Below are 58,425 nucleotides of genomic sequence, written 5' to 3' on the forward strand. Positions count from 1 at the left end.
TGTGTGTGTGTGTGTGTGTGTGTGTGTGTGTGTGTGTGTGTGTGTGTCATATGACAACATCTGGGGTCAATCCTCAGTAAATCCAATTTACTTACACATGGTCTCTCACTAACCTGGAGCTCACCTATTCAGCTGGATCAGTGGCTGCTGGATCAGTGAACTACAGGGATCTCCTTGTTTCTGCCTCCCTGGCACTGGGATTACAAGCCTGCACCTCCACCTCAGCCAGCTTTTTCACATGGATTCAAACTTAAGTCTTCATGATTGGGAGGCAGGCATCTTACCGACCGAGCCATCTCCCCAGCCCCTTCCAGGATTTTAAAAAGTGAAATAAAAGTGTAGCTTTTGTTTAAGTATTTATTAGTAGACTATCCAAAATAGTTCATCACATTTCAAAATAAAAACAGCTAAGAAATATCTTCCATCATCAAGGCCCATTTAAATAAAAAGAAACATGTTGCATGGAGGATCACTTACAAATAACTATTGAATATGTGTTAGAATTCACCTCTACATCACAGGAAGGATTTCAGCTGTGGGTATGTAAACAGTCTTTCCCCATGTAAACTTGTACAACCACTTTGGAAATCAATCTGGCAATTTCTCAGACAGTTAGGAATAATGCTACTTCAAGATCCAGCCATACCACTCCTAGGCATATATCCAAAGTATGCTCAAGTACAAAACAAGGACATTTGTTCAACCGTGTTCATAGCAGCTTTATTCGTAATAGCAAGAATCTGGAAACAACCCAGATGTCCCTCAATTGAGAAATGCATACAAAAATTGTGGTGCATTTACACAATGGAATACTACTTAACAATTAAAAACAAGGAAATCGTGAAAGTTGCAGGCAAATGGTGGGAACTAAAAAAGATCATCCCGAATGAGGTATCCCAGAAGCAGAAAGAGACACATGGTATATACTCACTTATAAGTGGATACTAGACCTATAAGATATGATAAACATACTAAAATCTGTACACCTGAAGAAGCTAAGCAAAAAGGAGGACACTGGGTAAGATGCTCAAACCTCATTCAGAAAGGCAAATGGGATAGACATTGGAAGAAGGTGAAAACAAGGAACAAGACAGGAGCCTACCACAGAAGGCCTCTGAAAGACTATTCTGCAGGGTGTCAAAGCAGATGCTGAGACTCATAGCCTAACTTTGGGCAGAGTACATGGAATCTTATCAAAGAAGGAGGAGATAGAAAGACCTGGAGGGGACAAGAGCTCCACAAAGAGAGCAACAGAACCAAAAAAATCTGGGCCCAGGGCTCTTTTGTGAGACTGATACTCCAACCAAGGACCATGCATGGAGATAGCCTAGAACCCCTGAACAGATTTAGCCCATGGCAGCTCAGTGTCCAAGTGGGTTCCCTAGTAATGAGAACAGGAACTATCTCTGACATGAACTCAGTGGCCTGCTCTTTGATCCCCTCCCCCTCAGAGGGGTGCAGCCTTACCAGGCCACAGAGGAAGACAGTCCTGATGAGACCTGATAGGCTAGGATCAGATGGAAGGGGAGGAAGACCTCCCCTATCAGTGGACTTTGGAAAGGGCATGGGAGGAGAAAAGGGAAGGAGGGCGGGATTGGGAGGGATGAGAGAGGGGGCTACAGCTAGGATACAAAGTGAATAAATTTTAATAAATAAAAATATAAAATTCAGAATATATACTTCAAAAAGGGCAGGGAGAGGAATCTTTCCGCCTCTGTGGCTGGCTCAAATTCCACCCTTCTGTCAATTCACAATCACTCAAAATCAAGGGGGGAAGAAAGTAAGAAAGCTCAGGAAATTAAAGTGTGTGGAACAACTTTCCTTACAAAGTACCAAATTGTTATAATGCAGAAGACTTGGTCAGGAAAGTTCTAGCAGATGATGCCCATCTGTGGCTCTCCCTGACTCTCACAAGACAAGAGGAACTTGCAACCAAGACTTATATCACAGGACAATGCTTTTTAGCTTTTCTCTTTGATATATTCTTTTCAGTTTTCATACATACACACACACACACGTATATGTATACATCAAAATGCTGTATACATGTCTGTATTTATGTATATATATATATACATATATATATAGTACTTTGATAATGTCTTACATATACATTACCCTCTCTTCCCTCCTACTTCTACAGATTCAAGAATGTCTCCTCTTACGTTCGTGCCTTCTTTTCTATGACCTACTGAGTTTGCTGCAGGTTGTTTATATGAGTATAGTTGGGGTTATTTATTTGAGCAAGACAGATTTACTAGTGGCAACAACACTGAGAATATGACTTCCCAGTACCCGAGTAACAACATTCTGTGGTAAAATATTCATGGACCCTGTCTTGAACAGGTGATCGCAATGCTGTGAGTTCATAAGTGTAACAGTCAAGCCGTGTCCAGATCATTTCATGGCACTTTTTCCCATCCTCCAGCTCTTACCTTCTTTCTGTGGCCTTTCTGTTGGTGTTCCATGAAAGCTGAGCCCTCAGCAATCTCAGGACTCTGATTCGTCCTGGAAAGTTTTAAAAACTCCTTTCCCTTAATGAATTTCATTGAACATTTTTCCCGACGGCCCCAACAAATAAATTTTCCAAAGATATATTATGTATCTTTTCCTATACCAATGTTCATTGAAGAACCACACATCACTGAAACAGCTAGGATGTGCCTTTGTCCTCAAAAAGAATGAATAGATCTATGATGTTAGATGCTCGCATAGACCAATCTTTCCCAAAAAGTCAGAGAACAGAAGAACGCATAGTTTTGTGCCTTCCACAGTCTTTGAAGGACTTTAAAAGACAGCTGCCCTGGTTAACCTTAACTGTCAACTTGATACAATTTTGAAATATCTGAGAAGACAATCTCAAATGAGAAACTATCTAAAACAAATTAACCTGTGTCCATGTCTCTTGGAGAGTTGTCTGGATTGCTAGTTGATGTGGGGGAGTCCAGCCCATTGTAGGCAGCACTATTTCCTAGGCAGGTGGCCTTGAACTCTGTGAGAAAGCTATCTGAGGATAAGCCTGTCAGCCAGAAAACAAACTACTTCATTGCTACTGCCATACTTCTTTGACTGTGAGGTACGTTCCTTTATCGAAGGTACTGCTAACTGTAACGCCAGGTATCAAGATTCTATCAAGATTCTGCCTTGACTTCCCTCAGGGATGGACAATGACCTGGAATCATTAGATGAATAAATCCTTTCCTCTGCTAAGTTGCTTTCGGTTGGAATGTTTTGTAACAGGAACAAAAATGAAACTAGGACAGCCATATGGAAACTTACTACTTCATAGGCCACTTACAAATATGTTCGTCTAAAAAAGGAGAAGGTAAATATTCTTCATGGCTAGATAATGATGCTTTTGGAAGTGAGTTATACATAAAAAAAAAAAAAAAAAAAAACAGTGCCAGGTGGCACACCTCCTTAGAATCTGTTTCTTTGGGAGCCCTTTCCCCCCAACACACACAAAAAAAAGAAAAAGAAAAAAAACAGTAGAGATTTCTTACCATTCTTCATCATGGCCTACCAGAACTAGATGATAAGATTCTGTTGCCAAAGACACCATATATAGATATGATGTAGAGAAATCATGCTGGACTTGAGCTGCAAAGTTCCTCCCTGCTATCTAGTTTTCATGTGGCCAGAAGGTGCTAACAGGCTGCTGAGAGGGAAAAGTCACCAGCTTTGAGCTCTGGGATATTACCCACAAGGAAAGAAGAACCCACTGGTTCAACAGTGGCATGACTGTTTTGGGGGAAAACCAACTGTTCTCTGAGTGGATTTAATCTCCCCTCCATGGGAAAGAAAATTTGTTCCTGGTACTGTAAACCTTGAAAAAAAAAAAACAAACAAACATGGTTTGATGGGCTTGGAGTGTAATAACCCTATGGGAATTTATTTCTGTTGTTCATCTAAACTGCCTTCTAATTATTTACATTTCTACACATAAACAAGTACTACAGCTTTCCATAGAGAAACATTTATCTATTTATTTATTTATTTAGCTGTGAATTGTACTGAATGCAGAGAGTGATGGCTGCTCAAGGTACGGACAATAAATGACAGCTGAGTGTTCTGCCCTAACAAGACATTTATGAACACCCTTTCTTTCAAAAGCTCATAGGGCATCATGGAAAAGGGAGAAGGGAAACATAAATACCAGAAGCTCTGGAGAAACACATAAAATACTGTCTATCTTCTTGGCACGGCACAGCCCATTCCAATCATGACCCTAGAGGAGCTGCAGCTCTCTGCACTGGGTCTGCACAAGACTGGCCTTCTAAACAAAAAGTCATAGACTGAAGAAGGGCTCATGGGACCCTAAGCTTCCTTCTCAACTATTGGCTGGCTTCTGGAGAAGGGGCAGTTGTCTTCAGCTGCATACCCAACCGTGAGCCCCACCAGCTTCCAATGGATAATTCCACACTTGTAGTCACACAGTTAGCCCCGGTTAAATTCAGTGGGTCACAAAACAGAACAAAACCCACCATTATTGTATAAATGGACAAGCAGGAAGGAAGTGCCTTTGACAAAGGTGAGAGGGAGACTGGAGGAGGTGGGTGTGGAAGTAATCAGAATGTGTTATACACACATGTGAAGTTATCAAACCACAAAGAGTAGGAGGAATAATTTGGAGAGCAAAGAAATGTGGACATTTTTACATGCGTATGTGTGGTTTGCAAGTAATTACTTAGAAACCCTAATAACTCCCACTGGGACCATGGGACTCAGAAGAATGTCCATGCTCACATCCAAATTCCCTCTGCTAATTTTCGTATTAAGTTTTGGGTTCATAAAATAGCGCCTGTGGCCAGGACAGTTTGGGATAGGAAGAAGATGTGACTCCTAAGATCAGTCCTTCCAGGGTGAAGGCTAAAGAGATGAGATTGAAGTCAGCCATGCCAAATCTTCACATGGCTTTCACCTGCAAATGTGGTGTTTTCTCTCCCCCAGCTGCACCGAGGCCTTAATGATGTACGCTTACGGCGGCACACTGACGAATGTAGGTAAGGACACCGAACCGTCAGAGCGCGTGCGAAGCGCTGTGCAGCGTAGATGCTGGAACACTGTGGCTAAGATGCTGCAGAAATGGCTGAAGGTTTAACAGCTCTAAGCATAAATGTGACATTAAGTATTAGGAAGTCAGGAATGCCTTCTGGAGAAGGAGCAACAGACATGGGCTCAGTGCAGCAAAGAGAGAAGGAAGGTTTTGCTAGGAAAAAAAAAATAATTGAAAAAAAAAATCAGGCTTTGTTCCCATTTAGGATTTAGGATAATCCTTCAGGGATCATGAAACCTTTCTCTACAAAATAATTGCCTCCTTCTTAAGACCCCAAATTCTCTTTAAAAACTGTGGCCATACCAGAGGCAGATTCATATGCATATTTACTTAATCCATAGGCAGCCATATTCCCAAGCACACTGATCCAGCACGCAAGTCTTTGTTCCACTTGATCAGTTCCCACAAACTCCTTAAAACAAAAAGAACAAGTTGGCTCAAAGAGTTTTATGGAGAGGAATTTTACATACTGTGAATGTCTTTGTACGCAATGCTTCCTTCATAGGCAAGGAAGATGATACTTTCTGAAGAAAAAGATCCAAGTTAATTGAGAGCCTGTTGCCTGTTAGGGACTTCACAAACATTGCCATTTTTATTCTTTACACAGCTTCATGAAGTAAGTGTTGTGCTTTCTTAGCTTTACAAAGAAAACCAAAAGAACATAAAGAATTCATTCCAAGTAAGAAGAAGGAAGAAGAGACAGAATTCTAAACTAGTTATGTCTTGCTCTTAAGCCCTTGACTTCATCCTGTAGTTAATACAATCAAGAAGCCCCAGACAACACGGTTTTCTCAAGAACTACTTTGTAATCTGCATCTCTATCTTGCATCTTTGAGGCCAAGGCAAAGAGAAGAGCAAAATAGTTTCTTAGAGGCTTGGCCTGCAGCTCAGTAATAGAATGCTTACCTTCAATGCTTAAAGACCTAGGTTCAATGGCTGCAGAGATAAGACAGGTAAACACAAGTATTTATTTACATAACTTTTTTAAAACATTGCTTTCCAAAGCTCCCAAACATACTTCCTAGCTGGGCACTGAAACAGGAACTATATATCTGTGCGATTGTGCCAGGTAATTGAATCAAACTCAGATGCAAAGTGTATATCTCTCTCCTCTGAGTAGGGGTTCGTCCTTTTGGCACCATCATAAGCCTCCTCAGACAATGCTGAGGAACTGAAAGTCAAAGGCTGACTTCACAACTCACCTGCTAGGTGACTTTCTGCCACTTAAATCTCTAATAAATATTATCTCTATATAATGTTTGAGCTACAGTTGATCTTTAGGCTAGAACAGATTGTTCAGTCTTGGCTGACTTGGAGGGGAAAAAATGAAATAAAATTTCTCTCAGTTGTTTCTACTCTTCCGTCCCCATCCACAGCTTCATAATAAAAGAATGGACAGCTACCAAGGGAAAAGTGGTGGCTGTCATTGTGTCCACTTACGGTAGGGCGAATGCCAAAAATTATAAATGGCAAGTTGAAGAGACATTATCTGATATATCTTTCTAGGCAGGACAAAAAAAAAGGGAAATTCACCTTACCAACCATCTACATCACCCTGGTAAGGTTAGGTTTGGGGGAGGGAAAGAAGCAAGGATTGGAGAGAGAGTGGGGAGCTTTGTTCTTCAGATCCACTCACACTTCCGCAGAGCAGAGGGGCAGTGAGCTGATTAAGAATCCTCGGTCCTGCCAGACAATGCATGGTGTCTGAGCTTTCATTCTTTTATTTTTTTTTTCAGCCTATATGTATACGATGAGTGCAGGTAGGTGGTTTGAGGAATCCAGAAGAGAACTTCAGATTTGTGGAGCTGAAGTTGCAGGCAGTTGTGAGCGGTCTGGCATGTGTCCTTGGGTCCTCTGCAAAAGCAGCAAGTGCTTTTAATCTCCGAGGCGTCGCTTCAAACCCTGACCTTAGAGGTTTCTGCACGAAGAAGTCCTGCAAATGAGGATCATGTCTATAATATATGCCCCGTGCTACATGACCAGACAGGGGGGCAGCAACGTGATTTGGTTGCTCTTACTCTGAGCAGGGAAGTGGAGCTTGGTTAAGGTGTGGCTCAGGCAGTGTGATGGCAGTCCCTCTTCCTCCGACTCTGGAGTGGCAGAGAGCAGGCTGTGCATGTGCCTAGCTCACAGCCCTATATGCTTAGGGCCTGGATAAACCTTTCCCTCCCTTTTTCATATACACACATGCCTGGACCTTGGCTACTTTCTTCATTAATAAAACCACCTCTACAGCCATTCTTCGTCATCTTTTTATCGTTGTTGTTTCAATATCATCATTTATCTCCAAAATATGAGAATCCATAAAATGAAATTTTAAATTTAAAGGGCATCATTTGTGTGATATGGCATTGTAAGAAGTGAAAGAAAGGTGATGGCTTCAAATTCCATTGTGATGGGAAGAAGAAAAAAAAAGAGTGATAAAATTCAACCCTTGAAAGTGCTTAGAAAAAGTTAGTAAGAAGTTCTTTACATTAATTATTTTTTGACTTGTGTGTCCTGAAATTGATAGGAGATATGGAGTAGTAGAAAAACCCAGGAATGAAGATCCAAACGAAATTTGGTGGGTTTTTTTTTTCCATCCTACCACTGGCTTTCTGTATGACCGTGGGGAATTTACTTATTTTTATTGTGATGAATTTGTGAGATAAATGTATCTACCCCTTGAGCCTCAGAATGATGTTCAGAAACATTGTATTTAAACATGTGGTGGTTTCTAAAATGATAACATATCTCCATGCAGATCCCTATTATGTGATTGGAGAGTGGCAATTCACTCCAGTGGCTTTAAGACAGACAGACAGAAGACAGAAAGAAAGACAGAGCACACGTACATAAGAGAGTACACATGCCAGCGCCAAGGTATGGAAGTCAGAGGACAACTTGTAGGAGTTTGGCCTCTTCTTCCACCATGTAGGTTCTGAGAAACAAATTCAGGCCTTCAGGCTTGGCAGAATGTGCCTTTGCATGCTGAGCCATCTCAGTGACTTTTTAACTATAGAAACAAAGTGAAGTAAAATCAGACTATTTGAATTGACAGAGCTGGAGGAAGCCCAGAACCTGTTCTGTGAACCCTGCCATAAGGCGATCTTCCTTAGAGCTTCTAGAGAGAAGTTTTAGCAGGAGCCACAAGCACCCACTAAGTACAGTATGAAAACAAATGATCTAGCCTAAACCACAACTTGTACTAAGAACAGAGCCGAGGCAGGTTGGATCCAGTGCTTTTCCCAGGTAAGAGAGCAAGTACCTGAAGAACATGTTACAATGACGAATTACATAACTGTGTATGTTCTATCATTGCAGGATGCAAAATCTTTAGTGCTTCGGTAATATTAGCATTTCCTCCAAAGGTGTACACAGAGGAAGAAATGCCATTCAATGGCCCTGAGAAACCACACCAAGGTGACTGAATTTATTTTTTGTGGCCTTACCCAATCTCAAGAACTGAGCTTACTCTTGTTTTTCTTTTTATCTATGGTTTATATAACAACTGTGTTAGCAAATATTACTATCATGGTCACTGTGACCTGGGAGTCCCGCCTCCACACTCCCATGTACTTCCTGCTTCGCAACCTCTCTGTCTTGGACATCTGCTTCTCCACCATTACTGTTCCAAAGGTCCTAGTAGACCTACTCTCAAGAACAAAGACCATCTCTTTCAATGGCTGCTTCACTCAGATTTTTTTCTTCCACCTGCTTGGTGGGGCAGACATTTTTTCCCTCTCCGTGATGGCGTTTGATCGTTACATGGCCATCTCCAAGCCCCTGCACTATGTGACGATCATGAGTAAGGGGCGGTGTGTAGCCCTCATTGTGGCCTCCTGGGTGGGGGGCTTTGTCCACTCCATTGTGCAGATCTCCCTCTTGCTCCCACTCCCCTTCTGTGGACCCAACGTTGTTGATGGTTTCTACTGCGATGTCCCACAGGTCCTCAAGCTCGCCTGCACTGACACCTTTGTTCTTGAGCTCCTGATGATCTCAAACAATGGCCTGATCACCACATTGTGGTTTGTTCTTCTCCTTGTGTCCTACACAGTCATCTTGACAATGCTGAGGTCACACAAAGGAGAGGGAAAGAGAAAAGCCATCTCCACCTGCACCTCCCACATCACTGTGGTCACCCTGCACTTCGTGCCCTGCATCTATGTCTATGCCCAGCCCTTCACTGCCCTCCCCATGGACAGAGCTGTCTCAATCACCCTAAATATTATTGTTCCTGTCCTCAACCCAATGATCTACACCCTCAGAAACCAGGAGATGAAGTCAGCCATGAAGAGACTCAGGAAAAGACTCATCCTTTCTGAAGTAGAATAGTTCCATTGCTGATGATGGAAAAGGGAGACAAAATGGAGTCACATTATGTTTAATGTTGGAACTCAGCTATTCCCAATTAACTATGGTGATGTGGTATGTATAGGAGGATCTGGTTTATAAAATTGTTTGTAAGCATGGACATCAATAGAAAGTTAAGTAAAAAGAATTTAACCCTTGAAGAGAGACTAACAGAAAGCAAGAAATAAACATGAACTATAATAGAAGTGTCAGGATTGCCCATCAATGGTCTTAAGGAGAGGTTTTTGATTTTGAGACATATAGGGATCACCGTAGTCATCTGTCTCAAAATCGTAGGTATATAGGACCTATCTCTCCCTTTATTGGCAGTCATTCTATGATTTGGGGGCATCTACTATGAATTAAACACTAGTAATTTCCGTCTTCCATTCTAAGTGAACACACACTTGTTATAAATGGTTTTTAAAGAATCCATGCTATCATTCATTCCCTATGACTTTGTCGAAAGTGCCTGTGAACTTGATTTCAGGATGCTTTTGTAAAACTCAATAAATAAATACATATATCCAGTAATTTATATGCATATATCGATATATAAATAGCAAGAATCTGGAAAGAGCTGTTCTACATTTACATCTACCTTGTACATAACTGATTTGAGCGTTTGAAAAATAAACTTATTATCTAGCACAATAAATAAATATCTTGTTTTTGATATGTATACTGCTTTGTGGTGTCCTTTACTGCAGTATATTAAAATGCAATAAAGTTGTCAAACTAAGATATCTAATTCTCCTTTATACTTTCAATGTCTAAATGGAACTCGGCCCATTTACTTAAAGTAAATCTGACTTGAATCTGTGGGATTGGAGAAACAAAGGCCTGTTCTAATCTCCGCTGTGCAGTCTTCATTGTCTTTCCATGTACTCAGTGAAAACTCTGGTACTGCTGAGCTCGTGGGTTCACCTGACTGTTTTGTGCTGCCTCCCCACAATCTCACTCTACTGACTCCGCTTCTGTCAGAGTGGCCTCCTTCCACCATCTCACAGCTGGAGAGATGGCTGAATGGTACAGAGCACACACTGTGCTTACAGAGGACCTGAGTTCTGTTCCCAGAACCAGCATTAGCTTTACTCACAGCTACCTATAACTCAAGTTCCAGATGGATACGGTGCTGTCTTCCGGATTCCACAGGCGCCTGCCCTCACACGTGTGCACATATTCATAATTTAAAATAAATACTTTGAAAAGAAATACTACTAAGTTACTTTCTATTTTTAACTCTGGTTTATTTTGTTTATATTTTATCATCTAAAATAATTCCATAATTTAATTTCTTGGATTTTTATGAGCTTTTTTTCTCTCTCTCTTTTTTTTTTTTTTAGATTTATTTATTAAATACTCTGCCTGCATGTATGCATACACACAAGAAGAGGGCACTGGATCTCATTACAGATGGTTATTAGCCACCCTGTGGGAGGTGCTGGGAATTGAACTAAGGACCTTTAGGAAGAGCAGACAGTGCTCTTAACCACTGAGCCACCTCTCCAGCCCCAACTTTTTGGCTTTTTTTTTTTTTTGAAACATCTCAAAAACATGTAGTTTTTTTCTTTTCATGTAGTCCTGTCTGTTCTGGAACTCACTAAGTACACCAGGCTGAAACTTAACTCACAGAGATCCTCCTGCCTCTGCCTCGAAAGTGCTGGGATTAAAGTTGTGTGCACCACCACCCAGCTAATTGAGTTTGTTTTGAAACAACTTTATCTTCCCACTAGAATGTCAGAGGGATAGGCATCTCTCTCATCGTCTCTTTTCTGATGCCTAGAGGTATGCGGAAGCAGGAATGAGTGACATTGGGGAGAGTGGGAGTCCTGTAGCTCAGGCTGGTCTCCATCTCACAGTGTTGTGGAGGACGCCCTTAATCTCCTGATCCTTCTGCTTCCACCTGGAGTGCTAGGGTCACGGATGTGAACCACCGTGCATAGTTCATGCAGTGCTTGGCGCTGAACCCAGGGCATCTTTTATGCTGGAGAGGTATTCTACCAACCGAGCTAAATCCCCAGACTTCAGTAATGACATTAGTGGGTAAACACTAAATTTTATTTTATTTTTTCTGCATGTTCAATATAGTCTAGAGGCTCCGGAGTTCCTATAATATGGGTAATTTCCTTCTTGGTTGAATGGCAGTTCCTGCTTTATAATCATTGATTTATTCTTGTTCTGATTTTATTTTTAGCTTCAGATTTCATTCTTATATAACAAAAGATATTGACATGTTTATTCAAATTCCTCCTCAACAATTGTATTGCATGGCCCAAAGGCTCCTCTTATCATCTCATTATGCTTAAGTTGTGAAACCATTGATCTCTTTGACAAGGAGACCCTTGTCTCCTCCCTCTATTGATTCTCCTTCTTTCTTCTTAGAGGCTGCTTTTCATTAAATACACTTGATGATGGAAAGAAAAAGTCAAAATAAGCGTTGGTATAACACTGGATCACTGCTATAGGGCAGAGTTTGTGGCCCTTAAAAGGGCAACAGACAGGTTCATGAGCCTCTGCTTGATGAGAAGGTTATGAAACCAGTAGAGGCCCAGTCTTCCTAACTTCTTCACAGCTTGTTTCCATGTTATAAAGATTCAAATGTACCCCTCTGTGCTTCTGAAAACATGAAAACAGACCCTGGAAGTGTTTTAGATATGTGTTTTTTTTTTTTTTTCATGCTTTAACAGAGCAGAATAAGCTGAAAATGAGAGGATCCGATTGCTCTCATCATTGGATAACATGGACACAGTCTAAGTAATAGGGTTTTTCCATAAGGGGTCTCTGTTTCTTCACACAGTTTAGTAATTACCACCAAAATTCCATCACCACTGGTGAAACTAGCCACTTCGATTCCACATACTTGGCAACAGCTCTCATAACAGGCCTGAGAGTAAGGGATCAGGACACAACACAGTGCAAAGCTGAATATACAAATAAATCAAATAGTCCTTTCTATGGCCTCTAAGGAATTTGTACACCAGCCATATGTGTTGATGTCTGTGTGTGTGCACATGCGTCGTTTGATAGCATTTTAATAAATCCCATTGAAACTGCATCATCAAACCTATAACCAGTTAATGCTACTTTCGTGTCCAATGATATTCTCTTTGACATTCTTACATTAAGCCCAAGATTGAGGGCTTTGAGCATAAGACAGGGATACTGTCCAAGTCCAAGAACCTTAAAGAGGCAAATCCTTGTGTTTACTCTCTCCTGAAAATGGAGTGAGGATACTGAAATCTTCAATAATACCTCTTTTTCAAGGATTTATGTTGCTGCACGCTGCACTGAATTCGAATGATTTTCATTCGAAGTTTTAGGATCCAAGAAAATGGGTAAAGACATTTAACAGCCATCTGGGTTAAGGCTGTGAATGCTGAAATTCAGATGTTGTCATTGACTGTGTTTAACAAAACTAAACTGACTTTTAATACTTTTCAGGGACATCAGATACTTCAGACCAAAGGTGATTATCTCACCAACAAACACAACAAAGGTGGGTGTCAAGTATCGGAAATGAGGGTGTGCTTAAAAGCATGCAGAATTGTGGCACAGGAGATAGTCCTCAGGAATTTGTTGGGAGCCTTGCAGTTGCCTAATCTGTGGCCACTATGTGTTAAAATCAGTGTAACAGTTTCTGTCAAATGAGGTTCTTCAGACACATGCTTTCAAACACCACTGTGATACAGTATGAACCTGAAGTTAGGATTGGGGTGGAGGTGGACACTGTGTCTCCATCCTGTTTCTATCTCCTCCTCATTATGCAAGTTTGTTTGCATGAAATACAGATGCAGAAGACAGCAGGCTTAAATCACTAATTCATTCACCAAACAATACCTAAGAACCAGGGAATGCAGCAATGTAACATGTTTTAATGAGGTAATGAGGCAAGGGACAATCTGTTACTGCATTTCACTGCACGCTGCGCTGTACTGACCAACTGCGCCACTTTCTTTGTTCTCCGTGGGGCTGTGTCTTTTCATCCCTGGTTCATGTTATTATTTTCACCTGTTATTCTCCCAAACTATGACATTCTTTGACTCTTCTAGGAACCCTTCTTGTACCAGTCCTACACAGAACGCTGCTGTGGTTCCCATGGCTGTGGACACACTTAAATATTTGTACTGCCACCAGAACATTTCTCCAGAATAAAACCTTTGCTGAGCTTGTGTCTGTGCTGTTAGCGTGTTGTGTGTTAGCCCAGCCTTGGCATTACTGTGTCACAAAAATGTGTGAGGAAGGACAGAAGGACTCATTGATGAAACATATGTCTCTGAAATTCCTAATCAACTCAGTGTGAAGAATGCAATCTAATCTAACTTGATGGAGTCTGGCTCCAATTTCTGGACATAATTTCTACTGTGGAGCCTACTCCTGCAGATGTGTGAAAATATAGGTTGTTCTTCAGCTGACTCTAGATTTATCTGGAAATTTTATGATTGTTTAGACAAATAACTCCTTTGAGAATTTTTTTTATTACTTTCTTATATTGAGCTGAAGAAATAACTCAACCTGCTGAATTCTTGTACAATTACTGTTGTGATACATAATACATCAAATGGCTTTGCAACTGAAAGTAATCCCACTAAATTTCAGTTTCACAATGTAATAATGTAAATAAGTATGATCCCCTCCTGTAGGAATACACAAGAGAGCCATTCACAAGACACCTCAGCCTTTGAGATGAGAAGACTGCCAAGAAACCCTGACTCCACAGTTGCCCTTCCTCAGCAACCTACAAATGGATATGATGATGCAAAGAAGAGAGGGTCATGACAGGAGAGAGAGGCAGATCTCTAGTTGGCTCCTGTCCTTTGGCAGAGGCTGAAACTGGGAGCCCACGGTAAGACACAGGAAGCTACATCCTTCTTCAGTCCTCTGGCCTTGCATGTGAATCTCCCTTTGGCCCAGTTTCTTCCTTCTTCCTGATTGCTCTGATCAACAGTATCCACATAGTTCACACTGATGAATGAGAACTCCCGTTAGTCAGCTAATCTGTGGCAGAATATGGAAGAGTAAATCAGTGTTACATTGTCCTAATAAAGTCCCTGCACTGCGTCTCTCTATATAAGTATCACTCTCCCTCTAGGGAAAAAAAAAATATGTTTCAGGTATACAAAACTTCCACATGGTCTTTCTTCAAATGTGATCTTGAACAATGTAGAAAATTAATAATGTTAACAATATGGTTACATTAATGACATTATGCTATATTAATTATATTATATAGTATATTGACAAATATTATACCATACATCATATATACCATGTTACATATGGTAAATTAATTATTATAATATAATTAATAATGGTGACTGTTAAACACAGAACCTGAAGGTTTTTTTCCATCTTGAGCTCTTAAAAAGTCAGCTTGCGCTGTTAAAAAGTGGTTCCCAAAATAAGATAACTGACCAAGAGATTTGAATAGATTTCATTAAAGCAGAAAAAAATGATAAAGCATTAAAGTGTACCTCAGTGATGTTTCTTTGTTTCTTTTTTAAAATATGATGCTTAACTGTCACTACCTATTATAATCTTTTTCCTAACATTGATTTGTAGGGAAAGAATTAATGACTTATTTTGCAAGTGGCAACCTGATTTGATCTCCAAATCAATTACAATATTTAAACTGTGGGCATCTCCACCACTTTTAAGCCTTTTGGCAAAACAGAAGAACTCAATTTCATCCTAGAAGCTAAGGAAGACAAGATAAACAGCCAGATCCTTCAAACAAAAAGCAAAGAAAGAGGGTGACTTAATGGAGATGGAAAACTACACCAGGGTCAAAGAGCTTATTTTCCTTGGCCTGACCCAGAGTCAAGAAGTAAGTGTGCTGCTGTTTCTTTTCCTTCTCCTGGTGTATGTGACAACTCTGCTGGGGAACCTGCTCATCATGGTCACCGTGACCTGTGAGTCTCACCTTCACACCCCCATGTACTTCCTGCTCAGGAATTTGTCTATTGCTGACATCTGCTTTTCCTCCATCACTGCCCCCAAGGTGCTGGTGGACCTTCTCTCACACAGAAAGGCCATCTCCTTCAATGGCTGTCTCACTCAGATGTTCTTCTTCCACCTTATCGGGGGAGTGGATGTGTTTTCTCTGTCAGTGATGGCTCTAGACCGATACGTGGCCATCTCTAAGCCCCTGCATTATGTGACCATCATGAGCAGAGGCCGTTGTGTTGGGTTAATCGTGGCCTCCTGGGTGGGGGGCTTCATCCACTCCATCGTGCAGATCTCTCTCTTGTTGACACTTCCGTTCTGTGGACCCAATGTTCTTGACACTTTCTACTGTGATGTCCCCCAGGTCATCAAACTGGCCTGCACAGACATTTTCATATTTGAGGTGCTGATGATTTCCAATAATGGCCTGGTTGCTACTGTGTGGTTTACGCTGTTGCTGGTGTCATACACAGTCATTCTGATGATGCTGAGGTCACACACAGGAGAAGGCAGGAAGAAAGCCATCTCCACCTGCACCTCCCACATCACTGTGGTCACCCTGCACTTCGTGCCCTGCATCTATGTCTACGCCCGGCCCTTCACTGCCCTCCCCACAGATAAAGCCATCAATGTCACCTTCACAGTCATCTCCCCTCTGCTCAACCCCTTAATCTACACTCTGAGGAACCAGGAGATGAAGTCAGCCATGAAGAGACTCAGGAAAAGACTTAGACCCTTTGATAGAGAAGAGCAATAAGCTCCTCCTGTCCCCACATTTTGAAACATTTGGATGTGAAATAAGCTTTAATCTCTATACTTGTCATTTTTCTTCCCACAGTGGCTTAAAACATCCCCAAAGATCTCAGATTCATAGTTTGAATCCTCCTCTATATTTTCAGTGTGTCAAATATTGGCTCACAGAATCACCAAGTAGATCTCAGTGGAATCTGTGGAATATGAAGAAATAGATACACAAAAAGATAATTGCACACTGTAATCAGACTTGAGGTTTTGCATTGTTTTGTGTTTGTTTTCTGAGACAGGTTTCATTCTATAGTTCTGTCTGCTCGGGAACTCATTGTGAAGCTCAGGCTAGCCTCAAATTCCCAGAAACCTTTCAAGTGCAAGGATTACAGCTGTGAATCACTACCCCCTGCTAGATTTTCATGTTTGAAATTGAATTAATTTCTTGAACACATCCTCATGGAAGCCAAAGAAGACAGAAAGGATTGAGTCAGCAAATGCTGTCACCTGGGTTCCACGTGTCTAAAGCAACAGTTAGACTCAAAAACATGGTTAGAACCCATGCACACAATAGTGTGATTACAACACAATCAAGCAGACCTTGGAGAAACATTCCAAGTTCCAATCAGCCTATGTCATGAGGACACACAGAAAGTCCTGGCAGTGTAATCTCCTTCAGAAGAACAAAATGTATTTCATCCTCCCTCCTGTATCATCGTATCCAGGAAGACTGAAGACTGAAGTGAAATGTATTTAAAAGTCAATAATTTGTGATTGTCATAACTGATAATAATGCAGAATCGCTATGCCATATTTAACTTACCAGAAGCAGGCTTTGGAAACTGGCATTTCTTATATTTAGAAAAATAATACCATACATATATTGGCATTGCATTGTTACCCCTCCCCCCCCCAGGAACATCTGAAAGAGGCAAATACATTATTATTTCCAGAGGAAGATTCCGGGAATCCTCCCATTAGATAAAACAGTGTACATGAAAACTATGCCTGGACTAACACTAACAAGAGCAAATATTGCTACAATAGTTTAAGTCAGAATAAATTTTAATACCAAAGACTTTAAAACTAGAGTAATGAATAAAATGACATAAATGTAAATGTTTTGGAAAAACTAAGAATATTTTTGTAAAATGCTGTTCTGATTACTTTTTATCCACTTGACACAAGTTAGGGTCTTCTGGAAAGAGGGAACCTCAATTGAGAAAACGCTTCTATAAGACTGGCTTATAGGCAAATCTGTGGAACATATTCTTAATTAGTGATTGATGTGGGAAGGCCCATCCCACTGTGATCTTGCCACCCCTGATCAGGTGGTACATAGTTGTTTTCTAAAGACAAACTAAGAAAGCCATGCAGAACAAGCCAGTAACCAGCAGCTCCATGCTCTCTGCTTCAGTTCTTGTCTAGGTTTCTACCTTGAGTTCCTGCCCTGACTTTCCTGATGAACTGTGACTGAGACATATAAACCAAATAAACCCTTTTCTTCCCAAGTTGATTTTGGCCATGGTGTTTTATCACAGCAATAGAAAGTAAAGTAGGACAAATGTAAACAAACATGAAACTAAAAGTAAAGGGTAGACATAAAAAGAACAAAAAAACTCTAGAAAACTATAGTGAACTGAAATAGGATCACACATACACAGATAGAATGCACAAAAAGGTGATTGATAAACATGGAAGCAAAAATGAGTGAAGATAATAAGTGCTGAGTATAACAGTTGTTTCTGAAGAAAATAGTAAAAATGAAAAGAAAACTCTGTTTTAAGAGATAGTAGCCGAGAACTTTCGTGGCTGACAAATTACACAAATGCAAAATGTGTCAGAACAGAACACAAAGACTGAAATGAGACACTGCCTGGGAGGAGTCAATTGCAGAGTTAAGCGGGCAGAGGAGAGGTCAACAAACTTGAAAGTAAGTCCATTGAAGCTATCTGGCCTGAGTTTGGCAGGCACACCCATGTTTAGTCTCTGAAAACCCTCATCATGCAGGTAGCACAATGACCTTAGCTTATGACCTTAGTTTACTAGATGAAAGAGCTGCAGCAAGCTTTTGACTGGCCCCGTGCTGATCTGGGAGAATGCCCTGGAACGCTCGGACTGAGACGCAGTGTCCCCTCTTCTCTACTGTAAAAGCTTGAGAACGTGTCTGAAGCTCACTGAGGACATGGGCATGATTACAAAGTGGAATAATGTTAACACTCTAAGGCACCAAATAGATACGGGTATGAAACTGGAAGGTTCAATGAGTCAAGGTTCAAACCAGAGATGAAAACCTCTGTAAAATCATCCCAGAGACGTATCTGGTGATTGGGCTTTCTGAGTGTTGCTTCAGTCAACAATTATTTACTACTTTTTGTACGCGATGATAACAAATCAATAATAACTTTGAGAGAAAAACATGAATTGTATAATCAGAGAAACATAAACATAAAAAAGTAAAGAGAAATGAGGAGAGTCATTGACACCTGTGAGATACCATGAAACAAAACAATCTATGCATGACAAAAGTCCTAGGAGAAAACAAAAAGGGATATTTGAATAAGTATGGACCAAAACTCACAAGTTTTGTAATATATATATTATATATATATATATAATATATATATTATATTATATATCCACTTACACATACGTGTGTATATATACATATATCTATATATGTAAACATACACACATATATATATATACCCATCCAAGAAGTTACACAAACTAAAAGCAAACAAATGAATGACTACACTTAAAATACCATAACAAAGCTGGACGAGGTCCATGCCCGTAATCCCAGCACTCAAGAAGGCAGAGGCAGGTGAATCACTGTGAGTTCCAGGCCAGCCTGGTCTACAAAGCAGATCCAGAATAGACAAGGCTACACAAGAAACCCTGTCTTCAAAAACAAACAACAACAACAAAAAAAGCAAAACTGTCCAAAAGAAACTACTGAAAATACCCAGGAAGAAATAACATCACATCCAAGGGATATTCACTTTAAGAGGTGAATTCTCATGAGAAACTGGTAAGAAGACAACATGAAAACAAATTCAAACAACAAAGAACTATATTTCCACAAAAAAGTAGGAAAGGGTTAAACATTATCAGATAAATAACATAGATTGTATAAGCTCAGTCTCCATGTGGGTGCCCTAGTAAGGGGAGCAGGGTCTGTCTCTGATGTGCACTCTGTTGCCCAATCTTTGATCACTTCCTTCTGGTGGCGGGACCTTGCCAGGCCACAGAGAAAGAGAATTCAGGCAGTCCTAATGAGACTTGATAGTCTGGGGTCAGATGATAGGGAAGGAGGGCTTTCTGAGATATATGGAAAAGGGATAGGGAGAAAAAGGGAGGGAGGGTGGGACGGGGAGGAGACGAGGGATAAGACTACAATCAGGATGTAAAGTGAATAAATTATAAAAAATAAACTTAAATTATTAAAAAAAATAGATAATATATAACATCTTTTCCTACAAAAAAAATTAATGAAACTTCTAAATAAAAATGCTGGACACCAAAAGACATGGGCATAGCTAAAGACTTTCTAATAAAATTCTGGTTGCTTAGGAAGTAAGAAAAACACTTAACACACTGAACATTGTTAAATTAAAAGGCTTTTGAAACGAGCTCCATGACGGTGGAGTCCAGTGTGCATGGTGTCTGAGGAGGAGCTCAATGACTGTAGAGCAAGCAAGGGGCCTTGTTGCTGACTCTGATTCCCCTGCGAGAGGAAGGATTCTGGCTGCCATGTATGCCGTTCGAGCCTACAGTCCACGGCTCTGCTTGCCTTCCTGAGGAGACCTGCTGGACCTCAGGATCACACAGGTTAGACACCCCCATCCCAGCCACCTGTCTGTAGGTCCTGGGACACAGCCAGCAGCAGGAGAGCTGCGGGCTATTCGCTGAGATCCAGCCTCCAGCCCAAATCCCTATCCACCACCCCGAGGAGGGATGCCAAACCCAGGGCACACCCAGATTCTGGCCCAGGACTCCTCCTGTGGGCACCAGGAACCACCAGTCAATTCCAGGGACAACCAGATGACTAAAGGTTAGCCTAAGAACACAATCAACAAAAGACTTTTTTAAAGCAAAGGAAATGGCCAACTGAGTAAGAGGCAGCTTACATGAGGGTAAAAAAACAATTGCTAGTTATACATATATCATAGCATTAATATGTCTAGATTGCACAAGGAAAAAACTAAACAAAAAAATACGAGGAAGACAGGTATGGTGGCACATCCTTTTAATACCAGCACTCAAGAGACAGAGGCAGGCAGATCCCTATGAGTTCAAGGCCAGCCTGATCTACCAAACGAGTTTCAGGACAGCCAGGGCTACACACACACACACACACACAAAAAAAAAAAAAAAAAAAAAAAAAAAAAAAAAAAAAAAAAAAAAAAACAAAAAAAAAAAAAAAAAAAAAAAAAAAAAAAAAAAAAAAAAAAAAAAACTTGTCTCAAACAAGAAAGCGCATCTTACCCAGAGTCCTCTTTCTTGCTTAGCTTCTTTAGGTGTACAGATTTTAGTATGTTTATCCTATATTATATGGCTTATATCCACTTATAAATGAGTATATACCATGTATGTCTTTCTGCTTCTGGGATACCTCACTCAGGAAGATCTTTTCTAGTTCCTACCATTTGCCTGCAAATTTCATGATTTCCTTGTTTTTAATTGCTGAGTAGTATTCCATTGTGTAAATGTACCACAATTTCTGTGTCCATTCCTCCTTTGAGGCATATCTGGGTTGTTTCCAGATTCTGGCTATTATGAATAAAGTTGCTACAAACATGGTTGAACAAATGTCCTTGTTGAATACTTGAGCATATTTTGGATATATACCTAGGAGTGGTATAACTGAATCTTGCCTAATTGTCTGAGAAAGTGCCAGATTGATTTCCAAAGTGGTTGTAAAAGTTTATGTTCCTACCAGCAATGGAGGAGGGTTCCCCTTCAATCCTCACTAAGAAAGGCAAACCAGACGGACATTAGAAGAGGGAGAAAACAGAGAACAGGATGGGAACCTACCACAGAGGTCCTCTGAAAGACTGCACCCAGCAGGGTATCAAAGTAGATACTGAGATTCATGATTCATAGCCAAACTTTGGGCAGAGTGCAGGGAATCTTATGAAAGAAGAGGGAGATAGAAAGAACTGGAGGGGACAGGAGCTCCACAAGGAAAGCAACAGAACTAAAATATCTGGGCCCAGGGCTCTTTTCTGAGACTGATAGTCCAACTAAAGACAATTCATGGAGATAACCTAGAACCCATGCACAGATATAGCCCATGACAGCTCAGTTTTCAAGTGGGTTCCCTGGAGTAAGGGGAGAAGGGGTCTGTCTCTGACATGAACTCAGTGGCTGACTCATTGATCACCTTCTCCTAAGCTGGGAGGTGTTGGGGGGGATTGTAGGGGGGGCTGCCTTACCAGGCCACAGAGGAAGACAAGGCAGCCAGTCCTGATGAGACCTGATAGGCTAGGGTCAGATGGAAGCAGAGGAGGATCTCCCTTATCAGTGGACTTGGGGAGGGTCATGGGAGGAGAAGGGCGGGGTGGGATTGGGATGGGATGAGGGAGGGGGCTACAGCTGGGATACAAAATGAATAAATTGTAACAAATAAAAAAAAAGTTTTAAAAAAAGGGGGAAAAAACAGAAAGAAGGAAACAAAGATAGATAGATGTGGACCAGGTATGACAGCACACGCCCTTAATCCCAAAAATTGGAAGGCAGAGGCTAGTGGATCTCTGTGAGCTCAGGGACAGCCTGCCCTACATACTGAGTGCCAGGAAAGCTAGGGCTACTAGCAAGACCTGTCTCAAAAACAAAAACAAAAAGGAAAGAAAGAAAACAAATATCGCCAATTAAATGGAACAGATGTACAAATATCTAATAAATGCATGAAATAAAAACTGTTCAGCGTTCCTAGCTATCAGGAAACTATGGAATAAAACTACCTTGAGAGTCCATCTCAGCCCAGTAAGAACAGCCTTTATTAAGTAATCAAGAGACAACTGCAGAGAACGAATGTCAGGAAAGGGAAGCTCTCACTCCCTGCAGACAGGAGTGCAAACTGGTACCCCCACTCTGGAAATCAGTGTGCAGGCTCCTCAAAAAGCTAAACATAGATCTGCCATTTGACCCAGCGGTACCACTCCCAGACACATACTCTCTACCCTACAATAGAAACACACATCCATGTTCATTGAAATGGACCCAACCTAGATGTCTATTAAGTGATGAATGAATAATTAAAACGTGGTACATTTACACACTAGAGTTTCATTTAACTGTAAAAATACATATAATGAAATGTGCAGGGAAATAGAGATAACTGGGAAAAATTATACTGTGTGAGATAACCCAGGCCCAGAAGACAAAGAACACACACACTCGCTCTCTTTCACACATGTATCTTAATTTATTTTTGTGTTTAATTTGAAGTGTTTCTACAGACTGCAAAGGATTTGGCTTGGGGGAATGGAGAGAATGCAACCTAAAGGGAGATGAATAGTAGAGAGGAAATTAGAAGGTAGAATCCTGGGCTGATGAGGCTTAAATGGGGAAAAAAAATGAGGGGATGAAGGAAACGGTAAGGTGGGTAGTATCCAAAACTAAGCATGCAAGAGAACGTATATAGAAAACTGCACACCTGTAATCTATCTTTTGAACAGAGAGACCTCACATGGGTAAATACAACCAATTCCAGAGCTCTGGCTGACCAAAGGAACATCTCAGTGACAGCTGCAGAGTGTCTCCCTCTGACTTAGGTCAGGAAGGCTCCAGAGGCTTCCAAAACAGCACAGGACATCACCATTGCCCTCATCTGCCCACCACAGCTACACGGTAAGATCCTATCACTGCAGACAACATGCACCTTGATTACAGGACATAAGGAAATCAAGCTGGAACTGAACTTGAAGATCAGTCCCTGCTGCCTGCTGTTCATAATACGAGAAAGTGTCATGGCAGCTGCTGGAGGAGAACAGTTACTAGCAGTCTTATCCAGCTCTGAAGACTGTGACCTAAGATACTGATCTGCCAGGCAAAATGTGCCCACTGATACAATGATGGCATGACTGTCATGGAGGTAATTAACCACTCTTGGCTTGAACAGAAATTCCGGCATGGTATGAGAAACCTAGGCAAAACCCAAGCTTGGTTGATCATAGGCCCTGGGAGTGGGAATTACTACTAATGTTTTGATAATTTGACATGGTGTTGAACTTCCTTCTAAATATTTATATTTTTATTTATAGGCAAATTCTACTCTTAACCATGATCACAGAAGCATCTCCTTGCAGCGAATGGTGTGAATGCAGAGATTCACAGTTTCTCGGGATCCTGAGAATAAGTGGCAACTGAGGTCTCAGTCCTTATACCACCCTTTAAGGCTCACGGAGCATCACAGAAGAGGGAGAGAGCAGAAAGAAGGTAAAATCCAGATAACAGAAAGAAAGACTGCAAAATGCTACCTTTGAGGTATCACACAGCAATTTCGATCATAAGCCGACAGCAGCTGCTGTCACTTGCACTGGGCTGGAGCATGATTGGGCCTTTCAATACCCAGGCATAAACGGGAGTGGGTGAGGTGGGAGTCATGGAACATTCCCCTTCCCTTTATTGTCTATTTGGATGCTGAAGGAGAGGAAGTCACTGTCTTTGTTTATGTGCGCCCTGGTGAACCCACCAGGCTCTAGAGAGTTGATACCCATGATCATGCAGATAGCCCTGGTTAAGCTCAGAGGGTCACAAAGAAAAACAGAAAGTCCTAAGTGTGAGAAATGGACTTGTATGGTGGGGTTGACTGAGGTGGAAGGGATATAAAAAGGGGTAGGTGATTATAATCATACTATATTATATATATATATTATTAAGTTGTCAAATAATATGCTTGATTAATAAAAAGACGGGCCAGGCACAATGATGAGCATTTTTTTAACTTTTTACTTTTTATTGATTTTTTTTGTGAATTTCACATCATGCACCCCAACCCCTCTCATCTCATCCCTTCATATCCTTCCTCTGCCCTTGCAACCTCCCCCACAAAATAAAATAAAATAATATAGAATAAAAAAAAAATCTTGTAGTAGAAGTTGTAGCGTCACAGTATGTCACACAGTATACCCTCCTTTTGTCCACACATTTCTGCTTATAAGCATTTATTGCAATGAGTCATTGGTCTGGTTCAAGGCCTCTGGCTTCTGCTACATTATCAATATTGAATCTTCATTGGGACTCCTCTTGAATATCCTGTTGTTGCCCTGTGTCATGAAGATTCTGCAGCTTTGGGCAAACATAATAGACATCAAAAGTAGGAGAAGACAGGGAACAGGACAGGAGCCTTCCACAGACGGCCTCTGAAAGACTACCAGCAGGGTATCAAAGCAGATGCTGAGACTCATAGCCAAACTTTGGGCAGAGTGAAGGGAATCTAATGGAAGAGGAGGGAGATAGAAAGACCTGGAGGGGACAGGAGCTCCTCAAGGAGAACAACAGAGGCAAAAATTAAGAGCTCAGGGGTCCAGCAGAGACTGATGAATCAACCAAGGACCATGCATGGAAAGGACCTAGACCCCCTGCTCAGATGTAGCCCATGGGCAGCTCAGTCTCCATGTGTGTTCCCTAGTAAGGGGAACAAGGGCTGTCTCTGACATGGACTCTTTGATCACCTTCCCCTGGTGAGGTGGCCTAACTAGGCCACAGAGAAAGAAGATCCAGACAGTCCTTGTGAGACCTGATAGGCTAGGGTCAGATAGTAAGGGAGGAGGACCTCCCCTATCAGCTGATTAGAGGAAGAACATGGGGGGAAGAGGGTGGGATTGGGAGGAGATGAGGGAGGGTGCTACAGCCAGAATACAAAGTGAATAAATTATAATAAATAATAATCATCATCATAATAATGAAAAATGCCCATGAAAAAAAATTGGTCTATTCACCCAAGGTAAAAACACATTATACTCTAAAAAGAACATTTTTTAAAAATTTTTATTACTTTGAATTATGTATATTTCTGCATGTGTACATGACTACATGTGCCTGAGGAAATCAGAGGAGTAAGATCTTCATGCACCTGGAGTTACAGGTGATTTTGAGCCACTTAACATGGATGCTAAGAATCGAATTCAGGTCCCCTGGAAGAGTAGTACATACTCTTAAGCCATCTCTCTAGCGCCAGAAATTCTACTTATTTGTTTGTTTGTCTACTTATTTATTTAATGTACAGAAGCGTTTGCATGCATGTACTCTGTGCACCCTCTGCCTGTGCAGGGCCCACAGAGGTCAGAAGAGAGCATTGATCTTCAGGGACTGAAGTGTCAGATGATTCTGAGCCTGCATGTGGGTTCTGAGAATCAAACCCAGATGCTGGGAAGAGCAGGCAGTGCTCTTCTCTGATGAGCCACCTCTTCAGCCCCAGATTTCACTGTTTATGCAGGCTCCTGGCTACCATGGCTTCCCCCAGAGACTGTACCCTGCAAGCCCAAGCCAGAACAAATCCTTCTTTTAAATTGCTTTTGTCAGGTATTTTGACACAACATTAAGACAAGTAAATAGACATCCTTCACACTGTGTAAAAATAGTCATTAACTAAAATACGCTTTGGGGCAAGTCAGTTATCTCTGCCACCTATTGGTCCTTTTCTTCTCCTTGTATCTGCTGCTTTTCATTCTCTGTCACATGATGACAGAGACAGTAAAAGTAAGACTGAGGAGTCACTCACCCCTGGATCAAAGTGAGGAAGCAGACTTCATAGCCTTTGAAAAAACAACAACCAAAGACTCACATTTCAGCTGTGTTCCAGGGCACAGCACCCTACCATCCGGTTCTGTGGAGCAGGGCTTTAACACAAAGCAAGTGCTATTATGTCAACGGCTTTACCAATGCCTCTCCGTGTTTCTACTTACACACTTAGCACTATCTAGTGCTCTCTAAAATGGATGGTTTTACGTAGCAGGAGTGTGGAAATGAGTTGACAGGTGTGCCTTTCTGAGTATCCTCAATGGCATTCAGAAGAGGTGGATATCCAGGCTCACAAGCCGTATTGATGAGGAGGCTAAATTATGGGAAACTGCTTGAGGTCCAGTTTTGGTTTTCTAACGTTTTTACTTTATCCATGTAAGAAATATGGACATTTAGGGGTTAGAGAGATTGCTCACTGGTTAATAACACTAGAATTGACCCAGTTTCAAGTCCCAGCATCCATGTGGTAGCTCATGTAACTCATCCGTAACTCCAATTCCAGGATGTCTAGCACCCTCACTTCACTCAGACATACAGGCAAGCAAAATAACAATGCACATAAAATAAATACTATTTTAAAACAGAAATATGGGTATTATAATGTATGATTTTTGTATTTTTATATAATTTTAAAGACATAAAGGAAACATATTAGACACAGGGATTAGCATGTTTTAAAAAAGAGCTGCTTAAGCTTTAGAATTAAGGGCATTCGATTTTTGTCTTGATATCCTGAATAAGAAATATTGTGTTTTTCCCATAATGATCTCTGTTTACACATGGGTGTATCCGTTGACAACAATTTAATAATCCCCACTGAAACTCCACCACCAGAAGTGAAACTAGCCAGTTGATTTCCACTAGCTTGCCCAGCTCTGTTTAGTTTTCATAATAAGCCTGAGACTAAGGGACCAGGACATGACACAGGAGCACAGTGAAAAAGGTTAAAGATACAAATCAAACAGATTTCTTGTATTACCTCTAAAGCATTTGGACACCAGCCAATATATGTCAATACGTGTGAATGTGTACGTGCATGTTTTGATAATATTTTAATGACTCCCACTGAAACTGAATGATCAAAACTACAGTCAATCAGTTCCTTCTGCTATCTCATCCAGTGATATTCCCTTTGCCGGGCTTACATTAAGCCTGAGGCTGAGGGATTTGAATATAAGACAGGGACACAGTAGAAGAACCTTAAAGATGTGACCGCTTGAGTTTGCTACCAAGGCAAATGGAGCAAGGACACTAAGACATTCAGTCACGCAAAGGGCCTTACCTCCAGAAGCATGTCTCTCAGGAATTAATGTCAACAGTTGCGGTACAGGGGACCTAGCATCGCATCATTTTATATGAACTTTTAAGATAAAGGAAATAGGTAAAGATACTCAGCTGCTAGCTAGGGTTATGTGACTATTGAAATCGAGATGTTGTCTCATTGATCGTGTTTAACTAATTTAACTTTGAATATTTTCTAGGATATTAACTATTTCAGGCCAAAGACAATCATCTCACTGACAAACAACAAGGTAGGTGTTGAGTAATGGAAGGGGACATTGTGTTAAGAAAAATTCAGAGGGTGGCCTGAGTCTGAGACAAGTCATCGGGCACTTGAGAGCTTTTCAATTGCTTATTGTGTGGCTGTGACATGTTAAAATCAATGGAAAAAGTTTTCTGGTAGATGCAATTCTTCAGATTGTTTTTCAAATGTCCTTCAAATAAGAAATATAAAGATACATGTATTGAGCTGGAGGGGGGAAAAAAGAGAACAATGTATCTCCACTCTGTTTATCTCCTTCTGCTTATACAATGTTTCTTTCACAAAATGCATAGCCAGTATGTAGGATGATTAGATCAATCATTAACAGTACCTAGGAAGCATGGAATTCAACAATAAAACACTGATTGATGATATCCAAGAAATAACATTACTAATAAGAGCCTCCTTTCATCCACACACCCCCCCCACCAGCCCACTGCACTGCATTTCTCTGTGCTCTCTGTGTGGCTGTGACATTTCACCACTGCATGGTGTTATTTCTCTACCTCTGTTGTTGGAATTCATCCAGACAGTGACAAATATTTGTCTCCACTGTTGAAATTTAAAGCTTCCTATAACTGACCTAAATAGAGCTCTGTGGTGCTTCCATGACACTGGGGCACCATTGCTTGGTCCCCACAGCTGTTGATGCACTAAATATTTGTATTTCCATCAGACTGATTAAGACCTTCGCTGCGCTTGTGAGCAGTGTAGCTGACATGAGTCCAGTCCCAACTGTACTGTGAGGACCACAACTGTGTAAGAAAGTATCCATTGATTAAATGTATACTTTTGAAATTTGTAATAAACTTAGCGTCATGAATACAATCACACCTAATTTGGGAGAGTCTGGCTCTATTTTTGGACATCGGTTTTAGATGCACAGTCCTGGGGTGTTGCAGATGTGTGAGAAAGTGGAGTGGTCTATGATGCACCCAAGTTTATCTGGTAGGTGCATGGCTTTGAAAATAAACAGCCAGTCAGGAAGTATTTTTCTGGTATCTTTACACTAAAGTTGAGGTGAAGAAATGACTCCGACTTACTGAATGCTTAAAGAGTGGTGATTGCAATAAATAGAATGGCTTTGGAGCTAAATATAACTACGTTTAAAGCTCATGTTCCCAATAAACAACTCCTGTGATTTTGTAGAGGTAGAGTTCCACTTTTCATTTCCTCCTCATCCAAGTAAAAACTGCTTCTTCACAAGAATGCATGGAAGAAACATTCACAAGACACCTTAGGCATGAGATGAATAGACCCTCGAGGCCACCAGGACTCTCCAACTGCTTTTTCCCAAAACCTGTAAATGGATCTGGTGGCTATACAGACTGGAGAGGGAAAGCAGGAATAAAGGGGAGGAGAGGAGAGGAGAGGAGAGGAGAGTTGACGCCTATGTTTTGACAAAGGCTAACATTGGGAACCTGTATTCAGACCAGGAAACTTCATCCTTTTTCAGGCCTATGGCATTTTACATGAGTCTTCCCCCAGTACCTCCTACACACACACACACACACACACACACACACACACACAAAGAGAGAGAGAGTGAGAGATATTCCTCCTCTTCCCTGCTTGATCAAACTGATACTGTTGACAGCTCACAGTTCACATCTGAGTCCCATTATTCGTTTGGTTGATAACAGAATAATGAGGGTGTGAAATTACTGCCCCAGTATCTGCCTCACCACAGAGGCACTGCCTTTTTCACTAAGCACATGAACTCTGCCTCTAGTGAAGAACAAATCACGTTTCAGAAGAAGTCCAGAATCTCCACCTACTCATGTTCAAGAGCCTCCCTGGACAATGTAGAATGCAAGTGATACTAACAGTAACAAATGAGGGACAGTTAACTTGAAAACAGTCCTTCCCCTTTGTACTCTTAGAAAAGCCAGAGTCTTTGACCCTCAAGTAGCATAACTGACAAAGAGAATTTAAAAAGATGTCATTAAATCAAAACAAACTGAGGGGAAAAAAATAGTTTACTGAGACCATTGAAAGTTTGATACCAAAAGCATGGTAAACTTTTTTCTGTTTTAGACATTCTACCTAAATGTCACTACTTAATGTATTTTGTTTTCCAGTGTTGCTCTCTAGGGGAAAAAAAAATTATTGAATGATTTTCTGTATGGTAATTGAATTTGGTTATCTAATTAACTGCAATATTTAGAAAGTGGACAACCTGATCAATTTCAGGTACTATTGCCATAAGAAAGAGTTTCTGAATTGTACCCTAGAAGCTAAGGAAGACAAGATAAACAGCCAGATCCTTCAAACAAAAAGCAAAGAAAGAGGGTGACTTAATGGAGATGGAAAACTACACCAGGGTCAAAGAGCTTATTTTCCTTGGCCTGACCCAGAGTCAAGAAGTAAGTGTGCTGCTGTTTCTTTTCCTTCTCCTGGTGTATGTGACAACTCTGCTGGGGAACCTGCTCATCATGGTCACCGTGACCTGTGAGTCTCACCTTCACACCCCCATGTACTTCCTGCTCAGGAATTTGTCTATTGCTGACATCTGCTTTTCCTCCATCACTGCCCCCAAGGTGCTGGTGGACCTTCTCTCACACAGAAAGGCCATCTCCTTCAATGGCTGTCTCACTCAGATGTTCTTCTTCCACCTTATCGGGGGAGTGGATGTGTTTTCTCTGTCAGTGATGGCTCTAGACCGATACGTGGCCATCTCTAAGCCCCTGCATTATGTGACCATCATGAGCAGAGGCCGTTGTGTTGGGTTAATCGTGGCCTCCTGGGTGGGGGGCTTCATCCACTCCATCGTGCAGATCTCTCTCTTGTTGACACTTCCGTTCTGTGGACCCAATGTTCTTGACACTTTCTACTGTGATGTCCCCCAGGTCATCAAACTGGCCTGCACAGACATCTTCGTATTTGAGCTGCTAATGATTTCCAATAATGGGATGCTGACCACACTGTGGTTTTTCTTGCTCCTGGTGTCCTACATGGTCATATTATTATTGCTTAGGTCTCATTCAGGAGAAGGCAGGAAGAAAGCCATCTCCACCTGCACCTCCCACATCACTGTAATCACCCTGCATTTTGTGCCCTGCATCTATGTCTACGCCCGACCCTTCACTGCCCTCCCCACGGATAAAGCCATTGGTGTCACCTTCACAGTCATCTCCCCTCTGCTCAACCCTTTGATCTACACTCTGAGGAACCAGGAGATGAAGTCAGCCATGAAGCGACTCAGGAAAAGACTTGGACCTTCTGATGGAACAGAGAAGTAACTTGTGCCTGTTGCCGCCTTAGATGTTCCTAGCGTAAATAAACTGTTTTCTATGCTTCCTTCTCCTTTCCCTTATTCTGATATATTGAAACACATAAAAAAAAACTGTCAAGTTGATAGGTCTCATCTCCCTTACTTTTTCAGTGTTTTCCTTTATTTTTTCAGTGTTTGAAATCATGTCTTAACCACTGAGGCTGTAGTTAAATCCTGCTGAAAGCTGTGAGGTTGGAGAAAATAAACAAATGCAAAATATGATTTCAACGTCTCTTAAGTCTTTAGCATTTGTTCCCTCCATGTTTGGTTTTATTTTCTGACAGGATTTTATCCTATTCCCCAGGTTAACCTGATACTCACTGTGTGTCTCAGTGTAACCCCAAACACAGCAACCCTCTGTACTGACAAGTTCCAAGATTGCAGATGTGAGCCAAAACACCAACATAGTTTTGATTACTTAAATCTAACTTTATATTTGTGTGTGACAGTACGGTTTTATTTATAGACACTAAAATCTGAATTTCTTAGCATGCTCATGTATTCACTTTGTTTTTTTTATTTAATTTTTAAATTATTATTACTTATTCACTTTCTATCCCAGCTGTAGCCCACCCTACCCACATCTCCTCCCAGTCCCACCTACCCTCCCTTTTCTTCCCCTGTGCCCCTCCCCTAGTCCACTGATAGGGGAGGTCCTCCTCCCCTTCTATCTGACCTAGCCTATCAGGTCTCATTAGGACTGGCTACATCATCTTCCTCTGTGGCCTGGTAAGGCTGCTTCCCCCCAGGAGGAGATGAACAAAGAACCAGCCACTGAGTTCATGTCAAAGACAGTCTCTGCTCCCCTTACTAGGGAACCCACTTGGAAACTGAGCAGCCTATGGCCTTCCTCTGAGCAGGAGGTCTAGGGCCTCTCCATGCATGGTCCTAGGTTGGAGTATTGGTCTCTGCAGGGCCCCCTGGGCCCAAGATTTTTGATATGTTGGACTCCTTGTGGAGCTCCTGTTCCCTCCAGGTCTTGCTATCTCCCTTTTGAACAGATATTTCTTCACTGGAACCAAAAGAAGTGGAACTGATTTAATCAGGATGTGCTGCGATTTTACCTTCCTGAATATCCCTATGCATCTTCACAATGCACAGTCAAAAGATAGACCCAAAATCTTTGTTAGAACTCAGTGACAGCCCAAAGACAAACTAAGGCTTCTCAAAACACATTCACTCTAAGTCCTAACCATTGTGTTTTGTGACTATGTGTAGACAGATATCGACAGAGATGTTTGCTTCCAATCAAACATCAAAGAATACACATTCTACTCCTCAGCTATGGAAGCTTCTCTGAAACAAACCATGTCCTGAGACACAAGACAAATCTTACAAATTCAGAAAAACTGAAGTAACACCATGCATCTTCTCTGATCACAAGACCACAAAACTTAAAATCAACAGCATATGGACCTCTAGTAAGTATAAAAACTCATGGAGATTAGACAACGTATTTCTGAATGATGAATGGGTCAAAGAAAAATTAAGATTTTCTTGAAAATAGAAAATGAAAACACAATGCAACAAAACCTGTGATAAACCTTAAAAGCAGTTCTAAGAGGAAATGTGCAGCTCTGAACATTTCCACTTAAAAATCAGAAAGGGTGGGGCTGGAGAGATGGCTCAGGAGTTAAAAGCACTGAATGTTCTTCCAGAGGACCCAAGTTCAACTCCCAACATCCACATGGCAGCTATATAACCCCAATATCTGACACCCTCACACAGACATACATACAGGCAAAACACTAATGCACATAAAATAAGAATAAATTTAAAAATTAGAAAGGGCATAAATAAATGACTAAATGATGCAACTCAAGAATTTGGAAAAATAAAAACAAAACACTAACTCAAATCCAGAAGATTGGAAGAGAAACAGAATTTAATAAACCAAAACAGAAATTAATGAAATAGAAATAAAGAAAACAATACAAATAATCAATGAATCTAAGAGATAGTTCTTTGAGAAGATAAACAAGACTGACCTTTGGTTCAAGTAACCAAAAGAAAGGATTCAAATTAACAGAAGCAAAAATGAACAGGAAAACACTACAACAGATATCAAAGAAATTCAGAATATTATAAGTTGAAAATCTAAACAAAATGGATAAATTTCTGGATCCAGCCAAACCACCAAAGTTAAACCAAGAAGAGATCAGCAACCTAAACAGATCCATAACAAATGAAAAGATTAAAACCCTAGTAAAAGCCTCTCAACTAAAAAAAAATAAAATTTCCAGACCCAGGTAGATTCACAACAGAATTCTACTGAACTTTCAAAACAGACCTACGACTAGTACTTCTTATTAAAAAAAAAAAATCTATGTCACTTTAATAAGTGATGGTTTAAATTTTGAATACATATAACTTCTATGACCCTGGTTCCAAGAGATCTGGCTCTCCCTTCCGGCCTCCACAGACACCAGGCATGCAGATGGCGCACAGACATGCATGCAGGAAAAAACATCAACACATATGAAACAAAAATAAATAAATCTTTTTTTTTTAAAGAATAAAAGCTTTTAGTCAGGCTGTGGTGGCACACGCCTTTAATCCCAGCACTTGGGAGGCAGAGGCAGGCAGATCTCTGAGTTAGAGGCCAGCCTGGTCTACAGAGCAAGACATGAATAATGATGTTCTACTAATGAGAATTTGCATATAGGAGGAATTGAACAAGCAATATTTTTTAACTCCATGTAAACTATATATTCACATCTAGGAGAGAACTTATCTCAGGGTAAAGAGAGAAGATACACTTGAAATGTTCTTGATTTTGGAATAGCCTTCTTTTTCTTGTTTTATTTTGTTGGGGTTTTGTTTGGTTTGGTTGGTTTTGTTTTGTTTTGTTGTTGTTGTTTGAGACAGGTGTTATATGCTGTCAATCTGGCCTCACACCCACTAAGTAGTCCAGCATGATGACCTTAAACCTCTGACCCTCCAACCTCTCAGGAGCTGGGATTACAGGTGTACACATCACAGTTAGTCTGTAAACCACAACACTCAGTTTATGGAGTGTTGGGCATTGAACCCAGGTCCTTATGCAAGCTAGGTAGGACTCTACCAAAGCAGCTACATTTACAGGCCCTGTTTCAGTTTCTTACTTTTCAGGCATAGAAGTAAGATTGTGTTCATAAAAGAAGCTCAAGTACTAACGTTTAGCTCAGCCTTACAGCATTTGCCCAGCATGTATAAAGCCCTCCGTTCCACCACCAATGTTGGTGAATAGATAATAATAAACTGTAAAATCAGTCTCTATACAGCACATTCTCAGTTGATGGCTTATGGTCCAACTTTGCCCATTCTGGCTGTCTGATCACTGCCTGTGAGGCAAATCATGTAAATCATCTTCTCAAATAATCAAGTGTCTCCCTATATGCTCAAACATAAAGAACCGTGCATAGAAGGTCCATGTGGTGGCTTGAGTGAGAATGGCCCCCATAGGCTCATATGTTTGAATGCTTGGTCCCCAGTTGGTGGAACTGTTTGGGAAGGATGAGGAGGAGTGGCCATGTTGGAAGATGTGTGTCACTGGTGGTGGGCTCTGAGCTGGTTTCAAAAGCCTCTGCCCTATCCAGGTACCTCTCTCTATCTTGCCATGGCCATGGTGTCTTATCACATCAGTAGAAAAGCAACTTAAGACAGTTGATTTGACTATGCCTTGTTGCCTTTATACAGTCTTACTAGGTAATCTTCCCACACAAACCCCACCTCAATCAGAGTGGCCACATTCTTACCAACATTCACCATTTTTTTTACTACACTTTCAGTGATAATAACTTACTCCTAAGTTACTTTCTATCCTTACTCTGCCCTATTTTTATCAATAATTATTTCTATACTTTGAAATAACCGATAATCTTTTTTATTTTACAAATATTTGTATCTTCACACTAGAATATGTAAGACCTGGGGTCTCACAGCTCAGGAGTTTAAGATCGCGCCCTTCCCAGAAACTCCCACAGACCACGACTCGTTGCAAAAGCAAGAGGTTTATTAACCATTGTGCAATGGGGTCACCCCTGCCGGTCAGCAAAGAGTGGCACCAGGAGACAAAGGCTTTAGGTTTTTAAAAGAAAAATTGCGGGAAATTTGAAGTTGCGGCTTTGGCAATTTAGGATTGGATGAGGAAGCTATAAAGTAAGATAATTGGTTAGTCTTAGGTACTCAAGCTTGGCCAGTCCTGCCAAGTGTGGATGCAGCTGCAATTGAAGGTGGGGGTGGTTAGCTCATCCTTGAAGATTGGGGTTGCAGACTTTTGGCTGGAGGTAAGGAGCTACTCAGAAGAAGGATTGGGGCTGTCTGGGTTGGTTGCTAAGAAACAGTATCTTGAAGACAAGGGTCTGGTCCTTCTTTTTGCTGAGTGAAGGTCATTGCTTGCTTGCTTTTTTTCTATCTGTCCTCACAGATAGGGTCACATTTCTCCATTCTCTGGAAAGGTACTAAGAGGCTTTAGCTTAACCTGAACCTAAAACTCAAAACTATAGGCTTTAGAAGACATACAGGTTACAAAGTTAGTCTTACCCTTTCAAATATCAGTAGCATCAGGGCAAGGCTATCTGACTCATTGTTTCATGCCTGATATCTAGAGGTATGTGATAAATAGTAGTTAATGGCACTTTGCTTTTTAGTGAAAACTAGATTTTACATTTTCTACATACTGTTGCTGACATGACTTCTTCACCATCGTGGATTCTGTCCTCAAAGTGTGTGACAAAATAAATTATTTCTTCTTTAAATTTTTTTCAGGTATTTTGATGCAACAATAGTAAAAGTAAGTTGAGAACTTCTACACTTTGTGAAGTTATTACTTAGCTTTTAGGCCATTTTTGAGGAGTGTTTGCCTCGACCCTGAATTTGTCCTATTTCTTTTGTGTGTGTCTGCTTCTCTGTTTTCCATTTCCTATAATGTATGATTAATGTTCTAGTTTCTTTTATGTTGCTGTGAAAAAGTAGCCTGACAGACTTAGAAGAAACAGGGGTTTATTTCAGTTTAAAACTTCAGGTTGCAATCCATAATTCTTAGGATGTCAAACAAAGAATCTCAAACAGCTTGTCATGTCACCTGCACAGCCAAGAACAGAGAGAAATGAATACATGCCTGCTCACTTGCTTGCTTACCTGTGCCCAGTCTTCCTACTTTTATATGTAAAGGTCAGGACTCCCTGCCGAGGGCATGTTACCATGCATAGCATTAATTAACTTGGTAAGATAATCCCCCAAAGACATAACACAGGTCAACCCAATGTAGACAATTCTTCATTGAGACCATTTCCCCAAGTGATTTAGATTGTGTCAAATTGGGAATTAAAACTGTCACAATCCACCATTTGTCAACTTGACACACAAACTCACCACTTTTGAACAATAACCTTCAACTGCTTTGCCCGAAGATCACAGAGCTTTCTCATAAAGCAAAATATAGTTCAACTTTAAAAGTCTAAATTTTCTGTAAAATTCAAAGTCCCTTAACTGTGGGCCTCTATAAAATTTAAAATGGTGTATAGTTCCAGCATATGATGTCACAGAGTAGAAAAAGAGGAAAAGCAGAGCATCGCAAGGAACAATGAGACCAAAACAAAACCAAAATTCAGCAGGGAAAATATCAAGTCCTGTCAATGCCCACCACCTAAAGCTTCTTTTCTGAGCTCCAAATGGCTTGTATTATTTCAATAATGTACAGGATATGTCGTGTCTTCTTCAGTCTCAGTCTGATCAGCACATGAAGATTCTTAGCCAAAGTAACATCCCTTATCTCTGTTTCTGATGGGCTTTCCATTGCTTTCTAAAATCCCATGAACCAGGAATGAACTGTCCACATTTTTCTCCTTATTCTTATATTCCAAGATTCCACTACAATGGTTCATTAAACAGAGTTTCCAATATTCAATAGAGTTTTCCACCTCAGTACTTTCACATGTTTGTATTCTTGTCTAGTATTTCCACCAAATACTTCTACATTCTTCCCACAAAAATAGCCCAAGAGGAAACTGGGGAGATGGATCAATGATTAAGAGGACACACTGCTGTTCCAGAGAACCTGGATTCAATTCCCAACACCCAAATCAAGTTATTCACAACTGCTTGTAACTCCCACTCTAGAAATTTCCAGAAACTTCTGGCTGCCTCAGGCGCCTGTATGCCTGTGGTGCACATAAACTCACACAAACATACAAAAACATATATGTAAATAAAAATAAATTTATGTTTTTAAAATAGTCCAAAGCATAAAATTTTTATGATTGGGACTATCACAGCCACAACCCCACTCCTGGTACAATTTCTATTTTAGTTTCATTTCTGTTGCTGTGAAAAAAAAAGTACCCAAACAAAAACAACTTAGGAGAAATGAGTTAATTTCAGTATATAATTCCAGGTAATAGTTCATCATTGTGGGAAAGTCAAAGTAATGAAAACCTCAAATAGCTGTCACACCACATCCACTATCTAGAGAAGAGATAAATGAATATATGTCTGTCCACTTGTTTGCTTGCTTGCTTGCTTGCTTGTGCTAAGCTCAAGTTCTCCACTTTTATATGACTAAGGAACCCTAGTCTCTGGAATGGTGCTGTCCACAGTGGACTTGATCTTCCCTCACCAATTAATTAAGCCAGTCCCTCATAGACATGCCCACAGGCCAACCCAATGTAGACACTCTCTCATTGAGACTCTCTGTAATAGAAGTTTGGGTTCTTTTGTAAACTCAGTTATGTTATATAAATATGTTTTTGTTTTAACTCCAAGTATGGGGTTTTAGTTGGCCTATAGTTTGTCCACAGCTGATAATTGTTTCATTCAAGGCATGGCTATTGCCAGCTGGTAACAGCCTTCCACACACGGCATGGAGACAGCATAGAGAGGACACAGAGAGGGCATGGTCTAGGGTTCTGAGGCTATAAATTGAGAGCCAAAAAAGTAGTGCAGCAGGTGATGTTGGTGTGTGGTGAGTAGCAGTTTAGAGAGACCAGAGAGACAGATGGTGTGGTGTTTTGGAGAAGAGAAACGCTTTGGGGTGCAGCATCTTGGAGGACACTGCTGGCTGTGTTTGCTGTTGATGGAGATTGGCATAGAGCCCTAAAGAACCCATTGACCCTAAACAGCCTGGAGAAGTAAAGGGGCCCTCTCTCCCCACTCACCTTGGGAGGTTGAGGCCCAAAGACCCAGGAAGACAATGCAGTCAGTCCTGATTGAGACCTGATAGGCTCATCTGATAGGGTCAGATGGAAGGGGAGGAGGACCTCCCCTATCAGTAGACTTGGAAAGAGGCATGGGAGGAGATGAGGAAGGGAGGGTGGGATTGGGAGGGAATGAGGGAAGGGGCTACAGCTGGGATACAAAGTGAATAAACTATAAGTAATATAAAAAAATAAAATTGAAAAAGAGCACTACCATTCTCTTCCCAGGTGGTTCTAGGTTGTGCCAAGTTGACAATTAAAGCTAACCATCACCATGACTGAGACAGGAAGAGAGGAACTAATGACTCAGTTCTGGGGGTGGAAGGGTCACACTTCATCACCCTAGAAATAACAATAACCAAGAATTCCTATCCCAAATGCCAGTACATTGTTTCTTACCATTTCTATTTTGTACAGTAATAGAATTAATAACAACAAATGCTATTGTATGAACAATTGTATTAATTTATCTCTATCTGCATGTAAATATAGGTCTATCTAGCTACCCCCAAATGAAAGGTTTAAATGGAAAAATTGTGAGAAATGGTTAACAGGTGTGTTCTTATTAGCACACTCTATAGCAACTTGAAGGTTCAAGAGCTGGAACTATTCTCTGCTTATAAGGAAGTAAAGAGTTCTGAGACTGCTTAGAGTTTAGCTCTCTTTTCTCGTTTCTTGACAGCTTCATCTATGATTATCCATTGTAACATACAATACATGTATGTGTATATATACATATACACGTGAATGTACATATACAGACATAGATATTCAAACACAGAATATTTTATGTATTTGAAAACATGAAAAAGACCTTGGAAAGTTTTTTAGGCAAATGATCTGGCAGGTTTCACAAAAGCTGATTAAGCTAAAAATAGGGGATTTTATATTTGGATACAGACCAAAACGTTTGGTTATTTTTTTCTCTGTGTGTTTACATGTAGATGTATACTTTACCAATAAGTTAATAACTCCCACTGAAATTCCATCACCACCAGGGGAAGTAGCCAGTTGATTTCCACTTTCTTGCCCAACAGTAATCCCCTGCTAGCTGCCATAATAGGTCTTGGGACTAAGGGACCAAGACACTACACAGGGGCCCAAGTGAAAAAAAAAAAATTAGAAGGTACAAATCAAATAGATTTCATTTATTGCCTCTAAAGAATTCTGAACACCAGATAACATATGTCAATATGCACATATGAATGTTTTGATAACACTTTAATGAATCCAATTGAAACAACATCATCAAAATTACAGTCAGTCTGCTAATGCTACTTCCATATCCAATAATGTCCCCTTGCCACTCTTACATTAGGTCTGTAGCTGCATGATTTGAACATGAAGACAGGAACACAATGGAAGAACCTTGAAGCTGTTCCCTGTGTTTGCCCTTTCTCTCTTGAAAATGGAGAAAGACACTAAAACATCCAATCATACAAAGGTCTTTACCTTCCAAAGCACATTTTTCAGTAATTAGCCTTTGTACCCTGTTGCACATGGCACCTAATAACATCATTTTTCAATAAATTTTAAGAGCAAAGGAAATGGATAGAGACATTAAGGTTATACATATTGAAATTGAGATGGCAATTGCTGTGTTTTAATAATCTGACTTTGAATATTTTCTAGAGACAGTAACTACTTCAGACCAAAGATGACCATCTCACTGACAAGCAAAACGAAGGTGAATGTTAAGTACTGGAAGGGGGAGGGATTAAGAAATAGAACCGTGATGCCCTGAGTATGAGTTGAGTTTCTGTGTACTTGTTGAAAGCTTTTGAGTTGTGGCGTACTGTGACTGCCACATGCTAAAATCAACGTAAAAGGAGCTTCTTCCAGATGAGGCTGTTTGCAAATGCCCTTGTGATACAAGATGAGAAACACATCAACTGAACCTAAACAGCAGGTAGAAAACAGTGTGTCTCCCATGCTCTTCCCATCTCTTCCTCCTGACGTAACTTTCCTTACATAAAAATGCAGATCTGTGTAAGTCTTAAGTGATAAATAGAATTAAGACCAATATTTACCTAATCAGTAGAGTAAAGATTGAATAATTAACTTTCTACAATGTTTTGCATATGAAAAGCATTCCAAAAGAGTCTATAACTAGGAAAGTTTTTTTTTTTATATTATGAACAAAAAGTTAAAACTATTATTTAAAAAGAAAAGTAGCTTCAGTTATTGTCAGAAGTGATCTGCTTTTTATGTTTCATATGCCTCCCACCAACTCTAGCTTATTTTCCCTCCCAACACGTCTCACTTCTTTTCTGGAAGCTTGAGGACCATTCTACCAGAGTTTAAGAGAGAAGCCACAAGACAAGCAGGTATAAATCCTGGCAGCTGCCAGAAGAAGGAAGGTGGACGAGGGAAAGAGACAGAGTCCTGCCTTTTGAGTCAGAGCAAGTGATGGAGAGCTGTAAGCAGCTGTTAATGGGGATCTTCAGAGAAACAGTGAGAAATCCTGAGTGTCAGGGCAAGCATGCTTGGGGTCTTGGTCAGTCTCCAGAAGCAGAATAGAAAGGACAAAAAGGCAAAGTTATGATTTTTGACTCAGAATTCAAAAAATAGGCAGGCTTAGCAATGAATATCTGCAGAGTAATTGTTGTGTCTCACTTTTCACTATGTCTCTAAGTTTGCACAGATCATTCTTTTTTCTTAAACTGTAAACACACTAGCAATATCACCAAATTTTTTGTTACACATTTTATTTTTTTTAACATGTATTATTTTTACTTGTCAGTGGGATTCGGTGTTGTATCATATAAGCTTGTAGCATGCACTAAGTCCAGCCTCTTTCTATCCACCCTTCACACATACACGCACATGCACTTACACACATACATTCTTTTCAACCTCCATTAATAACCCTCCATACATGAAAGGTAGAACATGAAGCATTCGTCTTTCTGTGTCTGGTTTATTTTCAGCATAATTTTGTCCAATTCTATCTATCTATCTGAATATATTTGAACATATCAAAAGAGTAGTCTGTGTACAAGGCAGAAAAAGGACTACAATACTAAATTTTCCTGAGCGTGGTAGTACAACCTTCTAAAACTAATATATGAGAGTCTGGGACAGGAGGATGGAAACATCAGAGCCTCACTGGGCTACGTACATAGTATGACCCTATAATTCCTGAGGATCGCCTGTAACAAACTTGTAAACACAAAACATTATTCTTTACTGACTTACTTTATTATTTGTGTGTATGCATATGCGCATATTGCGTGAGTGGTCATGAGGCCCATAGGAGAGCATCGCATCCCCTGAAGCTAGCATTACAGGTGTCTGTGAGCTGTCCAGTGTAGACGCTGAGAACCATACTCAAATCCTTTGCAAGAGCAGAATACGCCTTTAACCGCTGAACCAGCTCTCCAGCTCTCGGGCATTAGGGAAAGAGGCAGAAGCATGACCAGTCCAGTATGGAGCAGGAGGTCACTGTCCTTTTCTGGTCTCCATCTTCAAGCAAAAACCACAAAATTCCGTCACGGCTCTCAAAATACTCTCTGTCAGAGTTGAGGGCCAAGTTACCAAAGAAATTAATTGTTCCTGCTCCCCATAGGGAAACATTTCACAATCTTACATGAGACCAAAGAGTGTAGTAGGCTTAGATGAATCACTGGTCAACAAAAAAACAATACCTCGGATCCACAGAATGTAATAACAAAATATTGAAACATTGCCACTGAGTTAATAAGGCAAGTGACTGTCTACAACCAATAAAAATTAAAATTCTAGTCAGGTGGTGGTACACACCTTTAATCCCAGCAGAGGCAGCAAATCTCTGTGAGTTCTAGGCCAGTGTGGTCTACACAGTGAAGCCCTGTCTTGGAAAAAAGAAATTAATCTCCACTTACAGTACTGGGCCAGCTTTGGTTCCACAGGTCTCTGTGCATTTAAATAGTGGTATTTTCCATCAGACTGAACATCGCTTCAACAGACCTTTGGGTGGGGTGTGGGGGGGGTGTTGCTGGATGAAATGCAGTCCCAATCTCGCTGTGAACATCATAAGCTATGCAGCAAAAGACTGAAGAACCTGTAGAATGTATGCATTCCCGCTTCCTAATAAACATGGCGTAAGAATGTAATTGAATCTGACTTCAGGGAACATCAGTTTCTTCTGCGTAGTGTTACTGGGGAACTACCAGCGAGTGAGAAAATGGGATGGTCTTGTGCTGCTTCTGAATTTATCTGGAACATTGTGGCTTTTTAAACAAATAATACATCTTGGACTGTTTTCTGCCGGCTCTTACTGTAATCTTGGGATGAAATTTTAATTGCATCCTGCTGGTTGTTTAAAAAAAAATAATGGTGGTTATAAAAGGTGCAATGGCTTTGGATTGGCCACATCTTTAATTCAGACTCCCAAGTGTACTATTGTGAGTTTGGAGGAAAGAGCTTGCTTTTCATCATTTCCTTCCTATTTAGGGAATAAGTAAAACTGTCTTCTTCCTATGACGTATTCTATAACTGTTCAGACACCTCAGCCTTAGGCATGAGGAGACTCCCGAGGGCAAGATAACCCTGCAATGGCGTTACCTCAGCAACATGTAAATGGGTCTGACAGTGGTGCAGAAAGTAGATGGAGGAGGAACACAGCAGAAAAAGGAAGTAGATCTCCAGCTGGCTCCTAGCTTTAGACAGAAGCGAAAACTGGGACACCCGCATTAAGACCCAGGAAGCTGCACCTTCCTACCCTACTACTCCCTTATGAGCGCCTCCTACCTTACACAGCTCTCTCCTCCTCCTTGATTGGTATCTTCAGGATCACAGTCAGTGAGAGCCTCCATCATTCTAAGAGTCGAGGGAAGAATTAAAAAAAAAAAAAAACTGTCCTCCAATGTTTCCTACAGAGGTCTGTGCGTAAACTTAGAATTGTGTGCAAACTTAGATTTCTCCCTTTAATGAAAATAAATCATCTTCCAGAAAAGTTGCAGAATCTCCAATGTGCTCTTTTCCAAGTGCCTTCCTGAACAATGTAGAAAGCAACTGAAAATAATTATAACAAATAAGGGACAGTTAACGTGAAGATGGTCCTTTCCCTTCAAGCTGTTAAAGAAGCCAGAAGTTTGACCCTGAAAATAGTGTAACCGAGAGCTTAAAAAGACATGGCTACTAAATGCAATCTGGCGTCCTGGATGTGATCCCGAGGTAGAAAGGACTAAGGAACCTAAATAAAGTGTGGACTTTACTTAATGATAATGTTTCAGAATGTGGCCCATGGGTCCTGACAAAGGTATCGTGGTCTCATTAATGGTGAGGTTTTGTGTGAGACATACAAGAACGTTCTGTAACTCTCTTGCATCTGTGATGAAGCTACTCTAAAATTCGGAAGTTTGTTCTCTTAAAAGTACTTGGCACACTAGGAATCTCAATGAAGACTGCTCTTATTTCTGTATCAAGATGTTTCTCGAAACATTCCATTTCTATGCCTAAGGCTTTTAACAGTGGGAAGAAGGTAATGTTGGAGACTGGAATGATGCTGAAAATCAATGTTCTGCCAACTGACATTAGGAGTGCCTCCTCTATTTGTTCCATTTAAGTTGGCTGGAGAGTTTGTCATCTTGAAAGAGACACCTCTAATAAGTTATAGGTAAAAAGTAAATCCTTGTGTTATTTCAGTCGTGGTAATCCTGAATCAGAACTCTTCTCCAACAAGTAGTCCTGCAAAGGTGAACTGCTGCATCTACTGAATTTGGTTCTAGTTGTAACTGGGAAGGGAGAGCTGGATCTGGACTCTGACTTAAACTCAGGGAGATTTCCAGCCTAGAAGGAAATTGAGCCATGCTGCCTGGAGGCTGGCTGGGGCCAAAAGAAGAAATTGTGTGTTTGTTTGCTTGTTTGTTTGTTTTATTAAGTTTATTTATTCACTTTATAGCCCAACTGCAGCACCCCCTTCTCTTCTACTGGACCCACCCTCCAGCCCTTTTTCCCCTTTCACCCTCCTCTTTTCAGAAAAGGGGCGTTCCCCTATGAATCTACTCCAGAAAATTAAGTCTCCTCAGGACTGAGCAAATCCTCTTCCACTGAGGTCAGGCAAGGCAATCCAGCTAAGGGGAAGTGATCCAATAACAGGCAACAGAGACTATGTCAGAAACAGCCTCCTCTCCACTTTCTGGGGAACCCATATGAAGACCAAGCTGCCCATCGGTTACATATATGTAGGGGGCCTAGATCCAAATCATGCATGCTCCTCGGTTGGTGCTTTGGTCTCTGTAAATCTTCATAGGCCTAGGCTAATTGACTCTGTTGATCTCATGGAGTTCTTGTCCCTTCCATGTCCTTCTGTCCTTCCCAAACACTTACATAAGGCTCTTTGAACTCTGACCCATGTTTGGCTTCGAGTTTCAGCATGTTTTGATCTGCAGCTAGGGAGAGCCTCTCAGAGGAGAGCTACCCTAGGCTCCTATCTGCCAGCATAGCAGAGTATATTTAATAGTGTCAGGGGCTGGCTCTCTACCTTGGGGTAGGTCTCAGGCTGGACCAGTCATTGGTTAGACATTCCCTCAATCTCTATTTCCTCTTTATCCCTGCACTTCTTGTAGACAAGGTAAATTTTGGGTTGAAGGCTTTTTGGGTGGGTTGGTGTAGCCCTCCCTCCACTAGACCTGCCTGGCTAGAAGGTGGGCACTTCAGTCTCCAAGTCTCCTGCTGTTAGGAGTCTCAGCTAGAGTCAAGCCCATTTCCTCCCAGGAGCTTACCCTGTCAGAGGTCCCCAGCTTTTCACAGAGATGCCCCTCCTTAGTTCTCAGTTTCTCTTCTCTCTCTCAGCCCTCTCACCTTCTTCCCTCCCCACATCTGATTCCCACCTTTGTTTTCCTCTCCACACCTTTTCCTATCCAGTTCCCTCTCTTCATCCACTTCCTCTTTCTATTCAATTTTCCCTTCTGAGTGAGATTCAAGCAACCTCTTTTAGGCCAAGAAGGAGATCTTCACCAGAAAGTAGTTCTGTACTTTCGATTGGACTATTATTGTAAATTAGGGTAAAGAGCTTAAAACTACAAATCCTGCCAAGCATGGAGGTGCACAACTTAAATTCCAGCACTCAGGAGGAAGAGGCAGGCAGATCTCCACAAGTACCAGGATACCCTGGTCTACACAGTGAGTTCTAGGACATATTCAGGGCCACTATCTAAAACCTTTAGATTCTAAAGACCACCAAACCACTAAGATAGCTGTCAAATGGAAGCATGTTTGTCATTGTGCTACCATGCTTTATTAATTTTTTTAAGTGGTTGAAGCTTCAGCCTGCTTCAACCTCTCCCTCACATGGAGGATGCCTTGTGAACAAAAACTGCTGAGATGCGAAGTGGAAAGGACCTTCTTCCAAACTTTATGTCCCAAACCAAACCTCCTTTTTTGATGTAGTTGGGACACAGGGAATTGACACTTTTAGATGGTGCACAAAATGTGCATTCCATACTATCCATTGCTGAATAACATCTTAATTACTCCCACTGAAACAACCTCACTGTCAACAGAACTTTTCCACAGCCACATCTGCCATAATCCCTCTGATACTTCTCACAGTTGCTCTGGGACTTAGAAGTCAGTAAGTACAATGGAACACGGTAGGTAAGTGTGGAAGAGCCAAGAAAATGCCATCTGAGTCTGCCCTTTGCCACATCAATTAAATGAGAGGCCACCGAAGCCAGCGGCCTTCAGAAGGTTGCTAAGAGAATCTTCTTAAGCCAACAGTCTCAAGGCCCATGTGACCACTGTTTAAGATGCTGGAGTTCTTGAAAAAAGGTTGAAGATCTTAAGTAAGTAATGGAATTCTACAGCTTTGTGAGCCTGTGGTGTCCTGTAGATATGAACATGTGTGAGAAGGTAAGAGTGAGATCGTTAAAACCTGAATGTAATCATCCCAGTGACGTATGTACACAAGATCCTATATTTCATAGAGTGTTCTGTAGTAAATAACACAGATTAGAAATATTTACAGAGAGGACACTTTGAAATGAGACATATGGAAAAGAGATCAGTTTGGCTCTTGGGAGGAAGTATTCTTGGTTACAAGAAACTACTTGAGCTGCATTGAGACTTTTCTCAGACATTCTTGTCTATGTAGGTGGATCTCCTCTGACTGAAATCTACACAAGTGATTCTTATACTAAATTTTAGCCTAAAAAGAAAAATAATATATTCCAAACCTTCAGGAAGTTTGAAAGACTAATACAAGGAGCCAGAGAGATGACTCAGCAGATAAAGAAGCTACCCAGGCAACCCTGATGACCTGAGTTCAACGCCCAGAACCCAAAAAAGGTGGAAAGAGAGAACTGACTCTACAAAGTTGTCCCCTGGCACTCACACACACACACACTCACACATAACAATAATAATAAGTAAATAAATAGTTAAAAATAAATCTTAAAAGACTAATAAAAGTAATGTCTACAACCCTTTCTTAGATCTACAAAAAAGAAATTGTTATAGCAATGATTTCCTTCCCTATATCTCCCAATACCTTTGTGTTTAAACCATTTCTTCCCAGATGAAACTCCAGTTCACAAGCAGCTCTGAGTATCTGAGTATCTGAGTATTTGGCCCCCTTGCCCAACTTCTTCCCATCCCCATCACTCCAGTACAGCTCTCATCTCCTCTGTGCAGCTTTTCTGAGTCTATTATTTAAAAAATAAATCCTCCTTTTCTTACACTTAACACATCTATTTTTTTATGGTCCCTTCATTCCCAAATAGCTGTTAGATTTTAATGATTTCCCACTGTGTATAGATTATATTCCTTTTCTCAAATAACCTAGAACTCTGTCAAGGCTCCGTCAATATATGCCAAATTGTTAAGTGGATTAAAAATCACAGGATCAAGCAGAAGTAGGGAGACATTTTAAAAAAAAAAAATGGTTTTGAACATAAAACTAACTCCTTAATCTGAGTGATGGCCTGCCTTATTTCCTCCCACAGAGCTGGTGTGCTGTGTCCATGAGGGCCAGAATGGAAGGTTCTGGTGGCTAAGTCATCTCCTTAGCATCTCTGGTAACTAGAGAAAGTTGGTGTGTGTGTGATCATCTAGTGCATGGCCATCTCTCTGAAGCCAAGCATTTATAGCTCAGTGACCATTTAGCTGATCTAAGTTAATCAACATAGTTTTTATTATCTAACTATCCTGTATGTTAAGACCTTCACATAGTAATCTAATCCCTACAACTTCCCTTCACCATGACCTCCATTCCACAGAAATGGATACTCAGTGAGGCCACACTGACTCTTGAAAAGACAAAATCAAGTCTTTTTTTTTTCCTCTTTTTAAAAATTTTTTTCTTCACAATTTATTCATTATACACGCCAATTGAAGCCCCCTCCCTCAACTCCCCTAGTCCTACCCTCCCTCCCTTTTTCCCTCATCTATTCCCCTAGTCCACTGAAATAAAGGAGTTCTCCACCATCTGCCCATAGCTTGTTAAGTCTCATCAGGACTGCTTGGATCCTCTTCCTCTGTGGCCTGGCAAGGCTGCATCGTCAAGGGCAAGTGATCAGAAACCAGTCAACTGAGTTCATGACAGAGGCAGCCCCTGATCCCCTCACTCAGAGATCCACATGGAGACTGAGCTGCTAATCGGCCACATCTGAGCAGGGGGTCTAGGTCCTCTTCATGTATCATCCTCCCACCACTCAATAAGAACATTTGCTCAACCATCTTCATAGCAGCTTTATTTGTAATAGCCAGAAGCTGGAAACAATCTAGATGTCCCTCAACAGAGGAATGGATAGAGAAATTGTGGTACATCTACACAATGGAATAATACTCAGTTATTAAAAACAAGGAAATCAGGAAATTTGCAGGCAAATGGATGGAACTAGAAGAGATCATCCTGAGTGAGGTAACCCAGAAACAGAAATACAGGCATGGTATACATTCACTAATAAGCATATATTAGCCATATAATGCAGGACTACCATCTACAGACCTAAAGAAGCTAAATGCTAAGGAGGACCCTAGGGAGGATGCTTAAATCTCATTCAGAATGTCAAACAGGATAGACACCAGAAGCGGTGGAAGAGAAGAAACAGGATGGGAGTCTACTATAGAAGGTCTTCTAAAAGGATTCACCCAACAGGGGATGGAAGCAGATGTTAAGACTCAGGGCCAAACTTTGGGCAGAGTACAGGGAGTCTTATGGAGAAAGAGAGGGGTGGGATTAGCGGGACATGGAGGGGACAGGAGCACCACAATGAAACCAACAAAACTAAAAGATCTGAGCGAAGGGGGTCCTGCAGAGACTGATGCACCAACAAAATGAAGTCTTAAACCTTAGTGGCTCTCGCTCCAGATGCTGAACAACTTCCAGTCTACTTAGATGATGCCAAACAAGCCAAACTAAGCATGTGTTCTTTTGCCATACAATGCCCACCACGTTCTGCAACATTCATTGTCTTAAACTTCCTTAAGAGTGTATTTTCTGACGTTGTTTCAGGATGCATATCCTGAGACATACACAGTTCCTCTCTTATGTTGATGTGTTTGAAGAAGCTGTGTGTGTGATTAAGACAGTTTTTCTTTAACATGCACATAATGACATTTTCTATTAATTAAGGATGCTTTAAATACTGATGTCTTATGTGAACTGATTCCTTCAATCCTCAGGAGAATGATACAAAGAGGGTGTCACTGGCAGTGTGTGACACTCACAGAGACTGGGGTTAGATGGTTAAAGTAACTTTGTTAGGACAGCGAGTGGCCCATTTTGGCCAGTCAGTGTGCCATGGTGGGGGAGGGCACCATCTCTCAGTTAGGAAGCTTTAAGAAATTTGTTTTTAGTCTTCCAAATTAGAGTGGCCTTACAGAAGTCTGCATAAAGAAGAAAAAACTTGAAAGGAAAGTGAGTTACATGGAAACAAAAATTGTCATTGGAACTGAAAAACATACTCCAAAAATGGAAGGAAAAGGGTGATATTTATTTTTTTTCTTTCTTTCTTTTTTCTCTTTTAATACTAGAAAAGTGGAGATAAACTCAGAAGAAAGAAATTCAGAACCATAACAAGATTTCTTCAAATAAAAAAGTAACTAAAAAATAACACAGTTATATGGTAGGCACTTATTTCATATTTCAACTGCTTTCAAAAGTAGTTTTACCATTCCAGCCTGTTCTTGATACGTCAGTCTTTTCTACAGTAGTTACTCTACTGGATGTGTATTGCATTTTACTTGTACAGTAACTTCAGTCACACTGTGGTTTTAACTGGCTTTTTATTTTAGACAGTATCTCACTCTGTATTCCTAGGTAACCTGGACATCCTATGTAGACCAAACTGGCTCATACTCACTGAGATCTTCCTGCCTTTGCCTCTGCCACAGTTTCCCAAGCACTGGAATTAAAAGCACGGACCAGCACACTCACCACATTTGTCCGACTGTTTTAATGGGGTTGGCTGTTTTGCTACTTGTGAAATTTAAGAGCTACAGCCATTCCATTCCTAGCTACCTCCCTGAGAGAACTGGAAGCATATTTTCCTAAGGCCACACAGCTCATAGCAGCTGTATGTGTAACAGTCAAAAAACTAGACCAGAAATGTTCACCAAGTAAATACTTAAATATACTGTGGTCTCTCCATACCATAAAATGAAAAAAAAAACAAAAACAAAAACAAAAAAAAAACCAAAAAACCCAGCAGCAGTGTGCACAAATCATAGCTGAGTCTCATGAGTAAAAGAAGCCAGAAAAAAATGGATATAAATTTGAAGACTCAATTTGAAGAAAATTCTAGACAATGCAGACAACTGCAGAACAACAGAACACAGTTGTTGCTTGAAACAGAAGAAATAAAGGCCTGTTACAGAAAGGTCATATGCTAGATAGGCCACTATCCTAACTGTAGTGATCATGACACAGCCATATGCAGAGTCAAAACTTACCAAGATGTACACTTCAAATATGTGTGGGCCACTGTGCAGCAGTTGACAGATCAAAAATAAATAGATAAATAAATGAACAAATGAATAGAACTGATTGTAAGAAAGAAGCTAAGATAATGAACGAAAGAGTAACTGAAGGGCCACTCTCCCACCTAACGTAACTGAAAGCAAAGGTGTAAATAATGATTTGCTCCTAAGGATGAGAGAAATAAAGGAGAATGATGATCTCAAATTTTCCTAATTCTTCATAGAATGAAATCCATGATTAATTCCTGTAGAAGTCAACTCAAGGTGCATTGTTTAGTAAATAGAGCTTCTTAGAACTATTGAATTGGAGTATCCAATCTAGAAAAAAAATCCTCACAAAATATAAAATGTTTTTCTAAATACAAAAAAACTAAATAAATGTAATAAAATGTTCTACTTGTACAAAACAGTTATTGCTTTACTAAACACACACACACACACACACACACACACACACACAAATCGACTCTGTATCTCTAACACTACCAATACTTGAATACTTGTCTTTCATCTGTTTGCCTTGAATATTTACGGCTTATATAATTAGAATATTGCTTCTATACATCCTAAAAATGTTTGTGATTTACAGATGCAAATAATTAAACACATGCTTGCATAATAAAATGTCATTCAGGACATATTGCTGTGACAGTTATAATAATCTTGAAGTAGCAATCCATGTGGTAACAGTACCTTGTTATATTTCAATTCTGATACTTGCCTCTAAGAACCTGAGTTTAATAAGAAAAAGTTAACACTTGCTAAAATAATATTGTTAATTTTTCCAAGATGTACAAGAAAGAAAAATCGTGATTCCATGGAGTTGAAAAACGACACCAGAGTAAAAGAATTTATATTTCTGGGTCTTACACAGTCTCAACCCCTGAGCCTGGTCTTATTTCTTCTCTTATGTTTTGTGTACATGACAACTCTGCTGGGTAATCTCCTCATCATGGTCACTGTGACCTGGGAGTCCCGTCTGCACACCCCCATGTACTTTCTGCTTCGAAACCTCGCCATCCTGGACATCTGCTTCTCCTCCATCACAGCCCCTAAGGTCTTGGTGGACCTTCTGGCGAAGAAAAAGACCATTTCTTACACAAAGTGCATGTCACAGATCTTTTTCTTCCATCTGCTTGGTGGGGCAGACATTTTCTCTCTCTCCGTGATGGCGTTTGATCGGTACATGGCCATCTCCAAGCCCCTGCACTATGTGACGATCATGAGCAGTAGGAGATGCACAGCTCTCATCGTGGCCTCCTGGGTGGGGGGCTTCGTCCACTCCATTGTGCAGATTTCCCTCTTGCTCCCACTCCCCTTCTGTGGACCCAACGTTCTTGATACTTTCTACTGCGATGTCCCACAGGTCCTCAAGCTCGCCTGCACTGACACATTTGTTCTTGAGCTCCTGATGATCTCAAACAATGGCCTGGTCACTACCCTGTGGTTTATCTTCCTCCTGGTGTCCTACATGGTCATCTTGACAATGCTGAGGTCACAGGCAGGAGAGGACAGGAGAAAAGCCATCTCCACCTGCACCTCCCACATCACTGTGGTCACCCTGCACTTCGTGCCCTGCATCTATGTCTATGCCCGGCCCTTCACTGCCCTCCCCACAGATAAAGCCATCTCTGTCACCTTCACAGTCATCTCCCCTCTCCTCAACCCCTTGATCTACACTCTGAGGAACCAGGAGATGAAGTCAGCCATGAAGAGACTAAAGAGAAAACTCACACCTCTTGAAAAGTAATAGAAAAAGAAACCCCAATTCTTTTTTTAATTTTTTATTTAACTTTTATTAATTATACTTTATTCATTTTGTATCCCCCCATAAGCCCCTCCCTCCTCCCCTCCTGGTCCCACCCTTCCACCCTTTCTGCATGCATGCCCCTCCCCAAGTCCACTGATAGGGAAGATCCTCCTCTCCTTCTTTCTGATCTTAGTCTATCAGTTCTCATCAGGAGTGGCTGCATTGTCAGGGTTCTAGGTTATCTCCATGAATAGTCCTTGGTTGGAGTATGAGTCCCTGTGTTCAAATTTTCTTGTTCTGTTGCTCTCCTTGTGGAGTTCCTGTCCTCTCCAGCTCTTACTATTTCCCACTTCTTACATAACATTCCATTCACTCTGCCCGTCAGTTGGCCATCAGGCTCAGCATCTGCTTTGACAGTCTGCAGGGCAAAGGCTTTCAGAGGCCCTCTGTGGCAGGTTCCGAGGTTGTTTCCTGTTTTCTTCTTCTGGTTTTCAGAGGCCCTCTGTAACAGGTTCCTAGGTTGTTTCCTGTTTTCTTTTTCTTCTGATGTCCATCCTCTTTGCCTTTCAGGATGGGGATTGAACATTTTAGTTAGGGTCCTCTCTTTTGCTTAGTTTGTTTAGATGTACAGATTTTAGTGGGTTTATTCTATGTTGTATGTTTATATGAGTGAGTATAAACCCCAATTCTTGTCACTAAGAACTCTTCTCATTATATTTTCTGCACATTTATATACAAGCTCACATAATTGTCAATTAACCAACTACACTTTCTAGGAAACCATTTGCTTTTCTACTTACATTAGTAGCAATTAGTAGCCCAAATTTCTACATGGCACAAAGTAAATAGTCTTACAGGGTCAAATTGATTACTTTATTTGTTGTTTAGTTGATTAGTTTTGAGACAAGGTCTCTCTGTGTAGCCCTGGCTGGCCTTGCACTCATAGAGATCCACATGTTTCTGCCTCCTAAGTCCTAGAATTAGATGCATGAGCCAGGCTTGGCCTATTTCCTCTTTCTTTCTTTCTTTCTTTCTTTCTTTCTTTCTTTCTTTCTTTCTTCTTCTTTTTCTTCTTCTTCTTTGAATAATTTGTTTTATTGTTATATGTGTGGATGATTTGTCAGAATGTGTGTGTGATGCCTGTGGAGACTAGAAGATGGCGTTTGGATACCCTGGAAATAGAGTTACAGGTAGTTGTAAGCTGTTGTATGAGTGCTAGAAACCACACCTGAGTCACCGGAAAAGGCAAGTAAGTGCTCTTAACCACTGAGCCATCTCTCCAGCCCCTGATTAATATGTTTTCAATCAAATGCCAAGGTTATGATATGTCAATCAAAAAAAAAAAAAACTATGTCATTAGCCTGGACTCCTTTTTCAAAAGGCAAAGAGCTAAAGCTGGTAGTTTTACGTGTAATGCAGTACTTGGAAGGTGGTAACAGGGGATCAGGAACTCAAGGCCCCAACCTAGGCTATGTGGGAACTATCTCAAAACACCAATCAATAAAAAGAAGGAAGAGGAGACAATCCAGAGATGAAGTTATTTGCTCAAGGTCTTTAGCCAAGCTAGGCACAGAGATGTCTTTGATAGCCAACTTGTTGGTTTTCTGTCACATGATTATAAGTTCTTACATTGTTGGCTCTGCTACACAAAGCTGTATTCCTGTTCTAGAAGGCTTGTATGCTTGGTGCCTCTGAGGTCCACATTCATGGGTGTGGCTGTCTTGCCAGAGGTTGGGAAATTTGATTGTATTTATTTAAACTCTTAGTGGACTTGAGCTTGTGAGGTCGTTCCCAGATCATGATTACCCTCCTGAATTCCTGCCATGAACCAAGTGTGATATGTGCTTCATTTTCACCATGAACTAAAGGTATTGAAGATCATCCAGAATAGGACTTGCCAGTTAGACATCCTAGTGATGAGTTTACAGAGGAGCAGAACCTTGAGGATCCCATACAGGGACCAATCCATCTCCAACATCCAAGGAACTTTTCGGTTGTGGACTTACTAGGTCAATCTCAGGTTGGTTTCACTATTCATATTGCTGCTCCTTCAGGGGTGAGGGGAGTACAGCAAGGAATTCAAATGGAAGAGACAAGAAGGGAAGGAGGGAGAGAAAAGAAAAAGATAAAACTCTTAGCCTCCTAATTTTTAAAAAGATTTTATTTATTTATTTATTTATTTATTTATTTATTTATTTATTATTTATACATTATTCTGCCTGCATGCCAGAAGAGGCCACAGGATCGCATCATAGACGGTTGTGAGCCATCGTGTGGTTGCTGGAAATTGAACTCAGAGCCTTGGGAAGAACAGCCAGTGTTCTTAACCTCTGAGCCATCTCTTCAGCCCCCTCTATTTTTTAATCTGTTAGTATTTGTGGAAAGGCCATATAGACTAGTGTTACTGTCTCAGAATGCTACTGTCTGGGAAGGCATTAAAACCAGGCAGCTGAAAGTGTTACCTTCAAAGTCACAGGCACCAGGTCATTTATCTGCCACCTGAGCATATTTTTTTCTCCAAACGTCATTCACTGCTCATTTACATGAAACTAATTAAAATACCTGTCTCACAGAGGGTTTTGGGTTTTTTTTTTTATTGGTTCTTTGTGAATTTCACATCATGCACCCCAATCCTACTCATCTCCCCATTTCATCATGCCAGCCCTCCACCTTTACAACCTTCCCGCCAAAGGGGGAAAAAGTCTCATTGTGGAAGCTACAGTATGTCACAGTGTATCCCATAGTATACCGTTTTGTCCACAATTCTTTGAGTGCAAATGTTCATTGTAATGAGTCATTGGTCTGATTTGAGGCCTCTGGCTCTGCCATGCTATCAGTACTGGATCCTCTGGGACTCCTCTCGGATATCCTGTTGTTGCCCTGTGTCATGGAGATCCTGTAGCTTTGGACCTGTAGGACTGGCACCATCACATGCTCCAGCAATTCATTAATGAGGTAGATGTTGGGGTGGGCCAACTCAAAGCCCTGGATAGGGTCTGAGAGGTATCTGAGCTGGTCAGCCAGCCAGCTCTCCCTCACCCACGCAACCTGAGTGAACTCTTCAGCCTTGCTCCTGCTGTATCATTCAATGCCACAGCCACAGCAAGGGGCTGGCTCATGCATGTCCATGCCATCAGGGCCAGCTCTACTGTGCTTCCCAGGCAAGGCCTAGGAGTGCCTCTGGAGTGCTGCAACCAGTGAGGGACACGGCCTATTTTCCCACTCTCATAACCCTGAGGCCAGTTCTCCTGCCTGTCATAAGTAGTGAGGGACAGGTTGGGGAGGAGGACATCTCTCCTTCCTTGTCTGCACAGCAGACAAGTTGCAGGGTTTTTAAGGGGTTTTGGTGGTGGTGGTGGTGGTGGCAGTCATGGTGGTCATGCTGGTTGTGGGATTTTATTCGAGACAAGTTTCTCTAGCTGTCCTGAAACTCACTCTGTAGACCAGACTGGACACCTACACATAGAAATCTGCCTACCTCTACCTCCTAAGTGCTGGGATTAAAGGTCTGCACCACCACCCTATTCATAGAGTCTTAAGGTTCAAATGAGATTGTATTTATGAAACATAACAACTCTCACATAGGTAATCCTTATTAATAAGCAAATGTCACTATTATATCATCTCTATTTCTCTACCTAACAAGCTTTCTGCTCCTGCCCACGTGCACACAGTAATTTGTCACTCTCTTATATGTAATTCTTTCACATTACTAAAGACAGACAGAATAGAAGAAATTAAGAAGCATACTGAATTCAAAACATCTATATTCATCTTAAAATCACCAGCTGTCTCTCATTAGAACATGACAATAGACTTGCTTGTCATGAATAAAGCTCAAGAGGCATTGTCTTGGGCTATAGAAATGGCTTAGTGATTAAGATCCCTTGTTGCTCTTGCAGAAAACCAAGTTCAGTTCCCAACACCCATGTGATGCTCACAAGCATCTGTAATTCTGAATCCATTACAGATGGATTCTTCTTCATTAGAAGGCATTAGCACCATGAGCACCATGAGCACCAAACATTTATGCGGTACATATGCATATATGCAAACAAGTGAAATGTAAATTAAGTGTATGTTTATATCCTTTCGTATACATGAAAAGTAAAATAAATATATCTTTAAATAGAGATGCCCTAAAGTTGATGAAAGATACATCACAGGAGAATTTTATATCTTAAAAAAAAAAAAAAAAAAACAACTATGAATTACAAATAAACCCTCAGGGATGGTAGGGCCTTCAATAAGTAAACTGCTTACCTTGCAAGAGCAAGGTTTTGTAATCCCAGAACTGAGGAGACAGAAACAGGAACATGTCTAGAGATCACTGGATGGCCAATCTGGCCTATTTGGTGATTTACAGCCCAGTGAAAAACCTGTGTTAAAGGAGAGGATGGAGTCCCTGAGGGTGTCATCTGAGAACACATGGGAGAGAGCCAAACCCAAGGAAGGTTCTCCAAAGCATGGAGAGTGTGGAAGGCAAACTTGATGTGTCTCCCTTCTGACTTTCTCTTGGCCCCATAAATATTTAAGATGTTTGGTAATGAGCCTCAAATGTCTGCTGGTCCCCGTCACCTGATCGACGCCATCTAAATTTTTATACTATTATATTACTTCCTTAAGCATAGAAATTCTAGGAACAATTCACTCTTCCCAAATCACTGATCTTAGGATCCTGCTGCTATTGCCCTAGTATCTTTGGTCTCTAGAGCAGCCCTACCTGGACTGGAACTCATAGACCAGGCTGGCTTTGAACTCATAGACCTCCACCTGCCTCTGAATCCCGGGTGCTAGTATTAAACACGTGTGCTGCCATGTCTGGCCCTCGGACTTTTCTTTAGGAAATTGCCTAAGAAGAGTGCACACCCTACAAGCCTGAGGGCCCACTTCGCAGCAGTGTGCGTGTGAACTGTCACACACTCTGGCTCTTGCAATCCACTCAAATCGTGTCTTTCTCTCTATTTTAGAATCTGACAGCACAAAAAATCTGAACATCTGAGTCATTCTACCTCAGTCGATAATCCCAAGAAGTCAGGAATCCTGAAACCTTGCCATATGTTTATCTCTGGCGACTCCCACGAACCATGTCAAAGCACACAACATGGCCTGACTGAGTGCCCTAGGAAACAGTGATTTCGTCTGATAGTACAAACATTTATTTGGAAAATGTAAATCTCAAGTCGAACTGCATTTTTTTTATTTAAAAAAAAAATGTGTGTTTTTACCTGTTCCATTGAGCTATATTCATCAAATAAAGTTATTCATATTTTCAGTGTACAATGTGAAATGGGTTGCGGTATGTTTTGATGGGTTTTATGTTCTGTTCTAAAGAACCTCAGAAGGGTCAAATGAAGTGGTGCAAAACTCACGTTTAAAATCTACTTTGGTCACTTCGTTGTCTCGCTCAAATGTTGTAATGATCAGCACCTCTGAGGACCCACAAAAAAAGAAAAAATATCTATTTATGAGGTAAGTAACTTGATGAACATTAAACCCTGTCACCCTGCTGCCCCCCTAGATTCTTTGGGAATTTTGAATCTCAGCTATGTCAGTTAAAATAGCTGCACAGGGACTGTGCACATATTACTTTAAAAAAATAAATTGGGTGTATGAATCTACATAATCCAGCCCAGGGAACTGCAGCCACAGAGCTCTCATGGTTTCCATCAATGCGCTTCCTGCTTATTCCATTTCCCAGCTCATTTCAGGCACAGTAACTTTTGACCAAGAGGAAGATCTCAGCGTTTCCTTCCTGAGGCAAAGAGAACTGTCTCCCTGGCTTCCTGGGAAGGAAAGGCCACTTCCCAAAGGAGCGCTGACAGGCCTGGGTGAAGTGGAGGAGCCGCTGGCGTTTTAAAGATTCCCATGGGAGTTCCACTGTATTGGTCACAATGCATCTACATTGATCCCCCAGAACATTCACTTGGCTGCTTCCTACAGAGGGCTTGTGGTTGGGGGAGCAGTATGAGCAACCCGAACCTGCAGAGCAGAACAGGAGGACCAAAGCTTTGTTATTCCCTGAGTTTGCTCACCGACCCACGCCATTCCCCACCCTCTGTACCCCTACACCCCACATCCGCATTGCCTCCTAGCCCCAGCCCCCACAACCACGTCTCTCCAGTCTATAAGAAGATAAGATCAGTAGCCTTGAGGCAGGCAGGCTCTGTGTTACACGTAGAATTTCTAACAAGCATGCTTCCAAGATTCTAAAACATTGTTGGCCCTTCCTCCAACAATAAGGTGCAGTTAAACCAACAATGAACTTCCGAAAACTGTTGTCTACTGATTGACTCTTCAGAAATGCCACGAGTGTACAGAATGCTCCAAATAAAGCCAGGGTCCAAACGAAACAAGGGTGTGTGGTAGTTTCTCCCCTGAGGAGAAAGCGTAAGCGTAGCTTACTCAGCCCTCAGGAGGACAGCTAGGACAGGAGGCTGTCTCCACAGCTCACTCGGCAGGACTTTGAGGCGGTGGCTCCTGAGCTTCATATGTGGAGTCTCATCAGTGTTACTCCTTGGTCAGGAATGAAACTTAGAAGCCTTGAGTGAGAAGTTTTATTGTATTGGGGATGAAACCAATTGCACGAGCTGGACAAGAACTTTACCACTGAGCCAGATCCTTAGTCCCAGTAAGGGGTTTTAGTGATTCGTTTTTCTGTATGATCGTGTGCTACCGATGATGGGTTATGCTCCTAAACTTTAGGGTTCGATGAAGAGGAGGGTGCTTGTGGGACAGTGAAGTAGCGCAGTAGGTAAAGGCGCTTGACACCAAACCTGCCAACCTGAGTTCAGTCCCCTCGACCCACGTGCAACTGACTTCTGCAAGTTGTCCTTTGACCTCCACATGTGAGCTGAGGCACATGGACATGAATAAATACACACAATAAGCAAATAGATAGATAGATAGATAGATAGATAGATAGATAGATAGATAGATAGATAGATA

At 41.0% G+C, this 58,425-nt stretch overlaps 4 protein-coding genes across 4 annotated transcripts; all 4 read left to right on the forward strand.

Moving 5' to 3' along the window:
- The first annotated feature begins 8,434 nt into the window (after positions 1–8,434).
- On the forward strand, positions 8,435–9,370 carry LOC129681840 (olfactory receptor 4D11-like). The gene has a single exon (XM_055614019.1). It carries the CDS (start codon positions 8,435–8,437, stop codon positions 9,368–9,370), a length of 936 nt encoding a protein of 311 aa, XP_055469994.1.
- Positions 9,371–15,149: 5,779 nt separating this feature from the next.
- LOC129681842 (olfactory receptor 4D10-like) lies at positions 15,150–16,091 on the forward strand. Its single transcript, XM_055614020.1, has one exon. It carries the CDS (start codon positions 15,150–15,152, stop codon positions 16,089–16,091), a length of 942 nt encoding a protein of 313 aa, XP_055469995.1.
- Positions 16,092–29,674: 13,583 nt separating this feature from the next.
- On the forward strand, positions 29,675–30,616 carry LOC129681838 (olfactory receptor 4D10-like). The gene has a single exon (XM_055614017.1). The coding sequence runs from the start codon at positions 29,675–29,677 to the stop codon at positions 30,614–30,616; it is 942 nt and encodes a 313-aa protein (XP_055469992.1).
- Positions 30,617–50,544: 19,928 nt separating this feature from the next.
- Positions 50,545–51,477, forward strand: LOC129681839 (olfactory receptor 4D11). The gene has a single exon (XM_055614018.1). It carries the CDS (start codon positions 50,545–50,547, stop codon positions 51,475–51,477), a length of 933 nt encoding a protein of 310 aa, XP_055469993.1.
- The last annotated feature ends 6,948 nt before the right edge of the window (positions 51,478–58,425 follow it).

The sequence above is a fragment of the Psammomys obesus genome, unplaced genomic scaffold (assembly GCF_907164565.1).
Source record: "Psammomys obesus unplaced genomic scaffold, mPsaObe1.curated_primary_1811, whole genome shotgun sequence".
In the NCBI taxonomy this organism is placed as follows: domain Eukaryota; kingdom Metazoa; phylum Chordata; class Mammalia; order Rodentia; family Muridae; genus Psammomys; species Psammomys obesus.

Coding starts and splice junctions, on each gene's coding strand:
- LOC129681839 (XM_055614018.1), top strand. CDS start 50,545: ATGGAGTTGAAAAACGACACCAGAGTAAAAGAATTTATATTTCTGGGT.
- LOC129681838 (XM_055614017.1), top strand. CDS start 29,675: ATGGAGATGGAAAACTACACCAGGGTCAAAGAGCTTATTTTCCTTGGC.
- LOC129681840 (XM_055614019.1), top strand. CDS start 8,435: ATGGCCCTGAGAAACCACACCAAGGTGACTGAATTTATTTTTTGTGGC.
- LOC129681842 (XM_055614020.1), top strand. CDS start 15,150: ATGGAGATGGAAAACTACACCAGGGTCAAAGAGCTTATTTTCCTTGGC.